The 71,861-nt window shown below is 33.5% G+C and overlaps 4 protein-coding genes, 2 long non-coding RNA genes and 1 pseudogene across 35 annotated transcripts; 3 read left to right on the top strand and 4 right to left on the bottom strand.

Annotated features, from left to right (window-relative positions):
- Window positions 1–3,604: 3,604 nt before the first annotated feature.
- LOC118049699 (protein S-acyltransferase 11) lies at window positions 3,605–7,612 on the top strand. Of its 2 annotated transcripts, XM_073410621.1 has the most exons (5): window positions 3,605–3,810; window positions 4,556–4,778; window positions 5,200–5,277; window positions 5,371–5,498; window positions 6,806–7,612. In XM_073410621.1, the coding sequence occupies exons 1-5, from the start codon at window positions 3,787–3,789 to the stop codon at window positions 7,286–7,288; spliced, it is 936 nt and encodes a 311-aa protein (XP_073266722.1). In that variant the 5' UTR covers window positions 3,605–3,786; the 3' UTR covers window positions 7,289–7,612. The 2 variants fall into 2 exon arrangements, with proteins under 2 accessions (XP_073266722.1, XP_034915654.1); XM_035059763.2 differs by having other exon boundaries at window positions 5,200–5,498.
- A 15,463-nt stretch (window positions 7,613–23,075) lies between these two features.
- LOC118049700 (probable splicing factor 3A subunit 1) lies at window positions 23,076–27,259 on the top strand. 18 transcript variants are annotated; one of them, XR_012170320.1, is made up of 6 exons: window positions 23,076–23,227; window positions 23,479–25,729; window positions 25,865–26,495; window positions 26,644–26,698; window positions 26,836–26,899; window positions 27,005–27,259. XR_012170320.1 is itself a non-coding variant. In XM_073410415.1 (4 exons), the coding sequence occupies exons 2-3, from the start codon at window positions 23,579–23,581 to the stop codon at window positions 26,132–26,134; spliced, it is 2,421 nt and encodes an 806-aa protein (XP_073266516.1). In that variant the 5' UTR covers window positions 23,076–23,227; window positions 23,479–23,578; the 3' UTR covers window positions 26,135–26,162; window positions 26,836–27,259. The 18 variants fall into 18 exon arrangements, 2 of the variants coding, with proteins under 2 accessions (XP_073266516.1, XP_034915655.1); XR_012170323.1 differs by having other exon boundaries at window positions 25,865–26,416; XR_004687738.2 differs by having other exon boundaries at window positions 25,865–26,162; window positions 26,348–26,416; window positions 26,644–26,899.
- Window positions 27,260–35,707: 8,448 nt separating this feature from the next.
- On the top strand, window positions 35,708–39,103 carry LOC118049679 (uncharacterized). 12 transcript variants are annotated; one of them, XM_073410491.1, is made up of 5 exons: window positions 35,708–36,135; window positions 36,366–37,563; window positions 37,741–38,001; window positions 38,232–38,291; window positions 38,390–39,103. In XM_073410491.1, the coding sequence occupies exons 2-4, from the start codon at window positions 36,743–36,745 to the stop codon at window positions 38,284–38,286; spliced, it is 1,137 nt and encodes a 378-aa protein (XP_073266592.1). In that variant the 5' UTR covers window positions 35,708–36,135; window positions 36,366–36,742; the 3' UTR covers window positions 38,287–38,291; window positions 38,390–39,103. The 12 variants fall into 12 exon arrangements, with proteins under 12 accessions (XP_073266592.1, XP_073266594.1, XP_073266591.1 ...); XM_073410493.1 differs by having other exon boundaries at window positions 38,236–38,291; XM_073410483.1 differs by lacking the exon at window positions 38,232–38,291 and having other exon boundaries at window positions 35,709–36,135; window positions 36,366–36,447; window positions 36,695–37,563.
- Window positions 39,104–40,971: 1,868 nt separating this feature from the next.
- On the bottom strand, window positions 40,972–45,021 carry LOC118049701 (uncharacterized WD repeat-containing protein C17D11.16). Its single transcript, XM_035059766.2, has 14 exons — window positions 44,864–45,021; window positions 44,690–44,785; window positions 44,483–44,606; window positions 44,210–44,268; window positions 44,051–44,119; window positions 43,256–43,326; window positions 43,069–43,165; window positions 42,474–42,548; window positions 42,207–42,305; window positions 41,881–42,024; window positions 41,760–41,789; window positions 41,601–41,663; window positions 41,423–41,500; window positions 40,972–41,327 (listed from the first exon to the last, which is right to left on the bottom strand). Exons 1-14 carry the CDS (start codon window positions 44,888–44,890, stop codon window positions 41,268–41,270), a joined length of 1,092 nt encoding a protein of 363 aa, XP_034915657.1. The 5' UTR covers window positions 44,891–45,021; the 3' UTR covers window positions 40,972–41,267.
- A 1,148-nt stretch (window positions 45,022–46,169) lies between these two features.
- Window positions 46,170–51,879, bottom strand: LOC118049702 (uncharacterized). The gene is made up of 3 exons (XR_012170245.1): window positions 51,580–51,879; window positions 50,260–50,290; window positions 46,170–46,278 (listed from the first exon to the last, which is right to left on the bottom strand). It is a non-coding gene; the product is annotated as an uncharacterized lncRNA (long non-coding RNA).
- Window positions 46,565–48,433, bottom strand: LOC140955780 (uncharacterized). The gene is made up of 4 exons (XR_012170291.1): window positions 48,068–48,433; window positions 47,347–47,556; window positions 46,862–46,877; window positions 46,565–46,694 (listed from the first exon to the last, which is right to left on the bottom strand). It is a non-coding gene; the product is annotated as an uncharacterized lncRNA (long non-coding RNA).
- A 15,381-nt stretch (window positions 51,880–67,260) lies between the features above and the next one.
- Window positions 67,261–70,656, bottom strand: LOC118049680 (uncharacterized; annotated as a pseudogene).
- Between the last annotated feature and the right edge of the window lie 1,205 nt (window positions 70,657–71,861).

Consider the following 71,861-nt stretch of genomic DNA (forward strand, 5'->3'; position numbering starts at 1 on the left):
ATACTAGGTGGTGACTTCTTAAATAAGACTTTTTCCTAAAGAACAAGATGCCAGATATTTGTTCTTTTTCCATTGAAAATTTTTAATCGGTCGCTGCGATGTTCGAATGTTACAAAACGACAATTCCACTGGAGAATTTTTGGACTACGCTTTGCCTTTTATTTATCAATTGCTATAATATGTGTTATGTTGTGTTTATATGATTATTTCTTTTTACCACTTTAGCACGCATTCCTATTGTCATGCATCACTTCATGAGCACACACGTTAGATTTAAGATAGGTAGGGGAGTAATGGTATCCCAATAGCTTTAGCCTGGACAAGACTCATGAAACCTTCTAACTCTTGCTTAATTGTTTACTCGATAGTGGTTGATATGCCGATCTGATATTACTCAGGACATCTATCTTCACATTACTTGTAAGCCTTATATCAATTTTTCAAGGACGATTATTGAGCATGCGAGAGACCTTTGGAGACTAGACAATAACTTACTCTTGTGATGCACTTAACAATTAGAACTGACCTACTAGGTTGTACCATATGTAATCTCACTATAGAAAGTCCAACATGTGGCCTTTTGAATTCCAAGACCATTGGGTGGCAAATGGTTATCACATAGGATACAAGAGTATGAGTTGTTACAGCTAACAAAAAGGAACCAACTTGAATTGAAAGCTGAAAGGTTTATCAAAAGCTCAAACTTAAGCAAGATTGGACAACGATCCCCTCGTTGGCATACTAATGATATTAGGTTCCTAAAATCCATGAATCACGACCATTGTCACCCCGTGAAGGGCAAATCCATATTGAATTTGCATTTTCCTTATTGATAGCATCATCACTTGTGTATGTTTGCATAATTTTTATTTAGCGGATTGAAATATGGGTTTCCTATTGAAATGCACCTATAACACTCAACTACGAAAAAGACAAATGAAAAATGAAGAAAGAGCCTAGTTGGAAGCCCAACACCAAAAAGAGTTAGAAAGTCCTAAAGAATAAGTTGCATGGCTTACTAATCTACTTGAACAGGCCTTGAGATCTAAATTCAAAGAAGTAAAATTTATAGCTCAGCCTGAACCTTTGCTTGCAAATCCATAAAATCTAGGGGCAAATGAGGTGTCATTTAAATCTCAACAAGCTACATATTTCCAAATTGCTCAACTAGCATATTTATAAGAATGTCGTCTACCATTGACTTTACAATGAAGGAATCTTTAAAGGAAAAGATAGTAAAAGAAGATGGCCTAAAAAAAGTAGCTGCCCTAAAGTAAAGGATGAGGGCATTCGAGGGAATTAGCCTACATGACCATATAAAGGCTATTGAGATGTGTTTAGTACCTAATGTGATCATCCCTAAAAATTTTAGAGTGCTTGAATTCGTCAAATATATAGGAACTCAATGCCTTATAACTCATCCTAAAGTATACTACAACAAAATGGTTGAGGTGGTCTATGATGAGAAACTATTGATTCAGTTCTCTTAAGACAATTTGAGTGACGTTGCTCTTACTTAGTTCATGTAGCTGGACAATACCAATGTAACAAAATGAAAGGACTTAGTTGATGCCTTTATTAGGTAGTATAAGTTCAATATAGATGTGGGACCTGATAGGTGAAGCTTATAAGTTATGAAAAAGGACAACGAGGAGTCTATAAGAGAATACGTCTAAAGATGGCATGAGACAGTTATACAGGTTAAGCTCATTCATTGGGAAAGTTGGAAAAGGAGATGATCAACTTATTTTACAACACCTTTAAGGCCCCGTACTTTGAATATTTGGTTGGAAGCTCTACACAATATTTTTTTTGACCTGGTTGCTATGGCTGAAAGGATTGAACAAGCCATCCGGTTAGAAAAGATTGTTGACTCAATTGAGAAGAAAAGTTTCACTGAAAAAATGAAAGAAATTGAGTTTCACAATATCAAAAGTAGTTATAAAGGCGAGAGAAAAACTACCAAGACAAAAACATCTAGAGATCAACCGTCTTGGAGATGATGCCACAATTTCATTAGGCCAAGACTAGTCTATGTGTAACCTCAATTGACTATTGAAAAGGGCCCCTATCAAGGCATTCATAGGAGAGGGATAATTGGAAGATTCCATAAATTCCATTCAATGGTTGCTGAGTGTTTAACCCTTTTATGTGTTACCTTGTTAGTAATCATAGCTCAAGATGTTAGCATAAGGTCTTTGTTGTTGAGCCTCTTTTCTAAAATTTCAATGAAATAATGAGTTTGTCTTTCAATTGCATCTTTTCCTTTGATTTACAACCAAATATCCTGAAAGGGGTTCCCTCCAAAAACTCACAAATACACTTTTGAAGCATTGTATGATCTCATAGACTCAATTCATTTTCTCTTATCAAAATCTTTTCCCCTAGTGGAATTTTAAAAAATTAAACTTGCCTTTTGATTTAAAAAATGATTTGATTTTTATTTAAAATGATATTTTTGACATTCTACTTGTAGAATGACATATGAATTAAGCAACTTTTTCATTGAGGTGACTAAATTTTAAACCAAAATGCATAAATAGAAAATGAATAGTCACCATCACACCGACTCTTGAGCAAGGTGTTTTTAATGTATGTATAATAGAGCATCGAGTGCGCGGGATCCTTTCTCTTTTTATTACTTCAAGGGTCTTTTATTCGACATTCTTATTAGAAAGGTTTCGGCATCCAGTTTTCTATTTTGGATCGCATCTTATGAAAGAAGATCTATTGGAAAAATAAATATCCAATTCCTCTTGGACTTATTTTCTTGGTCAGACGAACCCTATTTGTTTCATGAAAAGTGGTTTTATGGAAATTTTCTTCTATTTGTTTACCATTACAAAAAGTTTTTCAATAAAAAACATTTTCCGGTCAAAGTAAATTTTAACTTGGTTTTCAAGAAATTGTTTTCCTTTTATTTTAGACAGAAAATATTTTTTAGAAGTTGTGAAGAATTAAAAAAATATCTGATTATTTGTTAATTGTATCAAATTTTCTCAATCTTTTAATTGCTATATATATATATATATATATATTTTTTTTTTTTTTAAATAATTTGTTTTTTAATTTCATACCTTAAAATTCAACTGAATTTGATTTTTATACCATCTTTTGATTATTATTTATTTTTTTCTTATCATTTTTTTAATTGAAATTTTTTATTTATCAGATTTGGTTCTCATTATTTTGATTATTATTTATTTTATTTAAATATTATATGAAATTAAAATATTTTTTTCAATTACATCATCTTTCAAATTTTTTATTAGTCAAATGTAGTCTCTATTTTTTTTTATTAATATTTATTTTATTTGAAATAATTTATAAAATTATATTTTTTTTCAATTTAATCATCCTTTAACTTTTTTATCTTTCAGATTTGGTCTCTATTCTTTTAATAAATTTGAAAAAAAAAATCAAAATATTAATAAATTATTTTATAGTTTATTTTTCTTGACATAATCAAATATTAAAAAATATTTTTCAACTTATTTTTTATGATACTATCAAAAATTAAAAAATAATTTATTTTTAATAAAAACCATTATTTTAAAATAATGGTTTTTAGAATGGTTCATCCAGCAAACAATCGTGCCCCTAATCTTTTAAGAATTTCAAAGGTAAAAAATTCCAAGCCGCGTTCAATTAGTCAACGTCCAATAGACGAGGAGTAGCCAACTTGGTGTTTAGGGATGCAATTAATATGTGGGAGAGCTTCATCTCATGTGTCTGATTTAACTGAACAATTCTCTCTTTTTCATCTGGAAAAACAAAAGCGAAAACATGGTTGACTCGAACCTTAACAAGGTTAGTTTTTTCCCCCTTTTTTCTTGGTTTGATTTCATTTTTTTTAGCTATTGTCTATGTTAGAAAGATTTTAAATATTGATTGAAACCCAGTTGCTAGAATGGATTTTATGTTGTTATTCTGTTAGAAAGTTTTGATCTTGACATAAATTTAGAGTACATAGGAGAGGTCAGAAGGAGAAAATTTTGTAGGTAAAGTACAAATCTTTATCAAATTATTTTGTTGCTTTTGACTTTACTTGTATCACGGGAACAAAAAATAGATTGGTGATTTAAAAATTGTTGAGATAGAGATTAAAATGATATGCATGATTCACAAGGTTTTCTTCGCATACTTTTGATAAATACTGCCACTGGAATTTGCATGTAATATAACATCGAGTAGTTTCTTATACAGGAGAAGGATCCTGGTTATCATTATTGGGAAAGAAGTTTTATTGGAAAGGTTTTAAAATTTTGAGAGACATAAAGAAGTTGAGTGCTAGTGATGGTGTTTTTGAAGTTTTGGGATTGAAATATAAAGTGGTCTAACTGATTCAAGACTGTTGAAGTAGTTCTAGTTTGGAAATAGTTTGTCTGAATGGAATATGTTTGTGCAGTTCGTTTGACCAGAATTTGGTAAAGATCGTGGTACTTTTGATGAAGTAAATGGAAACTCTTAAGATGTTGTTTTTGTTGTATTAAGCAGTGGAAGAGAAAAGTAATGCTGTTGTTTTTCATGTGGTATTCTTTTCTTGCATACACAGGAGCATTTGGTAACAGTGGTTAGCGAGGATCATGAGACACCATGCTGGGGGTGTGGGTTGCGTCTTCTTCACCCACCTAATGCACCTGTTTTCAAATGTGTCTGGTGTGGGGCAATAACAGATAAATATGAGTCGAAATGTGATCACAAGAATTATTGGTGGAGACACATGCGTGACCGTTGCTTTGTATGTGTCCTCATCGGCTTCATTCTCTTTGTAATATGTATGTCACAGTAATTTCTTCTTTCAAACTGTGTGTCTCATTCCTTGCAGTGAACATGTTTTTAAGCATTCTTTTTGTAGAACTTTTAAAAAGAGGAATGAAGCAATTTTAACTTTGGAAAGTTAAAAGGAAGTTTTCTAACTGGCTTGAACTTCTCTTTTTCTATTTGCTGTTATCCTTGTTGCAAATATCATATTTTCTTTCAACTTGCATTTGACTTCATGAACTAGGATCTTCATTTTCACAAAATCAAATTTCATCCTAAAGACCGTATTTCTCTTTAGTGAACTATACAAGGATATCTATTGATTTCAGAATTAATCCAGAAACATTTTTCATCAAACCATTTTCTGATTTACTGCTCTTTAATATCACTGAAGTTTTTATCTATCTCATCTTAATCCAATTTCTGAAAGTGCAGGTGGTGGTGTGTGGGCAGTGTACCCTGTCATCTTCTCCATCAGTTTTTTTTGTGGGATTTTCCATCTAACCATAACAGGTATCTTGTCAATAACTACTGTATTACTCTTTACTCTTACGGCCTTAAGAAGTGCTGGAACACCACCTCTAATAGAGTGGGGTAGCTACCCAGCTGTGGGAAAAAAACAGCTTGAAAACTACACCTTCTGTCACTATTGTTCAAAGCCCAAGTCACCGAGAACTCATCACTGCCGTACATGTGGAATCTGTGTACTGGACATGGATCATCACTGTCCTTTTGTAAGTTCCCATTATCTCTAGAATTTTGAAATAATTTAATAATCTGAAAGCATGGATGTGGAGTCTTGTTTCTGCATGTTATTTATTCTCTTGGAATTGTGACTTCCTACTAGTTTTACTTGGGTAATCTGTGAAAGCTGTATTTATCTGGAAATGTAAGGACTAAGGAGCTTGCAGTCCATACCTTAAGTTTGGATTTCTTCTATTGGAAATTTGTCTTCAGTGTTGACTTGTTATGACCAGGAAGAAGTTGAATGGCCTTTCAATCTTAGGTTGCAGCCTGCTTTCCTTTTTTGATGAATTTACAGCGGCCTGCTTTCCCGTCACTGTATAAATTTGTACCAGTCTTAGCATCTTATTGCATTGCTAAACAAGAGAAAAAAAGATGAAAATAGACTGGATTTTAATACATAAAGATATCCATATTTTGGGTACAAATTCATTTTTTTTCCCCCAAGGATCTCAAAATTATTTTTCTTTGCTGAAGCTAATGTTAAAGTTTGGAGCTATGTTTATGACCTGTCAGGCTTTGGATTGCCGTACTATGTTCTGCTGAGTGCATGTAAAGAGCAATAGCAACTATGTAATGGATACAATACATACTCATCAATTTCTCCCTTTTCCGGCTATTAAGTACCGGAATTAGACTTCCTTTTCAGATCCTAATAATTGGTAAACAAGTTAAATTACAATATATTCGTATCTTTAATTAGTACCACTTTATCTGGCTGCCAACTTGAACATTTTTCTGATGTTTCTCATATTTTACCATTTTAAACTCTGTTTAATTGCCTTTTCTTCTTTTTTCCTATGCCTTGTATTTTTTTTAGTGTATATCTTACATGGACACGCATATAAGAATCCATATGCGTACTCACTTGCAATCAGGATTTACAATTGAAAACGACTCTATTAATAAAAGAGGGAGGTGGTTAAACTTCATGAAGGCCTTCACATTCAGTTTTCCTTCTCATTTTTAAACCCAAGTTAAATTAACATATAAAATTTTGAGAGCCTGAGGATGCATTGCAATCTATCAAGTCAAAATAATTACAGAGGGAGTAGTTATTAATGCAATGTATTTGTTTCGTATTGAGGTTATGCCTTGGAAGGTAGCTTGCTGGATTGGCCACCCAGCCCATCTCAGACCTTGTCTATACATGGATTGTGTTATGAATGTTCACTAGGTTATTTTTCTATCCTATGTGCAAATTTGGTCGTTACTTTCTCCATCAACTTGCCCTTACTTTACACATGTTCTTGCATGCTAAGGACACTAACCATGCCTTATTAAAATCTTTTTGCAGATTGGAAATTGTGTTGGTGCAGCAAATCACCAACACTTCATTGCATTCCTTATATCAGTTCTTGTGAGCACAATGTATGTTACAATCATGTCTGCATATGCTGGTTTGCATATATGGCCTCCGTTAACATACAGATACCTAGACCATTTTCGTGGTGGTGACAGATCTTTGGCTTGGAGAGCATTGCAGGATGTTGCTATTGCATTAGTAAGCTCTGCGGTGCTCCTTTCCACAAGAGGGCTTGTACTTGTCTATCTTTTTGTTTCCAGTATTTCTTTAGAGATTGGAATAAGCGTTCTTCTGTGGCAGCAGCTCTGCTACATATACGAGGGACAAACTTACTTAAGCAGCTTAAGTATGCGGGGAGGTGACGCAGCTGGAGAAAAAGATTGCAAAAATCTTTTCCGTTTCTTCAGCTGCCCATATCCTGTTTTAAGATTCTTGCCAAATTTCTGGAATTCACCCAAGAGACACGAGAAGTGAAATGGATACGTTGGCAGTGAAAGACACCATTATTTTCTGCAAAACTTAGAGAATCGGTGCCCCTTTCTCCTAGAAACCTTTCAATTTCTTTTGGGATCAACTCCAAGGCGACTCAGTCTAGCCTCTTCTGATTGCTCTTAATTTATTTACCATTTTGATAGGTAACACAGGCAGTTGATATTGCAATTCAGTGTATTTTTATTACATAATGGAAGTGAGAAGACAGAGATAGGGAAGGTTCTTTTTTTTTTTTGTATATTCTGAGTCTCTGACAGTGTTGCTAGCCTTCTATCTACCTAATAAATATATATTTTTTGCCGGTTCCATGGTTTGTTAATTCCTCCCCGCATCTGTTTCAAATTTTATTAGTAAATTACATTATTTTTATTTTAATATGACTATGGTGCATCTTTATTTTTAACATAACAGTGGAGTATATTTAATACAATTAAAATTGTTGTTATATGGTTTTCTTACGTCTTAGTATTGTCAGATTTTTTATTTGTTTAAATCGAGGAGACCGAGATAATTGAATATAAAGCAAATCGAAGAAACGGACCTGATATTTTGAGGGTATAATAAAGGTATTCTCAACAACATATCAATTCTGGTCTCCTCGATTTAAACAAATAAAAAATCTGACAATACTTACATCATTCGTGTTGTTTTCTCCTTGTTTAGATTGAGATAATTAAATATATAAAAATTATAAAACTTAATTTAAAAAAATTAAATCTAAAAGGTTGAAAAAAAATGGTATAAAAAGAAACCCTAATATAAAAAGAATGATGTTAACTGAAATTAAGTTTTTAAATCTATGACTTGTGTTATAAAACTAAGATCATCTAATCTAGAAAAAACATAAAGCTCAATTCCTAACCAATCTTATTTAGAATGATGAAATTGAAAATTCATTCGAACTTACAAAAGAACCTAAAATAAAATAAAAATAGTAATCAAACGAATAAATGTCAAGTTATAAATGAAAACAAATAAGAGGACTCTGGTATTTTTGGATTGAATGATGAAATTGAAAAGAAAATTAAATTTCATGAAAGGATAAAAAAAAAAAAAAAAAAAAGCACTATAAAAAAAAATTAGCAAATATAAATGAAAACACCGACATAATTTTTTCATCAGTAGATTGCGGTGAACTTTACCGACAGAATAGTCTGTTGTTGTATCCATCGGTAAATAGAGAAGGAAATATTCACTCGGTATATACCAAGGGAATTACAGTAAAAAATATATATATATTAAAAAAAACTAAAATATACAATGATGTGTCATTTATAGAAACGGAATGAGTGAAAGAATTAACCTATCAGTGAATCCTTCCATAATATTGTCAGTAATATTATTAGAGCCTGTTTGTTTTGGTGTTTCAAAAGCGCTTTTGAAAAAAAAATTTATTTTATTTTATTTTTTCCTTTGCTTCAAATTAATATTTATTTGGTGTTTTTTGATCATTTTGATGCACTGATGTCAAAAATATTTTTTTAAAAAAAATTGATGATTTTTCAAGTGAAAAGCACTTTGAAAAGCAACTACAGCCACACTCTCAAACACACAATTAATTTATAACCTAGCAAGCGACCCTCCTCTCCCATTTATTCCTCTTCATCCTAGTTCTGCAATAAACAACATACCCTCTATTTTAGCATAAATCAACCTCCCACCATAAAACCGGCCAACCCAACACTCAGTTTGTCAACATCTCTATTCTAATTTAAATTTTATTGAGGATCCCCCACATCAAGTAAGTAAAACTATCCATTTTTTATTTGAACTCAATTTTAAAATGTTAATTTTTATTGCATATTTTGTAGTATATGTATTATGTTGGGTGTTTACTTGTTTTATAGCTTTTTCCCATAGAAATTTGTTGTATGAATGTATGATTGTATATGTTAGGGTTTGTTTGAGATTTTTTTAAAAAAAATATTTGTTTGTAAATTGATGAAATTTATTTCAAATTTGTGACTTAGGTGTTTTGTAATGAAATAAATAATGGCTTATTTAAGGAGTTCATTTTTTGTTTTGTCAATTTTATTGTTGACTTGAAAATTTTGGTAAATGTATAGAAATATGAATTTATAAAGATAATTGATAATGAATTAAGACTACTATTAAAATAGATTGAATAAGTGTGAGTTAAATCAATGTTAGTTAATTTAGTTAGTTTACATAAGTAATTAATACATGTTGTCATCAATATTCTATATAGGTTTGATATTAGTAATGGATGAACGTTCATGGAGGTATCGAGATTCACCCGAATGGTTGCGTAGGATGGATCATTGTAATGAGATTGAGGGTTTTATTAATTACACACTATCTAATCCAAAAAATATTAGTGGAGGTGGTATTAGATATTCGCGTAAGAGATGTAAGAGTAAAAAAGTTTCATAATCTATATCTTGTCACGATGCATCTTCTATATAAAGGGTTCATAGAGAAATATCATATGTTACTTACGAGTCCATGATATAAAGGATGGCTGAGTCCACTTCTAATTCTAGCATTGTGCATGAAGTTATAGATGACAATAGTAATTCTTATATGAATATGGTTATGGATGCAATGATAGTGAATTAGAGTTATGCAGGTGAATGTCCAATCATAAATGAAGAACTTGATGCTAACACAACCAGGTTCTTTGATCTTTTGAAAGATTCTGATAAACAATTATGAGATGGGTACAGAAATCATAGTAAATTATTGGTTGTTACATAAATGTTCACTATCAAGTCAGATTATAGATTGAGTGAGGCTGTTTATGATAAAATTATCGAACAGGTGATAAGAATTTTACTTAAAAAGAATAGGCTGGAAAAAAACTTTTATACTATTAAATCCATAATGAAACCCTTCGACCTAAGATACCAGAAAATTGACATGCATCCAAACTTCTACATACTGCTCGTAATAAACCCAGAACTGACAGTAGAAGGACTCTTGTTGCACCTAGAAAACTTAAATGCATCTCAATCACACTTAGACTGCAATAGTTATTCATGTCTCTAAAAATGGATGAGCACATGATATGACATCATTCATATGATATAGTAGATGAAGTGATAGTGCACCCTTCCAATGATGAAACTTGAAAACATTTTATTAAGGCGCATCCTTAATTTTTAATGGAAGTAGGGAGCTTGTGTCTTGGGTTATGTACAGATAAATTCAATCCATTCAGTTCATTTACTACTTCTTATTCTTGTTGGCTGGTGATACTAATAATTTACAACTTGCCATCGAGGATATGTGTGAGGCCAGAATACTTGTTTTTATCTATGATCATACCCTGTCCTAATAGTCCAGGTCGGAATATAAATGTTTGTCTTCAACCATTAATTGATGAGTTGAAGTAGTTATGGTCATTCAGGACTTTGACTTATAATGTATCAAGGAAACAAAATTTTCAGATGAAGACAACTTTGATGTGGACTATCAATGATTTTCTTGCGTGTGGAATGGTTTCTACTTGAGCACGTATGAGAAATTAGTAAGTACATACTGTATAGAAAATAATAAGGCCTTCATGTTAACAAATTATAGCAAAATGTCTTTTTTTTATTGCCACCGGCAATTTTTGTCAATAAAACACAAGTATAGAAAGAACATAAATGACCTCTTTATTAGTAAAGTTAAAATGGATGATGCACTGTTGCTATCATTAAGTAAAGAATTGTATGACGTAGTGTCGTAGTACAATGACATTGAGTTTAGTTTTTAATTTGGTAAGTATAATTTTCCTAGTTTTGGTTTGACCTGCAGTTGGGTAAATCGAAGTATTTTCTGAGAGCTTTCTTATTGGAATACTAATCTCCTCTGCTATAACCTTAATGTCATGCACATTGAAAATAACATGTTTGAAAACATTTTTAACATAATTATAAACATGAAAGGGAAGACAAGGAAATGCTTTTATGATGGTTCACTATAAAAGTATACCTTTGTTTTGTCACTGTGAAAATATGAAGTTGAATTATGATGGTTCACTGGTTATAAGTCTAAATCTAACTTCGCCTTAGACAAGAATGCACAATTACTTGTCTACCAATGGCTTAAGATTCTGTATTTTCTTGATGGATAAGTTTAGAACATATCTATATTGATGAATTTAGAAGTTTACATATTGTATGGAATGAAGAGTTATGACTATCACATGTTTATGTAAATACCCATTCCACTAGCTTACCAGGATTTATTTCTAAATGGTATATAGAGTGCACTCACAGAGATCATTCACTTCTTTAAAGATAAATGCTCTAACAAGTTGCAAACACAACACATGGAAAAGCTTGAAATGAATATCGTCTAGAAAATTTACACACTTGAGATGATATTCCCTCCATCGTTATTCGACTCAATTGAGCATCTACCCATATATTTACTGTTTGAGGTAAAATTTCGAGGCTCAATCCAATATAGATGAATGTATCCATTCAAGAGGTTAGGGATTGCACATGAATCATAATTAAAATTATATTGTCTTTATTTTAATTCAAAATATTCATTTAATTCCATGTAGATACTTATTCAACCTTAAGAGAAAAGTAAAAAACAAGGTGCATGTTAAGGCTTTAATATACAAGGCTATATTATTAAAGAGATCTTAACATTTGTCTCATATTATTTTGAGCCTCATTTGAGAATAAGAATAAACCGTGTTCCAAGATATGATGATGGTAGAGAAGTGCCTTCAACTGAAAAGTTGTCCATATTCTCTCATCCTGGACAACCTATATTAAAAAATGTTATGAGGAGAAGATGCTTGACATAAATTGAATTCAGACAAGCACATAATTATGTGTTATTTAATTATGATGAAATAAGACCTTTTATTTAGTAAGTATAATAATTAACATGTTAATTTCAAACAATTTATCTCTTATAATATCATAAACTAATAGATTATTGAAATCTTTGTAAGAAACATCATAAATTTTTACTATCCCAAAACTCACAGCTAACTAAATCTTAAATCTTTCGATAACAAGATAAACAATTTTTCACGTGATTCATATCACATGTAGGGACTGTTTGATTATTCTTATATTTCAAGATACTTAATTTCATTACACATTTCTTGTTAACTGTTAATGGTTATAATTGTACTAGGTTTATCAATTGGGTGGGAATGCTAGTATTATTTTAAATTTACTAAGTCTAGGTCCTGAAAGAAAGGTGAAGTGCTACAATAAGTATTTCATCAATGAACATGTTTTCACACTAAAGAGTATGGTCATGGTAGAAAGACATATAATAGTGGAGTATGTGTTAAGGTATCTTCTTCTAATAAGTTTGAGGTTGACTATTATGAGAAGTTAAAAGAGGTTATTGAATTGCAATATCATAGCAAGCAAAATAAAGTTTTTATATTCAAATGTTATGATACCACTAATAAAGGAATCATAGTAGATCCCTATCAAGGTTTGGTCAAATTAATACAAATGCTAGACTCTGTAATGTTGATGATGTCGCCAAGCAATGGCAACAAGTTTATTACATATACTCTTTTCTTTTAAAAGGATTGTTTGAGATTTGATTGGTTATCTATAGTAAAAACCAAACATAGAGATTGTGTTCAGGTTGTTCAGGATATGATATAAACCAAGTTAGGTCTAAATTTATCCTTAAAATATCCATTTACTAGTTTTGTAAGATCGAGCATGTCTCTCAAACCATACATCAAAATGAGCCAAAATTTTATAGGAAGATACTAGACACATGGAACTATATTGTGGTAAATTTTTAGGTCAAATAGAGTTCAGAAACATATTATTACAAAGGGTCAAAGTTACTAGATATATCTTGTCAAATATGTCAGACTAAACCTTTGTATACTGGTTAGGACATATCTGGAGCTACAAGTGAAATTTATATGCGATTTAAGTTGGTTTAGAATGAGAGAAGAAGGTGGAGTGAATTTTTTAGTGTGATAACTATCTAGAGCCCAAGAAAATCAAGCTTGATGTGATTACTTTTACTGACTATGTCATTGTGTGATGGGATCAATTAATGACAAACTACATGAGAAATTATGAGAGGCAAATTGATACTTGGGATGAGATGAAATCCCTTATGATGAGGAGATATATGCCTAGCCACTTTTATATAGAATTGTATCAAAGGTTGTAGAGCTTGAGTCAAGGTACAAAGAGTGTTGATGAGTACTTCAAAGAGATGAAACTTGCTATGATTCAATCTAATATTGAGAAGGATAGACAAACCACATGAGAAATTATGAGAGGCAAATTGATACTTGGGATGAGATGAAATCCCTTATGATGAAGAGATTTATGCCTAGCCATTTTTATAGAGAATTGTATCAAAGGTTGTAGAGCTCGAGTCAAGGTACAAAAAGTGTTGATGAGTACTTCAAGGAGATGAAACTTGCTATGATTCAATCTAATATTGAGAAGGATAGGGAGGCCACTATGGCTAGATTTATGAATGACCTTTATTATGATATAGCTCATATTATAGAGATGCATCATTATATAGAGTTAGAAGAGATGATGCATATGGCTGTGAAGGTGGAGAAACAACTTAAATGAAAGGGTACCATTCAAAAAAGCCAATCATTATGACCTTCAAAACCTTGGAAACACAATTGGAAGGCTAATACTAGGGGTAGTCCATCATGGAAAAATAAGGAAGGCAAGGTCAAATACCCTAGAGAGAAAAAAGACACCTTGATCGTTATTAAAGGCAATAATGTTACTCTTACTTCTTGTAACCGTGACATTAAATGCTTTTGTTGTCTAGTTGGTGGTCGTGTTGCTTCACAGTGTCCAAACAAAAGAGTTGTGGTTATGAAAGCTAATAATAAGGTTGAGACTAATGGGGGGTAAAGACAAGATGCCACCATTAAAGGATGCTAATGATGTTTGTGTTGAGTATCCAGTTGAGAGAGAGGCATTTATGGTGAGGAGAGCATTGAATATGCATGCCAAGGTGGATGATTCAGAAGGTCAAAAGGATAACATATTCCACACGAGATGACATGCTCATATTAAGGTATGTAGCTTAATTATAGATGGTGGTAGTTACACTAGTGTAGCTAGTACTGAATTAGTGAGAAAGTTGAACTTGCACACTACCAAACATCCCAAAGAGAGAACGATGTGCTTGAAGTCATGACTGAAAATCTACAAAGAATGTGCAAAAAATGGAGATTCGGGCTACATGGAGGAATTTTGGCATGAAGACTTTGTTTTTATTATCCTATTTTATTTTTTTTATTTAATGTTGAATAATAATTTTTAATTTGGGTTTACTGTGGCCTATTAAACATTATTTACGAGTTTATTTCATTATTGAACTTATGTTAGTTTATTACTAGTTTAAGTCCATTAGCTTGGAACCCAAAAAGAATTCATTAGGGTTAGTTAGAGAAGACTCTATTATGTTTTTTCAGATGTAAATTTCACCAGCAAGTTGGAGCATAAATGTGAGTTTTTCTTTTATTTGTTTGTGGGAAAAACAACTTTTCTTTACAGAGACAAAGATCGTACAGTGACTTATCAAAAACTAATTGGGTTCATGACATTATTCATGTATTTATGGTTCTTAGAAACAAGGTTATCTCTAGGTTCAAGTTTTTTTTCCAATACCTTCGGTTCTTAGGTACAGGGTTACATCTAGGTCAAGGTTCTATCAAACTTGATTTTTGGTTTTCCGGGTTATTATCTACTTTGTTGGGGGTTGCTTGATCATGTAATTAAAAGGTTTGCAGCAGGATACTAATGATGAAGTAAATGTGGGATATGATGTCTTTCAGCTTGATAAGTGAGTTGATCCGTATCGAGATGCTCTATCTCTCGACATAGAAGAAAATTCAAATTTTGGTATCGCTGAGAAACTTTTGTTGATGTTGATGTTGATGTTGAAAAGTTAAATGATATTTTGAGAACCTGCATACATATAGAAGTCAATGAAGATAATGATAGCGATGAAATCAATGTAAGACATTGCAATGGAGACGACGATGATGAATATGAAATTGAAGAAGAAAAGGACAATTATGATTAAAGTGCACAACTCGAATGTGTAATAAAATTAACTATAATGTAATATTTCTGGATGAAATTAACTTTAATATAATAATAGTGACGTGAATTTATTATTACATGAAAAAGAAACATTTATTTTTTATGATTTTATTATTATACACAGAACCAGTTTTATTGTGATGTGTGTGTTGTTGTGATTTTAAGTATTTGCAGGATAGATAGATAAAAAATACAGATATAATCTGGCAATAAAAACCATTTTTGTACAGATGGAATTACCGACAAACCATAAAATACCAACAGATACACTGACGGATTAAGTTCGTCGGTATATTCTAGATAACTTTGGAGTTGTTCACTTCTCAATGGCATCGTTCATTGTGTTCTTTATATGTGGCATCGTTCATTGTGTTCTTTATATGTGGCATCATCGACGGATTGTATCCATTGATATATTCCAGAGAGCTTTGAGACTATTCACTTCTCAATGACATTGTTAATTACTATTCATTACAATAACTGATGGACTGAAAAGTTATTGGTTTCTAAAAAAAATTATTAAATTGAAAATTTTAATTAAATGTTATAGATGGAAATACCGATGAAAATATTAAAAATATTAATATTTAATTATCCTTTAGTAAAATTGTATGTAAAAAACCCTAAATTAAAAGACCAAAATCCCTAATTCATAACCTTCTTCTTCTTCTCTCTTTCTTTTCTGTAAAAAATGAGAACGTCTCTCTCCTCCTTAACTCCTTCTCTTCTCTTCTTCTCCACGCGTACCAGATATGTCCTTCTCTTCTTCTCTTCTCTTCTCTTCTCATTTTTACCTTTAAAAAAAATGTCTCTCTCTTCTCAATTTTTTTTGTTATTTGTTCTTTTTTATCTTCTTAGCTTCGTTCACAACGAAATTAAGGTAAGATTGTTTTCCTATTTTTTGTATTTTTGGCATTATATTTTTTTTGTTTTTGTTTTTTTATTCTTAATAATTGTTGGAATCTTGTTGTTGGATTTTTTTCATATAAGAACAATTTTGTTGTATTTAGATGATGTATTAGAACAACAAGCTCTTCTAAGAGCAAGAAAAAATGGTTTAGAACTTGGTTGTTGTTTTTTAGCTTATTCTTCCAAACATATTTGAAAAATTCAAAGACAAAAATGGTTGAGAAAACTCAAATATAACACAACTACAGTTGAGCTGTACGCATCAATTTTGGAGACCAAAACTCATTTATGGTTTATTAAACTGTCCAAGATTTTTTGCATATGATGGTGCTTGTATATATAACTACCATCCCCAATGCTTATTAGAATAGTTTTGAAACCCGAACCGGCCCGGCAAGTCGACCTGGGACCCAGCCGACCCGAGCTTGGGATCGGTCCGGGTCTAAGTAAAAACCCGCCGAGGAGTTAACCCGACAAAACTCGGTCAACCCACCGGGTTGACCCAGAACCTAGTTGACCTGAGTAAACCCGGCTGAGACCTGATGTAACATCTCTCATTTCGGGATAAAACAACAATCTCATATCAATCGGAAAAAAAACACATAATAATTTATTTATTTTGTACATATATGTTCATGGTCTTCGTATTAAAATCTACCAGAATTTGATGGAGTTCCCCCACATACCGGAAGGTCCGAGGTTATTGACATAAATTTATTTACACTTCTAATAGCTCGCATCTCATAACTCAATTCCCGACCTAATCATCCTAGGTTTTCAATTTTCATACTTATACCCACTTTTATCATCCACAATATTTATGAAATGCATTATATAACAAGATATCATTATGGATAGATAAAAATAAATAAGTATAATTATGTTGGCATGAAGCATGATTATATGAACTACATGGTTAAATTCATTCAGTCAAGTTTAAACGTTAATTATACAAATATTTTTATATTTACAAAATACAAGGGTATACTCCCTAGAAACTAGATTACAAGAAGGGAACATAAGCTAGTATCTACTCTTGTCGTGCATGTGATGATCCTGAAACAAAATACATATTATTGAAAGGTGAATATTACAATAAATATGACAACATGAACATCTAACAATTTTAACAAGGTAACATGTATTCATAGTTCATTTGCTTCTCCTTTCTAGTTTATTATTATTATTATTATTATTAGAATCCATTCCTTGTCCAACTATTATTAATTGTTCCCCCTGCCACTTTCAACTTTCATTATAGACTTTATGAGATTGAACATGATCATTTTTTTCTTATCACATTACTGATACCAATATCACCGGTACCATCATCATCACTCCATATGAGTCATTCCAAGGTGATCCCCTTATCCAGGATCCTAACATACACTAAATGTATGTTAGTCCATACATGGTGATCCCTTTACCCGGGATCCTAACATATACTAAATGTATGCTAGTCCAATTATGACTATCCCCTTACCCGGGACCCTAACATACATTAAATGTATGCTAGCCGATACATGGTGATCCCCTTACCCGGGATCCTAACATACACTAAATGTATGCTAGTCCATATATGATGATCCCTTTACTCAGGATCCTAACATACACTAAATATATGTTAGTTTATGCCTCAAATCGTACTTCTCATATTTCCTTTGTCAGTGATAATTTCATCATTTGGCAATTTACACAACTTTTCACCTTGAATACCCATACATGCAGAAATTTCATTTCACATTGGTAATATAAATAAATCGTGGAAATTAACTAGGAAGTATAAGTGCGATTCACCTACCTGAAATAGAAGTTCTACTCGTACTCCCCTACTGCTGTTGTTGTTGTTGCCCCACGCCTGTGGTCCCTCCTGAAATTCACAGGTTTATCCCATAAGTTCTTCTCACTCAAGGATATGTTTTATTATAAACATATCAACAACCAACAAGTCTTTCTTTCAGTCATCATTTTTTTTTAATATTTTATGTTTTTCTTATTTCACCCATTAATATTGTCATTCTTTGTGCAACTGTAGTCATCATTCCTTTATATGTATATTTGAACTATTTCTACTTAAAATTCAAACTGTTACTGTCTCGTTTTTGAACTGTCACTGTCTCATTTTTTAACTGTCGCTGTCTAGACATTGAACTGTCACTGTCCAACGGTTACTGTCTAGGCATTGAACGGTCACTACAGTCTCGTTTGGTGACCCATGGCTGGAGTTCTATAACTCTAAATTGAGTAAGACCAATTTCATTAGTTAGCCAACATTCAAAACTACAATTTCTATAAGGAATCTGATCCTAATTCTTTCATCCTCCTACCCGAAATCTCTCTCAAAATCAAGAGACGAAACTGTCCAGATTCGTCAGCCTTTCCATTTACACACAACACATGAAGTTCTTTAATTTAGCAACTCATACTTTTTCCTCAATTTAAATCTAAGAACTAAAATCTATAATTTAACATCCACACATCAATTCATAATCAACTTGAAATGACTCATAAAAGCAGGTTTAGAATACCTTACCCGATACACATCAAAGTTTCGATCCCTCTTTTTTTTTTTCTTTCTAATGGCAGCCGGCCCTTCCCTCTTCTCTTCTTGTTAATCCATTTCCCACTAGTGCTTATTTTACCTACAACCCTTAATCTTGGATGGTTTTTTTTAAAAAAAAAAATTTTGGTGTTTCTATCTGATTTGTAAAAATGAACATAAAACTCCCTCTTTTCTTTCTTTACGTTATCTCCAAATCTGTTTTTGGTGACAAGAGGAGTACTTATGCTCTATAATTATTCTTATTTTCATTTAGGCCCCATCTTCTTTAAGTGTATTTGTTTTACCCCTACTTCTTTCTAGTTTAGTTTATTTCCTTTAAATTTAATCCAGTCTTGATTTTTATTTTTATTATTATATTTTTATTTCTCGGGATTTACACCTGACTACCTTTATTTTTTTTTTATCAAAACAAGTATCCCCTACCTCACCTGAAACCAAGAAGACAGCCCCCCTTCAACAGCTAGATATCTCCAATCTGTACTTCAATATCTCAACAAAAATCTTGCAAAAGTTTTCAAATATTCTCCAAAATCCTCCAGCAGAAACTTCTCATATATGATCAAAAGCTTCTCCCTACTGAACTAATTTGGGAAAATAAGAACTGAAGCCTTAGATTACGGGCCAACGTGATGGAATCTGGTCATAGATGAGGAAAATGATAGATTTATTTCCATGCCAAAAGAAAGCGAAATCCAAAAAAAGAAAAAAGAAAACAATATCCCCTACCTCACTTGAAAACACACCTCTAGAATTTCAAATTCCTTAAACAAGTTCTCCTCGCTCGTAACTTTAAACTAACAAGACAAATTAATTTTCTTTTTATTATTTAAACAATCACTGCGGCACCCCTTTGAATCTCGTTTTGTTTCTCTCTCTTGTTTCTCTCTTGTTCTCTTCCCTTCAGAAGTCAGATCCATCCCACAACCCTTGCTCTTTTTCTCATAGATCTCTTTCAAAACTCCTAAATTCTCACTAATTTTGGAGGTTCTTGATTCAAAGTTCAGGTTTTTTTGAGTTTTTGGTGTTGGGTTTTAAGAGATGGTGAAGAATTTGAAGTGAGGGTTTGATGGTTGTTGAAAAAGAAGATCACTTCGAAGCAGAAAGTTACAAGGCAATAGATTTTGCGGTCACTTATTAGTTTAAAGTATGATAATTGTTTTTATTTGTTAACCCGGGTTGACCCATCTGACCCGTGACTCGATCATTAGACCAGGTTGACCACTGGGTTGGGTTTCAAAATATACAATATAATATTATTATGATAATAATTATATGTATTAAAAAAATAAAAGAAAAGAAGCTTTTCTTATTTATAAAGTAAAATTCTAGTTAAAAAGTAAAGATTAAATAATTATATATATATATATATATATATATATTAATTAAAAAATACTCTAAAAATGATCATAATGACCAAAATAGAATGTTCATGAAAAAATTTTAAATGACCAAAATTCTTAGCAATTGCTTAACTTGGTGTAGCATAATAGAATGTTCATGCATGGTTTGTAATAATATTTTATATATTTCATTTTCTTCAAATTCAACACTTCAAAAAATTGAATAAAATCAACTGGTATATGGCAATCAAATTTAAATTCATGTGTATTTACAAGTAATCAAAATTTGGGTAGTCTTCTCATATAGCAGAGGTATTGTTGATTTTTTTATATATATAAAAAAAATAAGAATTGTTGTTTTTTTATATTAAAAAATAGGAATGATTTACGATATTTTAATCTTTTAATTTGTGTAAATACCTAGGAGAAAGTCAATACCGCATTGTACGGATAAGATCACTACTAGTTCTTCTAGCAGTGACTCTGACGATTATGAGTTATTAATCTAGCAGTGATTCTGACGATTATAAATTGTTAGGAGCCAACCCTGAACAAGCATTCGAGTCACAAGCACTCATTCTCGACGCAAACACATTGAGTGAAATGTCATCACTCATCACGCTAAGTGGGTGTCCCTTCAGAACGAGATCTATTTATTAGAAAGTACCATACCCAACAAAAGCTCAACCACTCAATGTAAATTTGTTTTCCTTTCATACACTACTAAAAAATAAAGAACATGTTAATAATTTTTGAAAAAATAATTTTAATTAATGAATGCAATTTCAGGTTTAGAAATATTGAGGTTGTCTGAACCATAACATCAATTATGAAATCATCGATGAAAGTTCCATTGTTTCAATAAAGTCAAGTTTCAAAAAATCTTGAATGAAAACCTATAGTTGATGCATGGTTCAAGGTTTTTAGGTCTAGTGTTACAGCCAGACCCAAGGCTCTTGGGTTTGGCATTGCAACCAAATCCACAGCCTTGAGTCTGACATTGCAACCAAATCCACTTAAACTTGGGTGATGCAAGTTTAATATTCTATTTGTATTATAAATATTATTATTTTTATTATAATGAATATTGCTAATATAATAATAAAAAAATTTTAAAAAAATATTATTCATATTAAAAAAACAACCATAGATTTGATTTAAAGGGTAAAATTAAAAAATATTATTATTTTAATAATATGATTAATATTAAAAATATTATTATTGTCATTATTATTAATATTTTTAATAAATTTGAAAAAAGTATTATTACTATTGAAAAAAAAACCCGTAGATTTGATTAGAAGGGTAAAATTAAAAATTGTTATTGTTGTTGTTGTCATCGTTGTCGTTGTTGTTATTTTTATTATTATTATGATTATTAGTGTTATTCTTATTTTTAATATTTTTATTATTATTAAATTTGAAAAAAAAAATATTATTGAAGAAAAATCATAAATTTGACTTGAAATGATTAAAAACTATAAGAATTTAGGTGATGTAAGTTTAATATTATTACTAATATTATTATCTTTATTATTATTATTATGAGAACTAGACCCCAAAAACATAGGTTCGGCTGGGCACTAGACTCAAGTTTATAATCATTAGTATTATTCTTATTGTTATTGTTATTATTATTGTTATCATTATCATTAATTAATTTATTTAACAGTATTATTATTATTGAAAAAAAACCATAAATTTGATTTCAATTGATAAATAACTATACGAACTTGGGTTAAACAAGTTTAATATTATTATTAATATTAAAATATTATTTTTTTAATTATAAATATTACTATTAGTATTACAATTAATAATATATTTTTGGATTAGACATTGCAGTCAAAACCAAGACTAGGGCTGAACATTTTCGATTCGGTCCGGTTTTGAACCAAAATAAACAACCAAACCGAATTTTATTTATTATTATTATTTTTTGAACCGAACCGAACCGAAAACCGGTTCAAACCGATTAATTTCGGTTCGGTTTTTTCCCTTCCAAACCGGTTCAAACCGATAATTAGTGACTAGACGAACCCGATTTCTTTCTTCTCATCTCCTCGTTTAGAACATCTGAGTTAGACAGTGACATTCTAAATAGTTTCGTAAACTTTCAAGAAGCCATTATCCATGTATCTCATCATTAAAGTTAATACCCATTGCAGGTAACTCATTAATAATTCCTTGAAACTTGTTAAAATGATGTTTCATCTTGGTATCTCAATGATATCATCTGCTTTATATCAATGGAGAAAAATTAAAACAAGATTTGATAAAGCGACCAATGGCTAGCCGGATAAGATCTTTTATTTGATTAGGACCGGCAGGGTGGAAAGCCTTACTACCTGAGGGGTGAAGGAAAGAAAGTAGATGGCTTGATAGCTTTCCCGAGAAGATAATCCGCTATCCCCACTTTCAATAGTCTTTCTTTTAAACTTGTCACAAGACGGGATTCATTCAGATAATAAATAATGCTTTCAAAGGGGCTTCCTTACTTAGAGACTAAAATGAGAGTAAAGGGAGAAAAGATCCGGAGAGACGGGGGGTTAAGTGAATTGGAATTTTTTTGTGATTTTTTAATCGGTTAATTCGGTTTTTTTTTCGGTTCGGTTTTTTTAGTTTTTTTTTTTGTTTTCTTGGTTTATCAATTTTTTTGCTCACCCCTGTCCAAGATCAAGACGCTTTGCAGATATTATTAATGGGTTATACTAAATTTAGAAATTTAGCTTTTTCTATATTATTAATGGGTTATACTAAATTCTACCACTCCACCTTAAAATAATGTTTTTAATATTTTTTTATTAAAATCTAATCGCTCTCTAAAAATTATCGGGCTATTTGTTACCGGTATGCGTGAGGGGCACAAGTGTAGCAAGAGGAAAATCAACCCGACCCGCTTCAGAAAACAAATCGTTTGGAACCAAAATATAAATAAAGTCGGTTCTTGGGTTTTTTTTGCTTAAAAATAATCTACACTGCATCCTTCTCACTCTGAGACTTTCTTTTTGTATAAAACCCTAGCATATCGAAAATCTCTAATTTCAATCCTCTCTACAGCTCAGTAAGTTCTCTTATTTCCATTCATTAATTTATTTTTAAACTTTATAGATTATCTTTGCTTGGAAATTAATCATCTTTTTTGTTATGTTATTTACTGATTAGGCTTTTCAATTTCGAGATGAATGACTGGTTTCAGTTATTGATAGGGTCTCTTGGAATGGGAATTTGGCGGGTTTCGTTTGGTTTTTTTATTTTGCTTTTGGGCTACTCTGAACTAATCAATTTTTTTTTATGGTAACTTGTTATTTGCAGGTATTTTTTTTTATCTAAATTTGTGGGGTTTTCTTTGGTGTGGAGCTGGTTTGATGCGGCTTGTTTTTGAGATTTTTGATCGAGTCTTGGAGAAATAAGAATGCCAGCCGCAGCAATCTTATCGCTTCCAGCACCTCCTGTTAATGGAGATGGGTCTCCTCCTCCACCATCCCAAGTGATAGAACAGCAGCCAAGGGAAGGTAGACCGGAAAATGAGGAGCAGAACAGAGCACCAGTTGCAACCCATACGAGAACCATTGGAATTATTCATCCTCCACCGGATATTAGGAGTATTGTTGATAAAACCTCGCAGTTTGTGGCAAAAAATGGACCTGAGTTTGAGAAGAGGATTATTGCAAACAATGCTAATAATGCCAAGTTCAATTTTTTGAATCCATCGGATCCATATCATGCTTATTATCAGCATCGTTTGACAGAATTTCGTGCACAGAATCAAGCTCCTGGACAGCAGCCTGCTTCACAGCCTGCGGATTCAGCTGCCCCTGATTCAGCTACAAAACCTGATTTGGCTACTGATTCAAATGAAGCAGCTACCAAACCGGATCCTGCAGCCCAGTTTAGACTACCTCCTCCTAAGGTTCTTGAACCCCCAGAAGCAGAGCAGTATACTGTTCGGCTTCCAGAAGGAATTACTGGAGAGGAACTTGATATTATTAAGCTCACGGCTCAGTTTGTAGCTCGAAATGGGCAAACATTCTTGACTGGATTGACGAACAGGGAGATGAACAATCCTCAGTTCCACTTTTTGAAGCCAACCCACAGCATGTTCACCTTCTTTACTGGACTTGCTGATGCATATTCTAAAGTTTTGATGCCTCCCAGGGGTTTGACTGAGAAGCTGACAAAGAGTGTTGATGACATGACCACTGTGCTTGAAAGATGCTTGCATCGCCTTGAATGGGAACGCTCACAGGAGCAGGCAAGACAGAAAGCTGAGGATGAGATTGAACAGGAGCGGATGCAAATGGCAATGATTGATTGGCATGATTTTGTTGTGGTTGAGACTATAGACTTTGCAGACGATGAAGATGAGGACTTGCCCCCTCCAATGACACTTGAGGAGGTTATAAGGAGGAGCAAGATATCTGCTATGGATGAAGACGAAATCATTGAGCCTGGAAAGGAGATGGAAATGGAAATGGACGAGGAAGAGATGCAGCTAGTGGAGGAAGGCATGAGGATTGCAAGTATCGAAGAGAATGATGGTGAGAAAGACACAAGGACAAATGAGGAACCAGAACCACCTATGAGGATTGTGAAAAATTGGAAGAGACCTGAGGAGAGGATCCCTGCTGAAAGAGACCCAACAAAATTTGTTGTTTCCCCTATCACTGGTGAGCTAATTCCCATTAGTGAGATGTCCGAGCATATGAGAATTTCCCTCATTGATCCGAAGTACAAGGAGCAAAAGGAAAGGATGTTTGCCAAGATTCGGGAAACTACTCTTGCTCAGGATGATGAGATCTCCCGAAACATAGTGGGACTTGCACGATTACGTCCTGATATCTTTGGCACAACGGAGGAAGAAGTTTCTAATGCTGTGAAGGCTGAAATTCAGAAGAAGAAAGATGAGCAGCCGAAGCAGGTCATATGGGATGGTCACTCGGGAAGCATTGGGCGCACTGCAAACCAAGCTATGTCTCAGAATGCTGGTGAGGATCAAAATGAAGCTGTTAATAATGATGCAAGGAACCTCCCAGGCCCAGCAGCTCCCCCTCCCCGACCTGGTGTGCTGCCAGTCCGTCCCCTCCCTCCACCACCAGGACTGCAGTTGAATCTTCTTCGTGTACCTCCAAATACAGTTCAATATTCTGGTCCAGCTGGTGGGGCATATCCTGTACCTCCACAAAGGCCGGTCGGTATTCCAATGATGCAGCCAAATTACCCCCCTCCTCCTCCAATGCAAATGGCATCTGGACAGCAACCCATTATGGTAAATCGACCACCCCCTATGCCTCCATCTATGTCTGGGAATCCAAGCATGCATGTGCCGCCTCCACCTGGATCTCAATATAATTCTATGGCAGTTCCTCGACCTTTTGTCCCTCTTCCTGTACCCCAACCCGGATTGCCTATGATGCCTCCACCACCTCCTTTGCCTCAAGGAATGCCTCCACCACCTCCACCTGAGGATGCTCCTCCTCCACTTCCAGATGAGCCAGAGCCCAAGAGGCAGAGGCTTGATGATTCTGCACTTGTTCCAGAAGATCAGTTTCTGGCTCAACATCTGGTATGGGTTTTTCTTTTTCAAAATTGTGACTCTTATTCTGCAGTATTGGATTGGTCATTCCTGATTTGTGTCTGAACGCGGTCTTTCTTCATTTATCTGACTACATGATCAACTGATATTGTGCCTTTTATGCAGGGACCTGTGCGCATCACTGTTGCCGTTCCCAATCTTGATGAAGGAAATCTCAAAGGGCAAGTTCTGGAGATTATGATGCAGTCCTTGTCCGAAACTGTTGGCAGCCTGAAGGAAAAAATTGCTGGAGAGATCCAACTTCCTGCCAACAAACAGAAATTGAGTGGAAAAGCTGGTTTTCTCAAGGATAATATGTCACTTGCATATTACAATGTTGGACCAGGAGAATCTCTGTCTCTCTCTTTGAGAGAGCGTGGTGGTAGAAAGAGATGAAGAGGCTCTTCGATGTGGCCCATTCAAGGTTTTTGATAGAACTTTCTCATCACCAGAGATTTTCACATATTCCTATGGGACTTTGTTATTTTGCTTCCTTTGATGCTATGCTGGAAATTATAATGGCAATGTATTGTTAGTATGATTATATGACTCATTGTTGCTATGTTGAATTGTTATATTTGAACTGATAGCGAGTGGTATTAAATACAGATATGGCGTCATGGCAAGTGTTTCTTTAAGGGCAGTGGAAAGTAGACCAGTTTCTTTTGCCTAGGAACGGCAAGCCATCTGCTTACATCACTAACTACTGCTTCCTTCTGCATTTGCAGTTGTTTCTCTGGAAAATAAGTGCTTCATGGTCTTATTTTGTTTTTTTGAGTTCTTGTTATCAATAAATTGATGATATTTTATGGCCTCAATTTTTCTTCTGTTTTTTAGTTTTGTTGCTGCAAGTTCTTTTCTTGGTAAATGAGGGTGATTTACTAGAACTAGGCTTTGTTTTGTAGGTAAGTGATTTTGCCTGGGCTGTAGGGATGAGTGGGTGCATGCAGATTATACTAAGCACCCAACCTTCTTTCTCTTGTGGAGGGATTATGCTTCAATAGTTTGTTTCTATTTTGATGTCATGCTTTCCTTTAACTAGCCAAGTAGCTAGCAGTGAGTTGGTGTTTTCTGATACTTTTCTTCTATGGCAACAGAAATGCAACTAACCTGTAATGGATGGAATGATCTCTGCAACCCAGTGCATTTTAGCTGAGGCAGGTCGGTGATTCACCCATCTCATAAGTAGTGGCTTCTCCTCGTGCTGAATCGTGATCGCAGTGCCTGAACCTGCTTCTTATTCACCCATCTTCTTCTTTTATGCAGTGTTTACTACGGTTCATTGCTATTACAAGGAGGCTGCCAATTGGCTTCAATATTGATTTTTTCCTTCTGGGATGTGGCTTACTAATCTTTGTTTTTAGCTGGATATGGTAGATCACAACATTAGGTAGTTTATGGATCTATGCAATTGTCAGATCTTTCTGTTCTATAATCTTCTAGTATTTTCTCTAATATGTTGCTCCTTTGTGAGTCGAGAAATTGGAATTAGAATCTGTTTTCATTGGTAGCCACCAATAACTGCGTGCATTTCTGGTTTTTTATTGCCATTTTTTTATGGCTATTTTGCCTGGGTTCTTTCTTAATCTTTCTGGCTATAAGCTGGTTAGCATGGCAGCATTTCTGGTTCTTGGTACGTAGCAGCCAAATTTATTTGCTACGTCCCTGTTGCGTATAAACCATTATCGGAACTGGCCCGTTTACCTTCTTGTTCTAGGTCTAGAGTGTGCCTTTTCAAGACTGTAGGTCAGTGCCCTTGGCCGGATTACGAGTATCGGTACTATCTAACCACCAGCGTTCTGCAGACAACGTGTAGCACGACTACTTTAATGTTTCATCTCAGTGAGAGTGTAACAGAAGATGAAGATGATAAATCACTTTAAATGACCAGAATTGGTCTCGGTGAAATCATTATCAATCGTCCACTTTAAGCCAATGGAACTACTAATTTTAGGCTGGAATTCACCTGGAATTTCCACTCAGCCAAGAAAGATTTACAAGCACTGATAAGAAATATTTACTACAGGTTGAGCAAATGTTTACGCTCGAATTCACCAGGAACATCCACTCAGCCAAGAAAGAAAAGCACTGTGGATCCATCACAATGTACTTTGTTGCTGTCTAATTGCCAGCCAATTATGCAGATAAGGTAGTGTGGTTACAATCATAATCCATATTACAATGCAAGTGTGCAAGCGTATGAGGCAATGCCTTGAGCTGTGGGAAGTCATTTTTCTTTGAAGCTGCTATGATTCTGGACGTCTGGAACATCAACCCCTGTGATCTTCTCTTTGATGGATGGATAGTTGGAAGTCCTTTGATGCCTTGAGCTGCTACGATATGGCCAGCTTCTGACATCCTCTCTCTGACCGCCCATTCCGCCTTCTTCCTTGTTGATTACATAATGCTATTCCTTCTAAGGCAATGCCAAACGATACAAACCTGCAAAATTCTTGAAGCTAGAAAAGATTCTCAATTAGTGGATTGTTTAATACCAAAAACATATGAATATAACAAGAGAACTAATCACAAAGTTGATATAAGGAGTTCTCAAAAAAATGTACCCTATATATACCCTAAAATTTTATTTTACCGAGATTTGATATAAGCATTTCAAATCAAGACATGTGACATTAAGATATATATATATATATATATATATATATATATATATATATATTTTTAAAGAAACATCGGTTGATATTGAGCCCATAAATAGAAATTTGATAGAAAAGTATGTTTTAATTTCCCATGAAAGATGTTTTTAATATCCATAAAACAATATTGTTTTATAAACTACAATCACATCATTCTTTTACAATAAAGCAATTTAAAGATAAGAAACAAGACAAGAAAAGACTTCCAATTGTTATTGGTTATGATAAAATCTTTTTATGGTTAATTGGCAAGCATGTTAAACCATGATGTTTTTGTTGGGAAATCCGACCGGTGATGTTCTAATAGTTGCCTATTGAAAGCTAAGTACACTAACACAATATTTAACGTGGTTCAACAAACCGCTTATATCCACGGGAGAAGAGCCAATATTATTAGAGATATAGAGAAAGGGTTATGACACACATGGAGGAGGAAGATCACTTCACTCAAACTCAACTCTCATTACTCTCACACACTGCTACACATGGCAGCAGAGCTGCTACCCTTGGCAACCACTCATCTTTCTCTCATCCTCTCTTTTCTTCACATCTTTGGCTCTACATTTTCTCTCATTTTGCTCTCAAATAATATTTCTATCTATAGGCATCAATGGTAAGGCAAGATGCCATAAATTATGGCACAAGTGGTGGCGGCACATGGGTTGCACCATTTTATCAAATGGTTGGTGCAACTTCCATTGTAGCCTTTTGACAATGGCAACCCTCTCCTAGAGTAGGTTGCACATGTTGTTGTCCATTAAATGGCAACATCCCAACAATCACCCCCTTTGATATTTATATGGGTAATTGTCCTCTTGCTTCTTCAGCACAAGCTTGCATCCCGCAGCTCTTCCAAGCTTACCATTTTGAAAGCGTCTGTGACTAAGTTTACAGGTACTCGCCAAACCTTTCAATCACCAGAGTCACCCAAGCACCCATTTGCTCACTCCAAAGGATCACTTCAACCAAATGGTTTGTCACATCTCATCTGAAGAGTGTTAACGCTTATCTCTAGGACACAACATTCCCCTTCGAGCGTATTAACCATGCTTGGTCCGGAATGATTTTTCAAGCCTCACACCAAGCCTTACAACACCCCCTCAAACAAATATTCTCAAGTGCGATAGTCATTGAGTATTTCAATGTGATCATAAGCTCACCACTCTTTCAAGAGTCTACTCATCTAGGAGTTACGCCTGCCCTGTGTTCCACCTTAGGAACCATGCCTTACTTCTCCGCGAGTCTCCCGCTCTTAGTCTCAAGAGTCCAGGTAGCTCTCCACCTTTAACCATAGGGGCAACCCATTAAAGGTTGATAAATATTTGTCTTCATACTCTGAGTATTACAATACCATTACCAAGCTCACCACCTTAACAAGAGTCAACTTGTTCCAGGAACCTGCGCATGCCCTCTGCTCATTCCTAGTAGTCGCGTCTTAATGCTCCACAAGTCACCCACTTATTGTCCAAGAAAAATGTCTTCTAGCTCAATGATCTTTAGCATGAGGCAATATCCATGAAAGTCAAACCGATATTTATCTCCATACTCATCATAACCACTTCATTGACTATACACCTGTCCATTTATATCTAATCATCTCATTGGTTCTAGGGTGTTTTGAATTGGGGCTCCTACATGGCCCCCACACCTTCTCTAAGGTATCTTCGCTTGTTGTCATAAGATAGTCTAAACTGAGGCTCCTATCATGGCCCTTACACCTTCTCTCAAAGGTGTCTCCGTTCATCGTCATACGGCGGTCTGATCTTAGACTCATATTATGGCCCTCATATCTTCTGTCTGAGGTGTCTTCGCTCGTCATACGGCGGTCTGAACTTGGACTCATATCATGGTCCTCACACCTTCTCTCTAAGGTGTATTTGTCTTTCATAGGCGGTCACATCCTCCTTCAGTAGAGAGAGTTGTGGTACACTCCTCGCAATCCTCCACTTCGATTTCTATGTTTAGAGCTTCTACGCCTTTCTGCTTGATAGATCCACCTACACTAACTCTTCTTGGTGTCTTTGCCTTTCATCATAGGCAATCGTTTTTTATCACAAGCATTTGCAACCCCTTAATTAGGTGCCTCCACAACAGCTCTCTTTCCATCCTTGCATGCATTGGAAAGGTCTTCACATATTGTTTGCATCAAGAGCACAAGAGACTTCATGTTGTACAACCTTTACACACAGTCTCTCTAAGCTTCATCTGGGAACTCTTCTTCTCTTTGCACCTGTTGTCTCATTATAGTAGTTCATTGGATCCTACAGGTACTCATGCACAATCTTTATGTGCCCTCGTGCAATTTCTGTTCTCCAGATTTCTCCATATTCCTTGCTTATGTTTGAAAGCAACTCATCCTGTCATAACATCTATCTAAGTCAAAATAGGGTGTCAATCTTTATCCCCTTGCTGTATTTCTCTTCCATTATCAGGGTCTTCATCAATTTTCCCCTCGAGAAATCACAGTCATCGAATCTAACTTCTTTGAAGAAATCACCACTCCATCAGATCCTTGATCATACGGAACCCAATTGTTCCTTTGTGTTGTCATCCTACTAGTCTTTAACAGTTTCATTACAAACTGTTACATATACAAAAATAGTATCATATAGATAATCCTTCAACTAAGCAAGTTTTCTAGAAAGATTGGAGGGGTCACAATGGTCCCGCTTAAAAACCTAATCTCCTAGCCAGAACTTTTTAAGCCATATATATCCATCGTACTACCTTTTCGTATATACAACCATTTGCTAGCTTTATTGCGGCTTTTCTTTACAAGTGATTTGGAATATTTTTTTATACCTGATTTCTCAACATCTGGCGAGACTACCAGTGCTTAGATTCATCAAAATTGGTCTTCGTCAATTTTCACTCTCCACCTCAAATCGTCCACATGATTGGGTGTTCATAGTATCCCAATTTTGTCTTCCCTCAAAACAATTAAATTTCCCAATTAAATAATTCAACACATATAATTGGGCAAATGTGTGTGACTTCTTCATCTTCATCTTCATCTCCATCGACCACCATGATGACATTTCAATGCCTCCTAATCGGGCAATCTCTCTTTAATAATTCACCACCGCTGTTTTTGGTCTCAATCTCAATGATTGGACTACACCATTGCATCTGGAATGATCAAATTAGCTAGAAACAAGTCTAAAATTGTCCAAATCACATTTCAGACGGCTAAGATTTGATCAAACAATTCTGGCCTCATTAACGGCTCAAATTCAATCTCAGATCCAGTTGCACGTAAGATCAAATACATTAGATCCTATCCCTCGGCTCGTGGCTCGGCTCCAACTCGGCTCGGCTCTGCTCAACTCAGCTTGGCTCGTGGCTGATGATGTGTCAAATGGGTCCCACAGATGCTGGTGTGTTTGCTGACTGGGCGCTGACATGGCATGCCAACTATGCATGCTAACACCATGATTGCATCATGATGACATCATCCTCCATCCAGGTCAGTCACGTGGGTCGGGTCATCTGGTATTCGGGTCGAGTCAACCCATCCGGGCAAAAAAGACTCATGGGGCTCATCTGCGCTCGTGGGCAAACGCCTCGCCGGCGTGTGGTGGCACGTGCGTCCATTTTCAACGTCAAAATTTTATGTTGTTTTCACTAGTGTACTCGTATCTTCTTCCTCTACATAGTGGTATGGTCAAAACATAATTTTGACAACTTTTAATTTTTTGAGCAAAAATCAACCACTTTAAACCATATGCTCTTATATCAATTGTTGGGGAATCCGACCGGTGATGTTCTGATAGTTGTCCATTGGAGGCTAAGCACACTGACACAATATTTAACATGATTCGGCAAACTGTCTACTTCCACGGGAGAAAAGCCAATATTATTAGAGATATAGAGAAAGGGTTACAACACTTATGAAAAAGGAGGATCACTTCACTCAAACTCAACTCTCATTGCTCTCACACACTGCTGCACATGGCAGCAAAGCTGCTGCCCTTGACAGCCACTCCTCTTTCTCTCTTCCTCTCTTTTCTTCACATCTTTGGCTCTATAGTTTCTCTCATTTTGCTCTCAAATAATGCCTTTATTTATAGGCGTCAATTGTAAGGCAAGAGGCCATAAATTATGGCACAAATAGTGACAGCACATGGGTTACATCATTTTGTCAAATAGTTGGTGCAACTTCCATTGTAGCCTTTTAACAATGGCAACCCTCTCCTAGAGTAAGTTGTACATGTTGTTGTCCATTAAATGGCAACATCCCAACAGTTTTTAAAATATGAACTTAAGTAGTATGAATTGCGAGTACCATGCTAACAAATGAGCATGGATGACTAGGATTTTCTTCCAAAATTAAGTTTTCAACAAATTAATAGAAAAAATAAATAGTAAAAAAGATCTTTTACTTATTGATAATTGTCTTGCCCATCCAAAAACTATTAAAGATTTGAAAAATATTGAAATGTTTTTCTTGCCACCAACACAATATTAAATATTTAACTTTGTGATGCAAAGATCATGCAAGCTTTTAATATGCATTATTATCATTGATTTTATTAAAATCTTTTAGAGAGTTGTGAAATTGAGCTCCTAAATCCAAATAAGATAAATGTTTAGAAGCAATGAGTCTTGTAATCTCTGCATGGACAACAAAAGTTAAAGCAAGTACAATTGCAAATTCTTTTCGACATTGTAAAACTAGGTCTATAAATAATGTGGCTTTAGAGAATTTGGATCAATACTCAAATGCTGGAGGTGTTCAAAAATTGCATGTCCATGAATAATGTGTCTTTAAAAAAAAAAACTTTGTTTTTATGCATAATTAACCAATAATATAATGTTTATTCACATCAATAATGTGTTTAAATGGTTTTTAATCCTAGAGTTTTAGTTTTAAACTAAAACTCATCTTAAAAAATCATGATGTTTAAGTGATAAACGAAGTAAGTGAATGCTAGATTATTGATTCGTGCATGATTTTCAACGTGTATATGCCATTATTTTGACCAAATCTGGTATGTTTTGGGTTCTATGTTGTTGGGTTCATTTCGATGTACTTGATAAGAAAAACAACTGTGTTTTATTTTTTTATTATGTTTCTTGTTCTTTCAATTATTTTTAAAAATAACATAAGATTCAATTTCATAAAATCATACTTTAATTTATTATTGAAATATTCCATGATATATTGGATACACGAGAGCGTACGAAACATATCCTAACACACAAAGTCATGTTAACATAACTTGAAAGGATGAAATTAAAAAAATAAAAAATTAATGATCAAAATAAAAAAATTTAAAAACTTTAGGAGATTAGAATGAAAAAATTGGTTATAAACAACAACATGAATAGTGAAATATGAAAGGATACATGATAGATCAACAATAAAATAACAAATTCTTTCATAGTATGTTTGGAACCTTTTGAATTGAATTTAATTAATAGATTTTAATTAAATTGAATGTTTAGATCTATTTTGAGTGTCAAGAATTGAATTTCAAATAGAATTCAATCTCTAAAAATAAAATTCAACCCCTTTGATCTACTACATTAAGAGAAGAAATTAAGGTCATGTTTGATTGCAGGAAAGTGAATTCCTGAAATTCACTTTCCTTGTTTTCCTGTGTTTGGTAACAATATGAAAAGGTAGTCAAAGAAAAATGAATTCCAGTCAAACTGAAAAAAGTAACGTTACCAAAGGAAAGTGTTTTCTTTCTGTTAAAGAAAGGAAAACACTTTACTTTTTTTTCAGCTCCGTTCATTTTTTTATACACAGCTCTGAGAAATTTTTCTTCAAAATCACACAGTCTCTTTTTCTTCAAAATCAATTGGAAGCTAAGCAGGAACAAGAGTTTTCTTCTTCATGAATCACAATCGGCAACTCACTAAACAAACAAAGAGAAAAAACCGGGGGGAGAGGGGGTAACTGTGTTCTGTGAGATCAAAACGGTTTGGTGGGGGGGGAGATTTCTATATATTTTAAAAAGTTACTCTCTCTTCTAAGATCACTGCACATCATAAAGAGAGAAACATATGCTATGATATTTTTTACACAACAAAATTTCTTCAACTATCGTAGCCAAGACTTTTCGTAAAATATTATACTTTGCCAAGCTTTTTTTTTTTTAAAATAATAATAATTAAAAATAGAGCATTTCAAATCATTAAAGAATTGAGCGTTAAGATCCACTCTGTTGTACTCTAGTCTATTCACCTTTCCATTTTTATTTTATATATATATAAAAGATTTCCAAACCCAAAGCTACTTATAGTATACTATATGATATTTTCTAAAAGTATTTTTTATTTAAAAATATATTAAAAATAATTTTTATTGTTTTTATTTTTATTTTTTATATCATTACGTCAAAATAGTAAATTAATTTATTTATAGGATAGGTAATATTTTATTTATTTGCGAGAAAAATTGTAAATTAATTATTTTAAAATTTAACTGTTTGTTTGTATCAAAGCTCACAGCTTTTTACTATTAAAAAAAAACTAAAGCTTTAATTACAAATTATAATAATATAATTTCATTAAAAAAAATTATAATGAGATGAGTTACTGGGTTATTTAAAATTCAAGCATTTTACTACTGCTGTATCAAAGATAATTTTTCTTTTTAATTTAATAATCAAGAATATTTTTTAAAATTATGTTTTCCATATTCGGACTTGAGCTCTTCCTACCCGAGTCTTGGATGAGGCATTTATTAGAAAATTATTTTTCTACAATATTTTCTAAATTCGAACTGAGACAATTCAATAGGATTAGATCCTAACCCTTCACTAGGTCAGCCCATTAATGTGATGTAACAACACTCCTAGTCTATAATTTGAAAGGGCTAAACCTTTCCTTAATGGGCCTACAAATTAACTCATGTAGCCCAAACAACAACAAAATAAAAGTTGGGCTAATTTCATTTGACCCCTTTAAGTATATGGTCTTTATCAGTTTTTTCCCAAAATTTTATTCTATGACAATTACCCCCTTGACATTTCATCCATTTATCAATAAGTTCTTCTGTATATTTTTATTAAGGGGTCAATTCAATAAGTTTTCTTTGAAAATTAAATTATATATAAATTTCTTAAATTTTTTACTTTAATTTTTTAAAATATTTATTGATAAACTATGTATATATTTGAAAATAATTAAAATTAATAAAATAAAAAAGTAAAATATTTGTCAATCCCTGGATGGAAGGACCTTACTAACAAATGATGAAACATCAAGGGGTCAATTGAAGTGAACAAAGTTTTTAAAAGAAATGGTGACATGAAATTGATCCTTAAAACTCCCCGTTTAATTTGAAGTAAAAACATGCCTTTTACTGTAACATAAACAAAATTTAAAAACTCTAATATCTCTCAAAAACCCTAAAAAATAAAGATTTACATGGAAACCAAACCCAATCACCAAATCTAAAGCTCTTTCTCTTCAATTCACAATCAAAACCTTCGGTTCACCACCTTCAAGCTCAATTAAACCTCTCAAAATCCCACCTTTTAGTTGCCTTCACCGAGAATGAAGAAACCAGTGAAGTTTCAATTAGGGTTCCGATTCCCAGGGTTTTAATTGACCCTGAATCTCCAGTAAATGCTAAAGCTTCTGATGATCATATTGAAGTTAAGCTTGTTTTGCTTCTTCCTGTTGATCACCCTTTAGTTTCTACCTTTGATTTGTTGAATTTGAGTGATGATGAAAGTGAGAGGAACGAGGATTTGGATTTGTTAAACCCATTCATTATGGATTCTGGTAATTTACAGTAATTTTTTTTTGGAGTTGTTTGGGTTAAGTATTCTGTTGGGTTTGATTTAAAAGTTCAGTTAAAGTTATAATTTTGATTGAAGAGAACAGGTGAAAGGTTTTAACTTATAATTATTGATTTTGGCTTAATGTGATTGTCTGTGTTATGATTTAGAGCTGTGCATTAGTCGTGCTGGACTTGGTTTTTTATTCTGATGTGTTTTAATTGTTTGGTTGAGATTTAAAGAGCTTATCCTCAATGGAAGGAGTTCATTTTTATTGCAGAAGTTGCTCGAATAGACTGACTAGAAGTCCTTTAAAGTAAGATTGTTGATTGCTCGTTCTAGTTAATTCCTTTTGATTTTGCTTGAATATGCATATTTTATGAGTATGGTTGATTTATTGGAATTCTTCCATAAGTTTTCAATACCTCACTATACCATTTATAGGTTTACCAAATGAAAATTGGGATATGTAGGCTGTAGAAACGAGAGATTTTATATAGGCTGCTTTGAGTTGTTAATTTGCACTTAGGTTTATGGCATCACTTTAATAATTTTCTGTTTAGTCTTAGCTTTCCTCAGAATTTCTATTCATACGTGGGCAATTTGTGGAAATGACATCGGTTAATTGGCCAGAGATGGCTGACAACTGGTTTGGAGGTTGCTGTTGTTCATTTGGAGGTGCCAGTGAGAAGTTGGTGAATAGGTATGCACAATCATATGCATGTCCAATGGGTGTGTGCATGTTGAATTCTACAGCTGTTACACTTTGCAGTGATGATCTTGCTGGATGTAAATTTTCTGAAAAATATAAAATCCAAACGTACAAGCCTGAACAGGAGTCTGGCGATGAAGGTTTAATTGAAGAAGCTATGCGAGATTTTGAAACAGAATCTGGAAGAGTTACAAGGTGTGACAGTCAATGTGGAGTGATCCAAGGCGTTAATGGAAAATCAGGGTCTTCATGTTCCAAATTGGAAAACCATGGTGAGAATGTCAAATTTAAAGTTGCAGAGGAAAAAACTAATAGTAGTATTTTATTGTCTGCACTACCAGCATCAGATCTCTCTGAAAAAGTGGCTCCAGGACCAGGTTGTTGTGATTCAGTACATCATACTCAAGATTATACTGATGAAGGTGGCATCCATGATGTGTGCGGGCCTTCTTTGGAAGACCAGAAAACCACAAAAGCTATGGAACTCAGGATAAATCAGAGATCTTTCCTCAATGGCTTTCTTGGAGATGCTTTCATTGCTAGATCCTATAATCTATCTACTGGTATTGAATGGAAGCAATTTGTTTGCCCACGGTGCTCATCTCTTATTGGTGCTTATCCTTGTGCAAATGGGGACATGCCTGTAGATGATGGAGTTAGACTTTTTAAATGCTACATTTCCACTTCTCTGCCAGTTGGTGGACCAGCTGACCTTTTCAGGTACATGGTTGCTGTACCTTCTTAATATTTTTCCACCATTTTCATTTCTTGTACTTTTGTATTGCTAGCTAATTAGAAAACACAAAAAAATTATGTAGTGAATCTAAAGGTTTGTATATGGGATATAGCAGCCTTGAGCTTCACAAAAAAAAAAAAAAAATTGATCATCATGAACAGGAAATATACTCTGGAGAGAATGTTCACAAGTCAGCTAGTGGAAAGTGCAAAAGATGAATTATCATTCAGGACCGTGGTCAGGGATTTGAGAACAAAATCTCCCATGCTTCAGATTGTCCTTGTAAATCCAAATTCATGGTGCTGTAGTGGTGATTGTTTGGACACAAAGAGCAATACTGATTCAGTTTTGAAGTTAGATCTACACCCTGTTATCAAGGTTCTGTTTTCAGATTGTAGCAGCAATACAGAATCTCAACTGAGGTTGGTCTCCTAATTAATATCTTTGGTTGTTTGCTTGACAGTCTTTTCTAGTAACCGAAGAATGCATGCCTGTATTCTGGATGGTGGTGATTCAAAAAAATAAAATGTGTGGGATAAGACTCCTGCTAGAGTCTTGAATATGTGTTGGATTATACACCCCCAAAGTGCACCCACACACAAATAAGAAGGAAAAAAAGTTGACTTGACAAAAATTTTAATAATTTTGGTAGCCAGTCTGGTAGAGGTCCATACCGTGGCAGTGAAAATATCGCCTTAAAAGAGTGAGGAAGGTGCTAATCATGTCGCACTTTCTTTTCTGTTAATGATTCACTTAGAAAACATCTGTTCCTTTTCTTCAAGTTGTAGTTAAAGATTGAGATTTGTGCAGGGTGTTGGAAGATTGGGTGACAAAAAATCATGCAGATGAAGTTTTCATGTTGGTGCATCTAATAAAAGAGTTAATTGAAACCATAGCATCTGCTAAAGTTAAATTTCCGCCATCGTGCACTTTCCTTCAGGGTTTATCCTTTTCGTCCATGCCAAGGTAATATGATCTCATTTTTGGAAGCTAGGAGTTAGGAATTCAAGCGAATTCAACTGGAAAATTAGAATGCAATTTGTATTTAAAAAGGCAGGCAGGAAATGGTCCTGCTTGATTCAAGAAGAAAATCATTTCATCTTCTGTGTCATTATCCTCCTCTGCTGATTCTTCCTCCATATTCAGAAACTCGATGAGACTTTCAATAGCACCTTGCGTTTTGTTACATTTCTTAAGTTGCTGTGATACTCTGCTGGGGTAACTGATATCCTCTGTATTAGATCTTCAATGCACTTGAAAAATCCATGGTCTTCAATTCCTAGATATGTCAATGCAAGCAATGCTGGGTCTAGTCTATCTCTGTAGTTGGTTGTGAAGATGTTGATTCTTTCTTCCCCAAAGCTTGACAACATGTCATCGATGCAGTTCAACAAGCCTAATGGTGTTACCTACGGTGTTTCAGGGAATTTATTCTTTTTAAAAAAGAGAAGATGTAAATGATTCAAAATTCGGATGATGGATGTATAAAAACTACAGAAGTAGTAATGGTTATCAAGTTATTCATATTTTTGGTTCTTATTTGGGGGTTAGACACTAATACAACTAGATTCTAGCCTTCGCATTCCTAATCCTCTCCCTTATTGGGAGAAAACAATATTTGATTTTAAATCCTCCGGACGAGAACTATGGATTTTACCAGGCTATCAATTAAGAACAGTACTTGTTATATAAGCATGTGGGGCAGTCCAATGCCGATTATTCATGAAGTCTAACTAATGGATTTCAAAGAGATAATTTGCCTACAAGGAAACCAGAAAGACAGCAAAGGGAAAGAAATAAACGTTGGGAGACAATTACTTGGCCTCTTCTCAAGAAATTGATGCAGGAGATTTTGGTCGAATGCAGTTTTACAATAACAAGAATATATCTTCAATCTGATTGTTAGATTATTCTTATAATAATAAACATAATTTCTAATTTGATTCTAAGATCATATTAAAAATTTACCATAAAATTTTATTATAACCACTTGAAATCATATCCATAAAACATTCAAATTAGATCTGAAAGTTAATATTAAAGAGTCGCTATATTTTCCTAGTTAATTTATCTTTTTTTTTTTACTCTTAGTTTATAATTCTTTCATTATTTTTCTTCTTTTTATGAAATTTGGATTTTTTATTATAGAAAATAAAATTTAGAGTATTTTTCTAGAGTTGAATACACCTAGGGTTTCTCAAGTTTGAAAAACACTTTTGTAATGGTAGCAATGCAATTGCAAACAGCTCCACACTGGTATAGTAGTCATAACTAAAAAAGATTGAAAAACAATATATATAATCATATTATAATATTAGCTTCTTCTTTTTCAAGCTAAAAAGTTTCTTTCATGGAAGAGGTTTGTGCCGTAACCCATAAAATAGTCCTCATTCTTTTATTATTTAGAGAAGCAAGCAATATTGGTACTTGTAGTTCAAACCCTAATTCACTATCCTTTTTATTTTCTCAATGTTCTTGTGCAATCTAACATCTTGCACCTAAAAACATTTCTCAATGATTTTCTCTTACTTAAACCAAAAAGTTTAAGAAAAGTGTACAAATTTTAACTTATGAGGTTATTCTATATTTAGAAACACAGTTGCATCGATAGTGCAATTGCATTTTTAAATAAGTATTTAGGGGTATGATAATGAATATTTTTGAAAATATTTTTACTCAGGAATGTATTAATATAAGTTTATTTTATTTTTTAAAAATTATTTTTTGATATTAGTATATCAAAATGATTTGAAAATACCAAAAAAAAATTAACTTGAAGTAAAGAAAAAAATAAAAAGATTTTCAAAAAAATACTTTTAAAATAAAAAAATAAACTGAATATATCTCCTAAACTTCAGTTTATATATGGCTTTTTTCAAAGTTGGAATCCGTTTTTCTGTCTATTTTCCTCAAACTAACACAACTAATAACTTTGACATGATTTATATCTAAATTGGTCCTTGAAATTTTAAAAAAGTCTCAATCAAACACCTATCCTCTTATTGTATTACATTTCATAAAACTTATCTCACCAAAATCTAGAAAAATCCCCATAAACATTTATTTTGACCTCACGGAATTCAAAATTTAGCTTAATCATCAAATAAGAGATCATTTTTTTACAAATTTATTATGATGAATAACTATTAGTGTGATGGCTTTAATTACTCTTAAACTTCAACTAGAAGAATTACAATTATGATTTGGCCATAAATATACTTTATTAATTTTGTTATATTAAACTTTATGTTTTGCACAACTAAAGCATTTTTCTATTTATTTTCCCTAGTAAGAATGATAATATTAAAAGATGATACCAACTAAATTCATAATAGAGTCCGACAACATCTATTTCTTTCTTTATTCCAAACCATTCATAAAAGGATTCAAGATGAATAATTAAAAATTATATTATTCTAGAGGCATAAACAATTATATAGATAATTATATGTTATGATATCCCTCCACAAGACAAAAGAATTTCTGCCCAAACTCCTATAAAAAAATTACAGTGGGGAATTTTGGGCAATAGATGCAAAACCCTATATTTCTTCTAGCAAATCTTTCAATTGTTCCAAAACAACTAGAAAAAAATTCTTTAACTATATAAAAAAATTATAATTAAAATAAATTGCTCCGCCTCGGACAATGTATAAATTTATAATTCTTTAACAAGCCAGCGGTGATTTCAGCTTGTTGTGGTTCCAAATCTTCTAGCAACCTCGGCCTCCGACAATGTATCCCATAGCTGCGAGATTTTAGTGACATAAATTAGGATAAATTATACAAACTTCCTCATAGATAAGCGCTCCAATAAATATAAGATAGGGTTTTTAAACTCACTTCCAATGTCCCCTTGGATCCTCCAATAGCGAGCAGAAAAGGTTGTCCTCTGAGAAGGAAACAGAAAAATATAGCTCCCTGAAAACATTCAGAACAGTGTGATGACTCATGCTAACATCTAAAAACATGTTTGAACTTTTTTATTGCGTGAGATCTGAGAAAAGTTACGGTCACATACTGCTTTAGGATTCTTGGATACTAAACATGAGGGTTGGTTGTTGGACAGATCCCAGAGTTTTACCTGTAGAAATATTCAGCAGAAAATGGAATTATATGAACCATCGATAACTTCTGCTTTGGAGGACCAAAAAAGAAAAGAAAAGGGTAATGACTTTACCATTTTATCTGTTGATCCAGTAGCAAGAAGCTGTCACACATGGCAAGGAAAGTTTAGTGAAGTTGATAATCTAAACATCTAACTAGAACTGAGGATTAAAATACGAAAATGAAGATAGTACATTAGATGTTAAAGGATTATAAGAGATTGTGCAAACAGCTTTGTCATGTGCATGGAGGGTAAAACTTGGCTTAAGGTCAGAAGCTGATCCAGACTTGGCAGCACGGATGTCAAAACCTTGAACTGTACCATCTTCAAGACTCACCTACAAGGATATCTCAGCATTTTAGAAGATATTCCAATGCCTCGCAAATGAAACACTATATACACCTATCATGTATTTAAAACATAGAAACAATGGTCCCCTCTGTTTCTTTGTCAAGAAGAAATAGAAGGAACTCAAAAACAGGTATAGGAAAACCATAAATAGAAGGATGAAGCACACACCACAAATAAATGCTTATCATGCGGATCCCAGGCCAAGCTTTCAACGTCAGCTGTGACCGACCACTTGAAACCAGGATCTGAAGGCAACCTTCCATCCTTCTGCAAAGCATAAGGGTAATGACATCAAGACTAAGAAAGCTCTTAATTACCATGACTAATTAAAGAAAACTTTCACATGGCAGTGATCTTAGAAAGAAAAGCCTTGCACTGTGAGGTACAGTGACAATCCAAATCTATAGACATCAGACTAAGCAAGCGCTGTATTACCATGACTACTGAACGATCAAAGGATCCACTGAGAAGAACTTGTGGCTCATGATGATTCCATGCAACTGCTTGAACCTGTCAGCATTTGTACGAAAAGAAGAATGTAACCCATATCAATATGCTAATAACACAAGTACCCGTAATTTTTTCATCCAATAAATTTAAATAGAACCATAGTACACAGCATAGTAAAGGGTGTTCATTACATTAGCTAGCACAAACAACTGCTATGACTTAGAGCTGAAAATATTCCAACAACCCTGCTCTTATAATTCCAACAAATCTTGGAAGACTAAATTATTTTATTTTAGAATTTCCTTAACAGATGTTTAGCTTTATGACAAAGGAATATTGACAAGTTATTCAATCACTAGCACATTGATCTTTGAATTGTTCAACAGCATGTCTTGCAGCATACATGTGCATACAATGTGCCTGGTCGTCCTTGGGTTGAGGACACTGATAGACTGATAGGTCAGCACCGATGCATGAACAGTTGTAATATCCCAATGAATGCATACCCAGGTAACAAATGAATCTAGCTTGGTTCACTGTCCAAATTATATGAAAGAATAATGTGAGACTATATTCTTGCCTTATCTGTATGATGTTCCATGGTAATGTCACATTTTCCAGCAATCACATCCCAAATTTTGACTTGTTTGTCGGCACTAGCACTGGCAAGGATGTTCCTGTATTTATTTCAATACTTATTAGCTATCGGACCAATCCATCAATGTTAGCAGATAGAACAGAACTAGATCGTATGAAATTCCCCAAACCTGAAATGCTTGTTCCAAGCAAGACCAAGGACAGAATCAGTGTGACTGCCTTCTTTGTATTTAATTGACACCTGACAAAAGAAGTTGCAGGATTGGTGAGAAAAAACAAGAAAAAATAAATATACTTTCTCAAGTCATATCACATTATGCCTGGGTTTTGAAATGATGATACTGCTCAAGGAGGAATGGTAACATAAAGGAACAATGAAAAAAAATCAAAACAACCCCATAACAGATATCCATGATACTGTCTTCAATCATAGAAAACAAAATGCAAAAGCAAGGTACAAGAACAACCATTAAGATGGCCAGTTCCAAGATGTTTCAGGTTGCATTCTAATGATAAAAGATGTGAGTAGAGGACCTAGCAAGGTGCAGGCCATCCAGCATATTGATGTATATTTTTTTAAAAAAAAAGAAGGTAAAAAAAAGAAAAAAGGAATATTTTTTCCTTTGCCAGGGCTGGTTCACACATGCAGCATATCTAACACCTGCCAATTATAGACACCACTATAAAGGTGTCAATGCTTTTCTGAAGCTACCTTATTTCTGAATCTCCCTAAGATAAGATAAGCATGAAGAAAAACCCATGAACTCCGCTTCAACATTCATGCCAGCATGAGTAGAAAATTGTGAAGAAAATTCATGGATCTCAATTACACAAAGATGTGACCTTAAATGGATGCCAATGAACAACAAAGTTTTAACTTTATTCATTCTTCTAATTCATAGCCGCCTTTTGAACACATAAACAATAAAAGGTGCAAAGAACATTAAAGGAACTCTAGAATGCACATTTTTCCCTTTTTTCTTCTTTTTCTCTTCAGTGCCACCTAATACCACAGCTGGTTGCACTTCATCAATCTGAGAACATCAGAAAATGTAAGAGATTCTAAAACAATCTCTGCCTAAAAAAGTCAATGTAATTGTAATTTTATGTGATGTTCCACATACAATGTCAAGGTTCCATATTTCAATGGCAGGTTCCATTGACCCAACAGCTATAAAATTCCCTGCAAAAACACAAATCTCAAAAGAGGTAGTTAAGGCATAAGCTTCTGCGAAGAAAACCAAACCCTCATTGCACCACTTTCAAATTTCACACAGCTACATTGAAACCAGATGTCTCAAAAAATGGAAGTTGAGCCTAGAAACTGGGAATTACTGGAGAAAGCTGGAATCTGCAAGAAAAAACAAGTTCGGAGAAGAGCGTATAAGCTATCATACCTTTTTCTCCCCCTTTAAGTGGACAATCAAGCCATGCTGTGCAAAGGGGAAATGCTGCGAGGAGAACCTCATGGTGAACGTATATGTTTGAATCACCATCACTTGTTTCATCCAATATCCAAACCTGCATGCACAATTGGCACTTCGTGTCAGAAGAGAGAGAGAGAGAAAGAGAATTGCAGAGCTTCCCAACTAACAATTACATGCCTCGAGGTTACTAAATTCATCCTTGTTGCATGCACAAACAATGACTGCATCCTTTGGTTTGATAGCCATGTCTTCAAGATCTTCAGAATCATCACCCTAAAAGAGTCGGTGCAAAAATAAGTAACCAAATACCAAGAGAAGCCAACTACAGCATAACAAAGTAGTCAAACTTACATCTTCATCCTTGATGTACGGGTCCATGCTATTACTTGGGTAGTAAAGGTCCCCGAGTCCCGTGCTGAACAACTCAATACCTGCGTGATCAGATGCATCCTTAGTTGCACATCCAAAGTGAATTAAAATTCAAGGCATGTGACCAGAAAATGATGTGAATCAAAGGGAAAAAAACAGCCGAAAAAAATATTTATGCAAGTGATTGTTTATTCACTGGTTTAATAATTCCTCAATGATTCAAATATTCAAGAATGCTCTTATCAAGAGAAATCAGTATTTAAACAATCCATCCTAAACTCCCAAAACTAAAACCAACTTGGCGAACCAAGACCTCTTCATTTTCTACAAATTGCTAGCAAGAAAAAAATAAAAGTAAGAAGAAACACCACATAAGAAGTGAAAAAATGGCATCTCTTGTTAGATGCACTATTATGCACCCTATCCATCCCTTCACTCCAATCTAGTGATCCGATATCAAGTCCTTCCGTTAAGCCATTAATATAGCCTAACGTCATTACAATTTGTTCTTGCTGTAACTATTGGACCTTCTGCTCATGGTCATATTGGCTACAGTAACTTGCGAGTCTTACTTCAACCGGGCCCTTGCAACGCTATTCACCATTCCTATTCCTGCGTCATCTTCACTACGCTTGCCCACTATTTCTTTCCACTGTACAAAACTCCAAAACCATTAAAATACGTACGAATTCACACTTATAAAACAACCCAAGAAAGTTGGACAAGCTACAATAGAAACACGATGCGACAGCACAGCTTCATTGATTCAATACTCGCGTTCATAAACTTAAAGCAATCGATTTCTCATCAGAACGTGTGATACTTACAAAAAACATGCTACAACCATTACTCAAATTGCATAACTCGAAAGACGATACTAACCCAATACATACCAAAAACTCCACCAAAGTTCACATTAACCCCTATATCCATTAACCCTTCGTAACAGAGATTTAAATTTTGTTTTTCATCAAATGGGTCTCAAAAACTCAAACCCAATCACACTTTACTATAAAATCAACACTCCAAATAACCTCCTGAATTTAAAACTCGGCTATTTTCAGCACTCAGATAATCAACATTACAATGCTCCATTAAGCTCTCCCATTCAATTATTAAACAGAATTTGAAAATACACAAAAAGTGGAATCAGCCAACAAACCCGTATAGCAAAAAAACCATACGTTCAACAACAAATATGCCATTTGAAACACAAAAAGAAGTAAACTTTTTTGAAAGAAAAAGGGAGAAAATAGTAGCTTACCTTCTCTCTAAATCACGTAGCTTTTTTGATCAGCTCTTCAATTTCCTCTTTTGAAGGTGGGTCTGCCATACACTTGGTACAAACTTTTGCAACCCCTTGGGGTACCCACGAAACTGCTGCTATCATTATTCCTCTTCAAAGCAAAAATTTATAAATTTCAGATATTGGAAACTTGAAACTTGAAACTTGGAATTCAAAAAAAATAAATTTAAAAAATTTGGGGAATTCAAATAAAAAAAAATGTATAGGTTTGAAATTAATCCTTTGAAAATTCATTCACCCTGTTTATTTAAACAAATCCAATTTTAAACATGGATTTTTAAAAACTAATCCAGAAATACAAGGCAAGGATTTTGTTTAATATCTAAAAAAACTTGAAGACAACTTCTTTGCTTGATTTCTTCACTTTTTATCTCACTTTTAAAACAGAACTCTAGATCTCTTTAAAGATATCTCCATTACCACCTTAATTAACCCAGAATAAGAACACATCACAAATCAGGAACCTTACAAAATTTGTAGAAAAAACTCTTTATTCATCAACAGAACCTTATCAAAAATAACCTAGACATGTATAATTAAAATAAATTGAGTAAATTAATCATCCCAACGCTAACTTTAATCCATATTCCCCCAGAATCACAGAATACAAAAAATATTATCACAGGATGCCAATTGATCTTTGATAGAAAAAACTCGTTATTCATCAACAGAACCTTATCCAAAAATAACCTTATCCAATTTTAAACATGGATTTTTAAAAACTGATCCAGAAATACATGGCAAGGATTATTGTTAATATCTAAAAAACTGAAGCAACAACTTCTTTGCTTGTGATTTCTTCTCTTTTTCTCCTTTAATACAGAACTCTAGATCTCTTTAAGATATCTTCATTACCAGCTTAATTAACCCAGAAAAGAACACATATCACAAATCACGAACCTTACAAAATTTTTGATATAAAAAACTCATTATTCATCAACAGAACTCATCCAAATAACCTTGACATCTATAATTAAATTAAATTGAGTAATTTAATCATCCCCTACGCTAACTTTATACATATTCCCAGAATCCACAGAAAACAAAAACAATATTAATCACGGGATGCAATTGATCTTCACAAATCAGGAACCTTACAAAATTTGATGCAAAAAACTCGTTATTTCATCAACAGAACCTTATCCAAAAAAATTTTAACCTAGACATTATAATTAAAATAAATTGGTAAAATTAATCATCCCTACGCTAACTTTATCCATATTCCCAGGAATCCACAGAATACAAAAAAAAAATATTAATCACAGGATGCAATTGATCTTCACAAATCAGGAAAACCGTACAGCTTAATTAACCCAGAAAAGAACACATATCACAAATCAGGAACCTTACAAAATTTGATAGAAAAAAACTCGTTATTCATCAACAGAACCTTATCACAAAAAAATAACTAGACATTATAATTAAAATAAATTGGTAAATTAATCATCCCTATTGCTAACTTTATCCATATTTCCCAGAATCCACAGAATACAAAAAAAAATATTAATCACAGGATGCAATTGATCTTCACAAATCAGGAACCTTACCAGCTTAATTATACCCAGAAAAGAACACATATCACACAAATCAGGAAACCTTACAAAATTGATAGAAAAAACTCGTTATTCATTCAACAAACCTTTATCCAATTTTAAACATGGATTTTTAAAAAACTGATCCAGACAAACATGGCAAGGATTATTGTTAATATCTAAAAAAACTTGAAGACAACTTCTTTGCTTGTGATTTCTTCTCTTTTTCTCACTTTAATACAGAACTCTAGATCTCTTTAAGATATCTTCATTACCAGCATTAATTAACCCAGAAAAAGAAACATATTCACAAATCACGAACCTATACAAAATTTGATGGAAAAAAACTCGTTATTCATCAACAGAACCTCATCCAAAAATAACCTAGACATTATAATTAAAATAAATTGGTAAATTAATCATCGCTACGCTAACTTTATCCATATTCCCAGAATCCACAGAATACAAAAAAAATATTAATCACAGGATGCAATTGATCTTCACAAATCAGGAACCCTACCAGCTTAATTAACCCAGAAAAGAACACATATCACAAATCAGGAACCTTACAAAATTTGATAGAAAAAACTCGTTATTCATCAACAGAACCTTATCCAAAAATAACCTAGAAATTATAATTAAAATAAATTGGTAAATTAATCATCCCTACGCTAACTTCATCCATATTCCAGAATCCACAGAATACAACAAAAAAATATTAATCACAGGTGCAATTGATCTTCACAAATCAGGAACCTTACCAGCTTAATTAACCCAGAAAAGAAACACATATCACAAATCTCAGAACCTTCTACAAAATTTGATAGAAAAAAACTCGTTATTTCATCAACAAAACCTTATCCATTTTTTAAACATGGATTTTTAAAAAACTGATCCAGAAATACATGGCAAGGATTATTGTTAATATCTAAAAAACTTGAAGACAACTTCTTTGCTTGTGATTTCTTCTCTTTTTCTCACTTTAATACAGAACTCTAGATCTCTTTAAGATATCTTCATTACCAGCTTAATTAACCCAGAAAAGAACACATATCACAAATCACGAACCTTACAAAATTTGATGGAAAAAACTCGTTATTCTATCAAACTAGAACCTCATCCAAAAATAACCTAGACATTATAATTAAAATAAATTGGTAAATTAATCATCCCTGCGCAACTTTATCTATATTCCAGAATCCACAGAATACAAAAAAAATATTAATCACGGGATGCAATTGATCTTCACAAATCAGGAACCTTACCAGCTTAAATAACCCAGAAAAGAACACATATCACAAATCAGGAACCTTACAAAATTTGATCGAAAAAACTCGTTATTCATCAAGAGAACCTTATCCAAAAATAACCTAGACATTATAATTAAAAAAAATTCGTAAATTAAGCATCCCTACGCTAACTTTATCCATATTCCAAGAATCCACAGAATACAAAAAAAATAGTAATCACAGGATGCAATTGATCTTCACAAATAGGAACCCTACCAGCTTAATTAACCCAGAAAAGAACACATATCACAAATCAAGAACCTTACAAAATTTGATAGAAAAAACTCGTTATTCATCAACAGAACCTTATCCAAAAATAACCTTATCCAATTTTAAACATGGATTTTTAAAAACTGATCCAGAAATACATGGCAAGGATTATTGTTAATATCTAAAAAACTTGAAGACAACTTCTTTGCTTGTGATTTCTTCTCTATTTCTCACTTTAATACATAACTCTAGATCTCTTTAAGATATCTTCATTACCAGCTTAATTAACCCAGAAAAGAACACATATCACAAATCAGGAACCTTACAAAATTTGATATAAAAAACTCCTTATTCATCAACAGAACCTCATCCAAAAATAACCTTGACATTATAATTAAATTAATTTGGTAATTTAATCATCCCTACGCTAACTTTATCCATATTCCAGAATCCACAGAAAAACAAAAAAAATATTAATCACAGGATGCAAATTGATCTTCACAAATCAGGAACCCTACCAGCTTAATTAACCAGATAAAGTAGGGGTGATCATTTTCCGTCGGTTCGGTTTTGCTTTTTAAAAACAACCAAACCGGAAGGCAAAACACAAAAAAGAGGGACCCAAACAAACGAACCGGACCAAGTCCAAACCGAATACAGTTTCGGTTCGGTTCAGGTCCGGTTTTTGAGTCCAAAACCGGAAAAACCTATGGTTATTTTCTGGCTTCGTAATGGGCTTTGTAACGGGCTTTTAGTGGATTTTTAATTGGCTTATAATTGATGTTAATAATTTCTAATTTTCTTAAAAAATTCCAAAGTACATTTAATTTTTTTGCCACTAAATATTCATTTATATTAAGTTATTATTGTGAATCTTGTATTCAATATATTTTTTACCTTCCTAATTTTTTCTCCTGCTTCAAAAAAAAACTTAAAAACAGCAATCACAGTTAAAATCACAAATTATCAATTACAAACCAATGCCTTCAAAGGGCTTAAAAGAAAAACAACAAATAAATTATAATTAAACAATATTGTTACTTGTAGGAGGAATTTTGACTTGGTCGACAACCTGGAGACAAGATTGAAGTTTCATTAGTGATAAAAATATCAAAGATTTGAATAGAATTTGCCAATATAAATAAAGAGCACAAATCCAGCAGTAGTATAGCTTATTAAGATCAGAAATAAGCTGGTACCATCATTCATGAAGCCCAGTATTACCAAACATAATTATCCATCATAAACAAGCCACACTAACATCAGCACTAAATCAAAAAATTATGCATTACCAACACCTTTTTCTTTATAATCAATCTTACCAAAACCCAACTTGCAGAGGAAAGAACTAGTGACCTACTCTAGCAATAATAACTTGCAAACGAAAGGAACTGGAGAGAAGCAAGAACTACAGGTGCATATGTGCACAAGCACACAAAATAAAGACACACAGAAAGAGAGTTTCACAGCCATTGCAAATAAAACGATAGTTCATCTTCCCAATACATAATCTCTATGCTTGCTGGTTACTACTGAAATTTGGGAAGCTAAAGTGTCTAGAAGAAATAAACAACATTTTTACTCAAATAAATTATAAAAGAAACTAAGAAAGTAGAACAAGGCAACAAGCTGCATGTCTAAAATAGAATGTCCCCACTATATATCATCAAGCCACTTGAGTCAATTTATTAATTGGATAGCAACACAGTAAGCCATCAAGATTAAAATTATATTTTGTTAAGTTTTTCTTAATAATTCACAATTACTAATCATGAAACATGCAGATCAAAAAGATAATCATGTGAACTTAATTACATTTTCAACTTTTCTTTTCTTTTCTTTATTTCTGTTTATGGTTGGCTTAACCATGCATGTGAACTTTCAAGATGTCATTAGTAATGTTAGTATAAACCTTGACCTTGACTCGAAATCTCGAAGAGTCTGGCAGTGTAGAATATTACTTTTTAAAAAATATTTTTATTGCACAAAAACATTGATTAATACATTAAAATCATAAAAAAAATTATTAAATTTTATATTTTTTCAATTGAATAACACACAAATTAGCCACTCCTTGTTGTAAGGAAAAAAAAATAGCAGCTGGGGATGAAATTTTTCAAAGAGATTTGAAAACTATTTTCCCAGCAATCAGCTAATCCATCTTTTTCAGACTATGTTTCAAGTTTCAACTCATATAAACCAATTCATAATCATGGATTGACCGATTATCTCAAAGGTTAGCCACAGTAAATAATGGGGTCAATTTTCAAAAAGCTAACTTCGAATACAAACTTTTGTTGGCAGTTCCAAATTCCAATCTACCAGTGCGAAAGAAAAGAAGGGAAAAAAATGAGGACATACTGTTTGCGATTGATCGTCTTCTGAGAATTTGAGACAGGGACAACGATTCCAATTTCCTTTCCAAATTGTGTTCTTCGTCCTAACTTCATTTTTTACATTGTTTAAAATAATTAACACATCAAAATAGAAACAATATAAAATCAACAAGTAACAATTAATTAAATTTGTAATTACATGACAAGATTACCTGAGCGATGTAGTCAGCTTTGATAGAAGCAATAGATTGAAGAAGATCTGGAAGAGGTTAATAGTTTCGCCACTCACACGCACGAAAGCGGTTTCTTTCGAGATTCGAAGAATGGTCGTTGAGAAATAGCCTAAGTTCGTTGACTGGTGAAGAGAAGGCGGCTGTTAATGGGGAGGGGCGCGGGGGCGGCTGTTTAATGGGGTGTGATTTGGAGGGGTGGCTGTGTCTGTAAAGTGTGAAGTGTGAAGTGTGAAAGGAAATTGAAAGGGTTGAACTTGGAGGGGAGGGGGCGGCTGTGTGAAATGGAAAACAAATAAATGGTCTGCTAGGGTTTGAAAGGAAAAGTAATGGGAGGGGGCGGCTGTGTGTAATGGAAAACAAATAATAAATGGTCTGCTAGGGTTTGAAAGGAAAAGTAATGGGAGGCCCGCGGCTTGGACCGCTTGGTTTATTTTAATTTTTTTCATTCCTAAACCGAACCGGTTCGGTTCGGTTCGGTTCGGTTCGGTTCGGTTCGGCCGGTTCAGGCACACCAAAACGAAAACCGAACGCGGACCGGACATTTTTCTAAATATTTTAACCGGTTCATCGGTTTTTTTTCGCGTTCGGTTTTTTCGGTTAATTTTTGTTTGGTTTTTTTCTCGGTTAAATCGGTTTTTCCCGGTTTTTTTTGCTCACCCCTACATAAAAGAACACATATCACAAATCAGGAACCATACAAAATTTGATAGAAAAAACTCGTTATTCATCAAAACAGAACCGTTATCCAAAAATAAACCTAGACATATAATTAAAATAAATTGGTAAAATTAATCATCCCTACGCTAACTTTAATCCATATTCCCAGAATCCACAGAATACAAAAAAAATATTAATCACAGGATGCAATTGATCTTCACAAATCAAGAACCTTACCAGCTTAATTAACCCAGAAAAGAACACATCACAAATAGGGAAACCTTACAAAATTTGATAGAAAAAACTCGTTAATTCATCACAGAACCTTATCCAAAAATAACCTTATCCAATTTTAAACATGGATTTTTAAAAATGAATCCAGAAATACATGGCAATGATTATTGTTAATATCTAAAAAACTTGAAGACAACCCAGTTTTTGTAGGTTTCAAGATCATTTATCAAGCTTCTAAATGATAATTGGATATCGATGCAGTAGTTGTGAAAGCATATACTTTTACACCACATTCTAAACACTGGAGGAAATCAAGCAAGTGATTTCAAGAAAATCACTTTGTTTCAATAACAGCACTGGTTTAATAACATAGTTCAACAACACACTAAGCCATCATACAAATGCGATGAAAGTAAAAAACAATCCAGGTAAGAATTAAGGCTTCTTTAGCTTTCATTTTTCCTTTGCAATTTGCTTACAATTTGTCACATTATGTTCCAGTAGTTCATTTCCCTGAAAGAAAAAAACAAGGAGCTGGAATATACATGTTGGCTGGTGCTTAATGCTTAATTGTTTACTGACAAGGACCTTTACTGAATGATGTTTATCGACAATAATTTTTCCAACTAAAATGTAGCAAAACCTCAGATCCAAAATTCCCACTTTAGTTAACTAGGCATCAAACTCAAACCTAAGTTCTGGCTTCTCCTATCCGTACAGCTGAAAAATCAAAATTTCTTTTAAGGGCAAGGTTTCTGGGAAAGGAATAACCTTTCAAGGTTGGTTATACACAAAAAACTCAAAAGATCATTAATTACCACAAATCTCAAAAACCCATTTGCAAAATCACAAGAAAAATCTTACTAAACATAAATTAAAAGACAGTACAAACACATGCACACACATACACATTACAGAGAGAGATTTTTCAAAATTAATACAAACAGCAACTTCAACACAGTATTTAATGGAAGAAAAAACTAGTGGCAAAATATGCCTTCCAAAAGGCTAAATCACACCAAAATTTAGCAGAATGAAACCTATAAACAACGTACGTTGTACTACAAATATAATAATAATAAAAAGTTATAAACAACATATTAAGAGCTCACAAAAAATGAAAAACTGGATTGTGAGTTGTTGAGATATGTATACCAGAAGAAGCGAATCCTGCTGGCCCCTGTAGGTGATTCTCAAGCTTCTTTCACTTTCTGTGTGCAACAACCTAATCCAATACGAAACAGAGATATAAATCACTCACACATTTAAAAACAAATCCCAAATCAAATCAACCAAAATAAGCATATTCCCAGAATCTCAAATCAACCAAAATACGACTCTAAGCTCAAACACTGATTTTTTTTTTTTTAAGGATGTACCAACAAAATACACAGATCATTAGAAGCATATGTTAAGAAAAAAAAAAAAAACAGAGAGTTGATAGAAAAAAACAGTAGTTGTGAAGCATATACTTTTACACCACATTCTAAACACTGGAGAAAATCAAGGCAAGTGATTTCAAGAAAATCACTCTGTTTCAATAACAGCACTGCCGTTTAATATAACATAGTTCAACAACACACTAAGCCATCATACAAATGCCGATGAAAAGTAAAAACAATCCAGGTAAGAATTAAGGCTTCTTTAGTCTTTCATTTTTCCTTTGCAAATTTGCTTGAATTTGTCACATTATGTCCAGTAGTTCATTTCCCTGAAAGAAAAACAAGGAGCTGGAATATACATGTTGGCTGGTGCTTAATGCTTAATTGCTTACTGACAAGGACCTTTACTGAATGATGTTTATCTGACAATAATTTTTCCAAACTAAAATGAGCAAAACCCAGATCCAAATTCCCACTTTAGTTAACTAACATCAAGCTCAAACCTAAGTTCTGCTCTCCTATCCGTACAGCTGAAAATCAAAATTTTCTTTTAAGGGCAAGGTTTCTGGGAAAAGGAATAACCTTTCAAGGTTGGGTTATACACAAAAAACTCAAAAGATCATTAATTACCACAAATCTCAAAAAACCCATTTGCCCAAAATCACAAGAAAAATCTACTAAAATAAATTAAAAGACAGTACAACACATGCAACACAGATACACATACAGAGAGAGATTTTTTCAAATTTAATTACAAACAGCAACTTCAACCACAGTATTTAATGGAAGAACAAACTAGTGCAAAATATGCTTCCAAAAGGCTAAATCACACCAAAATTTAGCAGAATGAAACCTCAAACTAGTACGTTGTACTACAAATAATAATAATATAAAAAAGTTATAAAAACAACATATTAAGAGCTCACAAAAAATGGAAAAAACTGGATTTGTGAGTTGTTTGAGATATGTATACCAGAAGAAGCGAATCCTGCTGGCCCTGGGTGATCTCAGCTTCTTTCACTTTCTGTGCAACAACCTAATCCAATACGAAACAGAGATATAAATCACTCACACATTTAAAAACAAATCCCAAATCAAATCAACCAAAAATAAGCATATTCCCAGAATCTCAAAAAATCAACCAAATACGATCTAAGCTCAAACACTGATTTTTTTTTTTTTAAGGATGTACCAACAAATACACAGATCATAGAGCATATGTTAAGAAAAAAAAAAAACAGAGGTTGATAGAAAAAACAGTAGTTGTGAAAGCATATACTTTTACACCACATTCTAAACACTGGAGAAAATCAAGCAAGTGATTTCAAGAAAATCACTCTGTTTCAATAACAGCACTGGTTTAATAACATAGTTCAACAACACACTAAGCCATCATACAAATGCCGATGAAAGTAAAAACAATCCAGGTAAGAATTAAGGCTTCTTTAGTCTTTCATTTTTCCTTTGCAAATTTGCTTGAATTTGTCACATTATGTCCAGTAGTTCATTTCCCTGAAAGAAAAACAAGGAGCTGGAATATACATGTTGGCTGGTGCTTAATGCTTAATTGCTTACTGACAAGGACCTTTACTGAATGATGTTTATCGACAATAATTTTTCCAACTAAAATGAGCAAAACCCAGATCCAAATTCCCACTTTAGTTAACTACATCAACTCAAACCTAAGTTCTGCTCTCCTATCCGTACAGCTGAAAATCAAAATTTCTTTTAAGGGCAAGGTTTCTGGGAAAAGGAATAACCTTTCAAGGTTGGTTATACACAAAAAACTCAAAAGATCATTAATTACCACAAATCTCAAAAACCCATTTGCAAAATCACAAGAAAAATCTACTAAACATAAATTAAAAGACAGTACAACACATGCACACAGATACACATACAGAGAGAGCATTTTTTTCAAATTTAATACAAACACAACTTCAACACAGTATTTAATGGAAGAACAAACTAGTGCAAAATATTGCTTCCAAAAGGCTAAAATTCACACCAAAATTTAGGTCAGAATGAAACCTCAAACTAGTACGTTGTACTACAAATAATAATAATAATAAAAAGTTATAAAACAACATATTAAGAGCTCACAAAAAATGAAAAACTGGATTGTGAGTTGTTGAGATATGTATACCAGAAGAAGCGAATCCTGCTGGCCCTAGGTGATCTCAGCTTCTTTCACTTTTGTGCAACAAACCTAATCCAATACGAAAAGCAGAGATATAAATCACTCACACATTTAAAAATACAAATCCCAAATCAAATTCAACCAAAATAAGCATATTCCCAGAATCGCAAATCAACCAAAATACGACTCTAAGCTCAAACACTGATTTTTTTTTTTTAAGGATGTACCAACAAATACACAGATCATAGAGCATATGTTAGAAAAAAAACAGAGGTGATAGAAAAAGAAATCATACCTGGTATGAGTTGTGACAAAGATTCAAGGTTGGGTGTGAGAGAAAGAGGTGACTGGTTTGCTAGATCTGGACAATGGAGGTAGGTTTTGTGCTAGTGTTGGTGTGTGTCATGCCTGTGTGGAGAGGGATGTTGGCTGAAGTCAGGAGAATGGAGATTGAAGACGGAATTAATTTGATTTTGTTAGAGACTTTGAGAATGAGATGAGATCTGCGAAAGTGTGAATTGTGAGGGTTGAGGTAGTGAGGGTTGAGGAAGCGGCTTGTTTGCTCAGTACGGCTGGACGCGCTAGGGTTAAGAGAAATATAGGAGAGTATTTTTTTTTTTGTATTTTATAGTACCCCCTTAAGTGACCGGTTCGATTTGGTTGGGTTTTTTTCTGTTTCAGGTTCTGAAACCGGAACCGAAACCGAACCGAACTTTTTTAAAAAAAAAAATAATCGGTTTTACTTGGTTTTTTTTTTTCGGTTATTTTTTTCTCGGTTTTCTCGGTTTAATCGGATTTCCTCGGGTTTTTTTTGCTCACCCCTAGTACAAATACAAAAAAAAAAATAGAAAAATATATTTAATTGAAGAAATAGTGATGTATATAAAATAAATCTATTTCTAAAAAAAAAAAAATACAAGAAGATGATATATATATATATATTATATATATCCCTTGCTTTATCCATAGCCCAAACACTATTCGGATGAATTTATAGGATTAAGCCATTTAATACATATATAATTACTAGAAATTTAATAATTTAAAAGATGATTTATTATGTGGAAACCACTAGAAATATTCAAAATTGTTTTAATTAATATATATATGTTGTGTTCGAAATAATGTAATGCTAGAATAAAACGGTATTAATTACCATGTCACTATGCAGGATTTCCCTTTCACTGTTGGATCATAATATTTATTTTTAATCACCATTCATGCTCTTAATTAATAATTAACTACAGACTCCACTAAATTATAGCTTTCTCATGGAGGAAATTAAACTTTTTTTTATTTTTTCTTCATGGCTTGGAGTTGTAATTGGCTCTACATACATGGAATTGCATAAAATCTTCATCTCCATTGTGATGCCATTACTATATATTATATCAATAAATGTCCACATTAATTTTGGTGGTTGCGTCTAATTTTCTGATTATATTGTTGAAAAAACGAAACAAAAATGCAAAATGACTTCCCAACAAATAAATAAAAAAATCCCACAATATCCTTATCATGTTGTTCTTGAAAGCATCACCATGCACCTAGAATCAAAAACTAAGGGACCGTTTGGTAGTGCGGTCGAAACTGCTGTTGTAACCCATTTTTTCGAGTCCCCATAGAAAAAATAATAAAATACAAAAAAATAAAAAAAATACATTATAAAAAAATATAACAGTGAAAAAATGTCAGAGCGCCCTAAAAATGCTCAAAATTGATTGAGGATGTTCAAAAAATATAAAAATTAATTTTTTGACAGTATATCATTGACTGATGAGAGCCCTGATGATAAAGAAATTCAATTGGAGACAAAGAAAAATGCAAAAAAATTAGAAGTTTATGGACTCCATTAATTTTTATTGAAGGTTTAATTGAATTTATAGAGGTTTTAATTGTAAGAAAAATTTATTTTGGAGTTAATTTGGGCTTTAATTAGAAGAAATTAATTTTCTGGGTCAAATTATAATTTTTGGAAGTTAATTGGTCAAATCAGGGCTTAATTGCATAAATATTGAAGTTATGGCCAATTAGGGACTTAATTGAAGAAATCCGAGACCAAGGACTAAATTGAAAAATGCGCGCAACTTAAGGGCCTGCTTTGAATCACGCGTTTTGGCGCCTTTTCCTTTTAATGAAACGGCGCCGTTCATGCACTGTTTTTTTTTTAAAAAAGGAAAACCCAAAACGGGCCGTTTTGAAAACGGCACCCTCATCTTCTTCCCGCGCACGCAGAGAACAGGGGAGAAGAATTTTTTTCTTCTCCACTTTCGCCGACTTCTTTCCGGTTTGGCGCCAATAAGACTTCTACTATTCGACACCCACTTGCCTCCTTTTTATCCATTGAACGGATAGTGGAGGGGCGGCCAACAGTGGCCGCCCCACCATTCGGCCCCCCCCTGTTTTTAGCTATAAAAAACAGGGGAGAGAGAAGAAAAAAAAAGGGAGAACCGAAGGAGAGGGAGGACGAGAGAGAGAGAGAACACAGAAAAGGGGAGAGGGAAGAGAGAAGAGAAGAGAAAGAAGAGAAGAAAAGAACAAAAAAAACAGAAACAGAAGAAAAGAGAAAAAAAACAGAGGAAGAAGGAGAAGAAAACCCGCCGGCCATCGCGCCTCCTCCACCATCGCCACCGAGCCTACGCCGCCAGCAGCAACGTCACGACGCCACCGCAGTAACACCGCTGCCCTCCACGCCTCTGTTTTGCTTGGCCGTTCATGCAGAACGTTGAATTAATTTCACGTTCTGCAGCTGAGGGAGGGCTGGTTACTGTGCTAGCACAGTAACCAGCCCATTTGGTTTTTGGGCGGTTTGGCCCAGCCCACTGATATGGGCCAGGTCCGGCCCATTTTAATTTTTTTTTTATTTTTTTCCCCTTCAGAACTTTACAATTTTTCAGCACATTTTTTTATCAATTTTGTTTAATATCGGTCTATATTTTACATCGTAAAATATTAAATCCAGTATTAAAATACCCGGTTTTGTTTAATAATCGGTCTATACTGTTCACACGGTACTGTTCACACATGCATAAAAAAAAATCAAAAAATATTTGTTCAGCATTTTATAATTTTTTCCGCGTTAGTTTTATGTCATTTTTGATTAATATCGGGCAGTATTTTTATATAAATCCGGTATAAAATACCCGGTTTTCGGCAAAAACTTCCAAAAATACAAAAAAAAAACAATTGAAAAAAAGAAAAAAAAATGTTTTTGTGCATACGGCGCAAGTGTCTGTCAAGCTAAAAAATTCATATCGTATTTTTCATATGTCAAAAACAATATTTTAGCATGCATTTTGGCTTTAATAACCAGTTTATTAAAGTCAAGAGAACATTGGCCAAAATCTCAAAAACAACAAAAAAAATTTATTTTGTTTGATTTTAGTATCAGGGATTATGAATTTATACGTAAATCGTATTCCTGATATTAAAAAGATATTTGCTTTTGACGACTTCGAATAATTAGTGTTTTACCCGATAAAGATAAGGATCTCCTTACAGAGGAGGACTTTTCTTAAACCTTAAACGAACCAACAATTCAAAAAAACCACAACACGATTGTAGATTTTATCAGACATTAAAACAATGCAGCCTACCTTAGGTAGGGCGTAGTTGGGGTGCTAATACCTTCCCTTTACGCAACCAGTCTCCGTACCCGATCTCTAAAGACCAGTTAAGGTTTCTAGTAACCAGAATACTAGGTGGCGACTCCCAGTCCATATTTTCACTTGTAGAGACAAGAATTCCCTGTCTCTCCGCATTTTTTCATGGAATAAATATTCCGATTCAATTTTTCCTTGAGGGCGGACGATCGTCGCGCCGCCGCACACGTGCGACAACTGCGTTTCGTCAAATTTCAAAATTGTTTTTTTTTTTTGCTAAAATTGAGTTCGGTTTGTATTTTTTGGATCGTTTTGATGTGCTGATGTCAAAAATGATTTTTTAAAAATAAAAAACATAATTAGCATGTATTTCGGCACGAAAAGCTATTTGAAAAGCAACCGTTACCACACTACCAAACACGCTCTAAAGAAAGCATCTAGAAGAATTTAGAGATGCCATGGATATATGTATGTACACATAACCCACCGGATTAAAAAAAAGCTTAGCATTTTGTTATATATATATATATATATATATATATATATATTTTTTTTTTTTAAAAAAAGTTACTCTCTCTTCTAAGATCATTGCACATCATAAAGAGAGAAACATATGCTATGATATTTTTTACACAACATAATTTCTTCAACTATCGTAGCCAAGACTTTTTGTAAAATATTATACTTTGCCAAGCTTTTTTTTTTTAAAATAATAATAATTAAAATAGAGCATTTCAAATCATTAAAGAATTGAGCGTTAAGATCCACTCTGTTGTACTATAGTCTATTCACCTTTCCATTTTTATTTTATATATATATAAAAGATTTCCAAACCCAAAGCTACTTTATAGTATACTATATGATATTTTCTAAAAGTATTTTTTATTTAAAAATATATTAAAAATAATTTTTATTGTTTTTATTTTTATTTTTTATATCATTACGTCAAAATAGTAAATTAATTTATTTATAGGATAGGTAATATTTTATTTATTTGCGAGAAAAAATTGTAAATTAATTATTTTAAAATTTAACTGTTTGTTTGTATCAAAGCTCACAGCTTTTTACTATTAAAAAAAAGACTAAAGCTTTAATTACAAATTATAATAATATAATTTCATTAAAAAAATTATAATGAGATGAGTTACTGGGTTATTTAAAATTCAAGGCATTTTACTACTTGCTGTATCAAAGATAATTTTTCTTTTTAATTTAATAATCAAGAATATTTTTTTAAAATTATGTTTTCCATATTCGACTTGAGCTCTTCCTACCCGAGTCTTGGATGAGGCATTTATTAGAAAATTATTTTTCTAAATATTTTCTAAATTCGAACTGAGACAATTTCAATAGGATTAGATCCTAACCCTTCACTAGGTCAGCCCATTAATGTGATGTAACAACACTCCTAGTCTATAATTTGAAAGGGCTAAACCTTTCCTTAATGGGCCTACAAATTAACTCATGTAGCCCAAACAACAACAAAATAAAAGTTGGGCTAATTTCATTTGACCCCTTTAAGTATATGTCTTTATCAGTTTCTTCCCAAAACTTTATTCTATGACAATTACCCCTTGACATTTCATCCATTTTATCAATAAGTTCTCTGTATATTTTTATTAAGGGGTCAATTCAATAAGTTTTCTTTGAAAATTAAATTATATATAAATTTCTTAAATTTTTTACTTTAATTTTTTAAAATATTTATTGATAAACTATGTATAATTTGAAAATAATTAAATTAATAAAATAAAAAAGTAAAATATTTGTCATCCCTGGATGGAAGGACCTTACTAAACAAATGATGAAACATCAAGGGTCAATTGAAGTGAACAAAGTTTTTAAAAGAAAGAAATGGTGACATGAAATTGATCTTAAAACCCCGTTTAATTTGAAGTAAACAAACATGCCTTTTACTGTAACATAAACAAAATTTAAAAACTCTAATATCTCTCAAAAACCCTAAAAAATAAAGATTTACATGGAAACCAAACCCAATCACCAATCTAAAAGCTCTTTCTCTTCAATTCACAATCAAACCTTCGGTCTCACCACTTCAAGCTCAATTAAACCTCTCAAAATCCCACCTTTTAGTTGCCTTCACCGAGAATGAAGAAACCAGTGAATTTCCAATTAGGGTTCCGATTCCCACGGGTTTTAATTGACCCTGAATCTCCAGTAAATGCTAAAGCTCTGATGATCATATGAAGTTAAGCTTGTTTTGCTTCTTCCTGTGATCACCCTTTAGTTTCTACCTTTGATTGTTGAATTGACGTGATGATGAAAGTGAGAGGAACGAGGATTTGGATTTGTAATACCCCATTCATTATGGATTCTGGTAATTTACAGTAATTTTTTTTTTGGAGTTGTTTGGGTTAAGTATTCTGTTGGGTTTGATTTAAAAGTTCAGTTAAAGTTATATTTTTGATTGAGAGAACAGGTGAAGGTTTTAACTTATAATTATTGATTTGGCTTAAGCGTGATTGTCTGTGTTATGATTTAGAGCTGTGCATTAGTCGTGCTGGACTTGGTTTTTATTCTGAGTGTTTTAATTGTTTGGTTGAGATTTAAAGAGCTTATCCTCAATGGAAAGGAGTTCATTTTTATTATATTGCAGAAGTTGCTCGAATAGACTGACTAAAGTCCTTTAAAGTAAGATTGTTGATTGCTCGTTCTAAGTTAATTCCTTTTGATTTTGCTTGAATATGCATATTTTATTGATTCGAGTATGGTTGATTTATTGGAAATTCTTCCATAAGTTTTCAATACCTCACTATACCATTTATTAGGTTTACCAAATGAAAATTGGGATATGTAGGCTGTAGAAACGAAGATTTTATATAGGCTGCTTTGAGTTGTTAATTTGCACTTTAGGTTTATGGCATCACTTTAATAATTTTCTGTTTAGTCTTAGCTTTCCTCAGAATTTCTATTCATACGTGGGCAATTTGTGGAAATGACATCGGTTAATTGCCAGAGATGGCTGACAACTGGTTTGGAGGTTGCTGTTGTTCATTTTGGAGGTGCCAGTGAGAAGTTGGTGAATAGGTATGCCACAATCATATGCATGTTCCAATGGGTTGTGTGCATGTTGAATTCTACAGCTGTTACACTTTGCAGTGATGATCTTGCTGGATGTAAATTTTCTGAAAAATATAAAATCCAAACGTACAAGCCTGAACAGGAGTCTGGCGTATGAAGGTTTAATTGAAGAAAGCTATGCGAGATTTTGAAACAGAATCTGGAAGAGTTACAAGGTGTGACAGTCAATGTGGAGTGATCCAAGGCGTTAATGGAAAATCAGGGTCTTCATGTTCCAAATTGGAAAACCATGGTGAGAATGTCAAATTTAAAGTTGCAGAGGAAAAACACTAATAGTAGTATTTTATTGTCTGCACTACCAGCATCAGATCTCTCTGAAAAAGTGCTCCAGTGACCCAGGTTGTTGTGATTCAGTACATCATACTCAAGATTATACTGATGAAGGTGGCATCCATGATGTGTGCGGGCCTTCTTGGAAGACCAGAAAACCAACAAAAGCTATGGAACTTCAGGATAAATCAGAGATCTTTCCTCAATGGCTTTCTTGGAGATGCTTTTCATTGCTAGATCCTATAATCTATCTACTGGTATTGAATGGAAGCAATTTGTTTGCCCACGGTGCTCATCTCTTATTGGTGTTTATCCTTCGTGCAAATGGGGACATGCCTGTAGATGATGGAGTTAGACTTTTAAATGCTACATTTCCACTTCTCTGCCAGTTGGTGGACCAGCTGACCTTTTCAGGTACATGGTTGCTGTACCTTCTTAATATTTTTCCACCATTTTCATTTCTTGTACTTTTGTATTGCTAGCTAATTAGAAAACACAAAAAAATTATGTAGTGAATCTAAAGGTTTGTATATGGGATATAGCAGCCTTGAGCTTCACAAAAAAAAAAAAAAAAATTTTGATCATCATGAACAGGAAATATACTCTGGAGAGAATGTTCACAAGTCAGCTAGTGGAAAGTGCAAAGATGAATTATCATTCAGGACCGTGGTCAGGGATTTGAGAACAAAATCTCCCATGCTTCAGATTGTCCTTGTAAATCCAAATTCATGGTGCTGTAGTGGTGATTGTTTGGACACAAAGAGCAATACTGATTCAGTTTTGAAGTTAGATCTACACCCTGTTATCAAGGTTCTGTTTTCAGATTTGTAGCAGCAATACAGAATCTCAACTGAGGTTGGTCTCCTAATTAATATCTTTTGGTTGTTTGCTTTGACAGTCTTTTCTAGTAACGAAGAATGCATGCCTGTATTCTGGATGGTGGTGATTCAAAAAAAATAAAATGTGTGGGATAAGACTCCTGCTAGAGTCTTGAATATGTGTTGGATTATACACCCCCAAAGTGCACCCACACACAAATAAGAAGGAAAAAAAAGTTGACTGACAAAAAATTTTAATTAATTTTGGTAGCCAGTCTGGTAGAGGTCCATACCGTGGCAGTGAAAATATCGCCTTAAAAAGAGTGAGGAAGGTGCTAATCATGTCGCACTTTCTTTTCTGTTAATGATTCACTTAGAAAACATCTGTTCCTTTTCTTCAAGTTGTAGTTAAAGATTGAGATTTGTGCAGGGTGTTGGAAGATTGGGTGACAAAAAATCATGCAGATGAAGTTTTCATGTTGGTGCATCTAATAAAAGAGTTAATTGAAACCATAGCATCTGCTAAAGTTAAATTTCCGCCATCGTGCACTTTCCTTCAGGGTTTATCCTTTTCGTCCATGCCAAGGTAATATGATCTCATTTTTGGAAGCTAGGAGTTAGGAATTCAAGCGAATTCAACTGGAAAATTAGAATGCAATTTGTATTTAAAAAGGCAGGCAGGAAATGGTCCTGCTTGATTCAAGAAGAAAAATCATTTCATCTTCTGTGTCATTATCCTCCTCTGCTGATTCTTCCTCCATATTCAGAAACTCGATGAGACTTTCAATAGCACCTTGCGTTTTGTTACATTTCTTAAGTTGCTGTGATACTCTGCTGGGGTAACTGATATCCTCTGTATTAGATCTTCAATGCACTTGAAAAATCCATGGTCTTCAATTCCTAGATATGTCAATGCAAGCAATGCTGGGTCTAGTCTATCTCTGTAGTTGGTTGTGAAGATGTTGATTCTTTCTTCCCCAAAGCTTGACAACATGTCATCGATGCAGTTCAACAAGCCTAATGGTGTTACCTACGGTGTTTCAGGGAATTTATTCTTTTAAAAAAGAGAAAGATGTAAATGATTCAAAATTCGGATGATGGATGTATAAAAACTACAGAAGTAGTAATGGTTATCAAGTTATTCATATTTTTGGTTCTTATTTGGGGGTTAGACACTAATACAACTAGATTCTAGCCTTCGCATTCCTAATCCTCTCCCTTATTGGGAGAAAACAATATTTGATTTTAAATCCTCCGGACGAGAACTATGGATTTACCAGGCTATCAATTAAGAACAGTACTTGTTATATAAGCATGTGGGGCAGTCCAATGCCGATTATTCATGAAGTCTAACTAATGGATTTCAAAGAGATAATTTGCCTACAAGGAAACCAGAAAGACAGCAAAGGGAAAGAAATAAACGTTGGGAGACAATTACTTGGCCTCTTCTCAAGAAATTGATGCAGGAGATTTTGGTCGAATGCAGTTTTACAATAACAAGAATATATCTTCAATCTGATTGTTAGATTATTCTTATAATAATAAACATAATTTCTAATTTGATTCTAAGATCATATTAAAAATTTACCATAAAATTTTATTATAACCACTTGAAATCATATCCATAAAACATTCAAATTAGATCTGAAAGTTAATATTAAAGAGTCGCTATATTTTCCTAGTTAATTTATCTTTTTTTTTTTTTACTCTTAGTTATAATTCTTTCATTATTTTTCTTCTTTTTATGAAATTTTGGATTTTTTATTATAGAAAATAAAATTTAGAGTATTTTTCTAGAGTGAATACACCTAGGGTTTCTCAGTTTGAAAAACACTTTTGTAATGGTAGCAATGCAATTGCAAACAGCTCCACACTGGTATAGTAGTCATAACTAAAAAGATTGAAAACAATATATATAATCATATTATAATATTAGCTTCTTCTTTTTCAAGCTAAAAAAGTTTCTTTCATGGAAGAGGTTTGTGCCGTACCCATAAAATAGTCCTCATTCTTTTATTATTTAGAGAAGCAAGCAATATTGGTACTTGTAGTTTTCAAACCTAATTCACTATCCTTTTTATTTTCTCAATGTTCTTGTGCAATCTAACATCTTTGCACCTAAAAACATTTCTCAATGATTTTCTCTTACTTAAACCAAAAAGTTTAAGAAAAGTGTACAAATTTTAACTTATGAGGTTATTCTATATTTAGAAACACAGTTGCATCGATAGTGCAATGCATTTTTAAATAAGTATTTAGGGGTATGATAATGAATATTTTTGAAAATATTTTTACTCAGGAATGTATTAATATAAGTTTATTTATTTTTTAAAATTATTTTTGATATTAGTATATCAAAATGATTTGAAAATACCAAAAAAATTAACTTGAAGTAAAGAAAAAAATAAAAAGATTTTTCAAAAAAATACTTTTAAAATAAAAAATAAACTGATATATCTCCTAAACTTCAGTTTATATATGGCTTTTTTTCAAAGTTGGAATCCGTTTTTTTTTTCTGTCTATTTTCCTCAAACTAACACAACTAATAACTTTGACATGATTTATATCTAAATTGGTCCTTGAAATTTTTTAAAAAAGTCTCAATCAAACACCTATCCTCTTATTGTATTACATTTCATAAAACTTATCTCACCAAAATCTAGAAAAATCCCCATAAACATTTATTTTGACCTCACGGAATTCAAAATTTAGCTTAATCATCAAATAAGAGATCATTTTTTACAAATTTATTATGATGAATAACTATTAGTGTGATGGCTTTAATTACTCTTAAACTTCAACTAGAAGAATTACAATTATGATTTGGCCATAAATATACTTTATTAATTTTGTTATATTAAACTTTATGTTTTGCACAACTAAAGCATTTTTCTATTATTTTCCCTAGTAAGAATGATAATATTAAAAGATGATACCAACTAAATTCATAATAGAGTCCGACAACATCTATTTCTTTCTTTATTCCAAACCATTCATAAAAGGATTCAAGATGAATAATTAAAAAATTATATTATTTCTAGAGGCATAAACAATTATATAGATAATTATATGTTATGATATCCCTCCACAAGACAAAAGAATTTCTGCCCAAACTCCTATAAAAAATTACAGTGGGGAATTTTGGGCAATAGATGCAAAACCCTATATTTCTTCTAGCAAATCTTTCAATTGTTCCAAAAACAACTAGAAAAAAATTCTTTAACTATATAAAAAAAATTATAATTAAAATAAATTGCTCCGCCTCGGACAATGTATAAATTTATAATTCTTTAACAAGCCAGCGGTGATTTCAGCTTGTTGTGGTTCCAAATCTTCTAGCAACCTCGGCCTCCGACAATGTATCCCATAGCTGCGAGATTTTAGTGACATAAATTAGGATAAATTATACAAACTTCCTCATAGATAAGCGCTCCAATAAATATAAGATAGGGTTTTTAAACTCACTTCCAATGTCCCCTTGGATCCTCCAATAGCGAGCAGAAAAGGGTTGTCCTCTGAGAAGGAAACAGAAAATATAGCTCCCTGAAAACATTCAGAACAGTGTGATGACTCATGCTAACATCTAAAAACATGTTTGAACTTTTTTATTGCGTGAGATCTGAGAAAAGTTACGGTCACATACTGCTTTAGGATTCTTGGATACTAAACATGAGGGTTGGTTGTTGGACAGATCCCAGAGTTTTACCTGTAGAAATATTCAGCAGAAAATGGAATTATATGAACCATCGATAACTTCTGCTTTGGAGGACCAAAAAAGAAAAGAAAAGGGTAATGACTTTACCATTTTATCTGTTGATCCAGTAGCAAGAAGCTGTCACACATGGCAAGGAAAGTTTAGTGAAGTTGATAATCTAAACATCTAACTAGAACTGAGGATTAAAATACGAAAATGAAGATAGTACATTAGATGTTAAAGGATTATAAGAGATTGTGCAAACAGCTTTGTCATGTGCATGGAGGGTAAAACTTGGCTTAAGGTCAGAAGCTGATCCAGACTTGGCAGCACGGATGTCAAAACCTTGAACTGTACCATCTTCAAGACTCACCTACAAGGATATCTCAGCATTTTAGAAGATATTCCAATGCCTCGCAATGAAACACTATATACACCTATCATGTATTTTAAAACATAGAAACAATGGTCCCCTCTGTTTCTTTGTCAAGAAGAAATAGAAGGAACTCAAAAAACAGGTATAGGAAAACCATAAATAGAAGGATGAAGCACACACCACAAATAAATGCTTATCATGCGGATCCCAGGCCAAGCTTTTCAACGTCAGCTGTGACCGACCACTTGAAACCAGGATCTGAAGGCAACCTTCCATCCTTCTGCAAAGCATAAGGGTAATGACATCAAGACTAAGAAAGCTCTTAATTACCATGACTAATTAAAGAAAACTTTCACATGGCAGTGATCTTAGAAAAGAAAAGCCTTGCACTGTGAGGTACAGTGACAATCCAAATCTATAGACATCAGACTAAGCAAGCGCTGTATTACCATGACTACTGAACGATCAAAGGATCCACTGAGAAGAACTTGTGGCTCATGATGATTCCATGCAACTGCTTGAACCTGTCAGCATTTGTACGAAAAGAAGAATGTAACCCATATCAATATGCTAATAACACAAGTACCCGTAATTTTTTCATCCAATAAATTTAAATAGAACCATAGTACACAGCATAGTAAAGGGTGTTCATTACATTAGCTAGCACAAACAACTGCTATGACTTAGAGCTGAAAATATTCCAACAACCCTGCTCTTATAATTCCAACAAATCTTGGAAGACTAAATTATTTTATTTTAGAATTTCCTTAACAGATGTTTAGCTTTATGACAAAGGAATATTGACAAGTTATTCAATCACTAGCACATTGATCTTTGAATTGTTCAACAGCATGTCTTGCAGCATACATGTGCATACAATGTGCCTGGTCGTCCTTGGGTTGAGGACACTGATAGACTGATAGGTCAGCACCGATGCATGAACAGTTGTAATATCCCAATGAATGCATACCCAGGTAACAAATGAATCTAGCTTGGTTCACTGTCCAAATTATATGAAAGAATAATGTGAGACTATATTCTTGCCTTATCTGTATGATGTTCCATGGTAATGTCACATTTTCCAGCAATCACATCCCAAATTTTGACTTGTTTGTCGGCACTAGCACTGGCAAGGATGTTCCTGTATTTATTTCAATACTTATTAGCTATCGGACCAATCCATCAATGTTAGCAGATAGAACAGAACTAGATCGTATGAAATTCCCCAAACCTGAAATGCTTGTTCCAAGCAAGACCAAGGACAGAATCAGTGTGACTGCCTTCTTTGTATTTAATTGACACCTGACAAAAGAAGTTGCAGGATTGGTGAGAAAAAACAAGAAAAATAAATATACTTTCTCAAGTCATATCACATTATGCCTGGGTTTTGAAATGATGATACTGCTCAAGGAGGAATGGTAACATAAAGGAACAATGAAAAAAATCAAAACAACCCCATAACAGATATCCATGATACTGTCTTCAATCATAGAAACAAAATGCAAAAGCAAGGTACAAGAACAACCATTAAGATGGCCAGTTCCAAGATGTTTCAGGTTGCATTCTAATGATAAAAGATGTGAGTAGAGGACCTAGCAAGGTGCAGGCCATCCAACATATTGATGTATATTTTTTTTTAAAAAAAAGAAGGTAAAAAAAAGAAAAAAGGAATATTTTTTCCTTTGCCAGGGCTGGTTCACACATGCAGCATATCTAACACCTGCCAATTATAGACACCACTATAAAGGTGTCAATGCTTTTCTGAAGCTACCTTATTTCTGAATCTCCCTAAGATAAGATAAGCATGAAGAAAAACCCATGAACTCCGCTTCAACATTCATGCCAGCTTGAGTAGAAAATTGTGAAGAAAATTCATGGATCTCAATTACACAAAGATGTGACCTTAAATGGATGCCATTGAACAACAAAGTTTTAACTTTATTCATTCTTCTAATTCATAGCCGCCTTTTGAACACATAAACAATAAAAGGTGCAAAGAACATTAAAGGAACTCTAGAATGCACCTTTTTCCTTTTTTTCTTCTTTTTCTCTTCAGTGCCACCTAATACCACAGCAACCAAGCTACCCACACCTTTGCCATGTTCATAGGCTGAACCTTGCTATCCTTCCGTGCTAAGCACCCTTCCTTCCCAAACCTTCCAAGCAGTGCCAATACTGTTTGGATCACTGAATATTACACACGTAACAAGGAACAAGGAACTTTGTAAGGATCGAATGTCATCCTATAAGGTACACAGACCCAAACATTTTTTCCCTACTTTCAATGGGGAAGATGTGCACAAGTGGCTTTTTAAATGCACACAATATTTTGAGATAGAAGAGGTTGATGCTTCAGAGAAATTACAAATTGCATCTTATTATCTTGATGGAGTTGCCCTTTATTGGCATCAAAACTTCCTGATGAACTTACGATGAAGAGTCGTTAATGATGATGGCTGAACGGCTGCTGGTGAAGAGGCTCGATGTCGCCTGCTGCTGTTGAAAATGGGAAAGAAAGGAGATTGTTGTCGGTGTGCCGCTGTTAATGAAGATTGCAGAGGAAGCCTGAAGCCGTGAGCTGTTGAGGAGATCATCGTCGATGTTAAAATCACGATAAACAGAAAAAGAAGCTGCAACCGTGAGCACCGAGGAAAGAGAAGGAGTGAAGATTTGAGTCACTGGACCGCCAACACTATCACTAACCGCTTTTGTGGAGGATGGAGATCGTCGTCGTCACTTTTGTGGTTGTCGGTGCCTAGTTGGTTAATTAGAGAATGGGATTAGGGATTAGCCGATTAGGGATTTGTTCGGTTGGAAAAAAGAAAGAGTATTTTATGAGTTGTGATTTGTGAAGATTGAAGAAAGTGAATTGATTCCCTAAAGACAGTCGCGTAACTGTGCATTTCCACAGCCAATAGGTGCCTAACAGCTGGACCATGAGGGGAATTTTGTTTCAGCTCATCATCCTGGCACAATCGCAAAACCAGTCCTGAAATCACAATTTTGCACGATTTCATCCGATTTTTGCGATTTCACCCGATTTCACCCATTTTCGATTTTTCAAGCGATTCAACACGTAAAGCATGTTTTGACTCGTAAAATCGTACGATTTTAAGAGTCAAAATTCGATTTTAACAACCTTGCTATATATATATATATATATATATATATATATATATATATATATATATAGAGAGAGAGAGAGAGAGAGAGAGAGAGAGAGAGAGAGAGTTGGAGTATATATGTCACATCACATGTATGATCTTGGAAAAATAATCTAAAGTTTGACGTACGTATTAATTATTTCAATAATAATACGTTTTTAGCTCTATCATGTTCAAATTAATTCGTTACTGGTTTAAAAAACAGATGACATATTACCTATAATTAGTTCTAATCATAAGAATATTTTAATTTTTTACTTCAATATAGACGCATGGAAGATCCATGCATCATGGACGAAAGACTTCAGTACTATACCATTTATGTGAAATATGAAAAGGTGAAGGAAAGAAGGCGGCGTCCACCATTGATGTTTTTTAAGATCTAGCTAGTGTTCTTGCATTTGAGTCAAATACAATCTCCTTGGTTCATATGATGACGAAAGAATGTGGCCAGCAAATTTGGAAAGAATGTGGCCTGGCTGATGTCTAGCTTGTAACGCCCTCAAATTATGATGTCATGAAATCTCAACCATTTCTTTACTAATATCAAGTATTGAATAATATGTCGAAGATTGTGAGATTTTTTTTTTTTTTTAAATTTCGGCAGAGTTTCCTTTGTTTTCATTCTATCACTT

The sequence above is a fragment of the Populus alba genome, chromosome 7, assembly GCF_005239225.2.
Source record: "Populus alba chromosome 7, ASM523922v2, whole genome shotgun sequence".
Classification (NCBI taxonomy): Eukaryota; Viridiplantae; Streptophyta; class Magnoliopsida; order Malpighiales; family Salicaceae; genus Populus; species Populus alba.

What these genes read in the sequence shown, in the direction of transcription:
- LOC118049699 (XM_035059763.2), top strand. Translation starts at nt 3,787, where the DNA reads ATGGTTGACTCGAACCTTAACAAG. An exon ending in TTGACTCGAACCTTAACAAG is followed by an intron (nt 3,811 to 4,555) that starts GTTAGTTTTTTC and finishes TTGCATACACAG; the next exon opens with GAGCATTTGGTAACAGTGGT. An exon ending in TGGATCATCACTGTCCTTTT is followed by an intron (nt 5,499 to 6,805) that starts GTAAGTTCCCAT and finishes ATCTTTTTGCAG; the next exon opens with ATTGGAAATTGTGTTGGTGC.
- LOC118049700 (XM_035059764.2), top strand. Translation starts at nt 23,579, where the DNA reads ATGCCAGCCGCAGCAATCTTATCGCTTCCAGCACCTCCTGTTAATGGA. An exon ending in AGTTTCTGGCTCAACATCTG is followed by an intron (nt 25,730 to 25,864) that starts GTATGGGTTTTT and finishes CCTTTTATGCAG; the next exon opens with GGACCTGTGCGCATCACTGT.
- LOC118049679 (XM_073410484.1), top strand. Translation starts at nt 36,743, where the DNA reads ATGACATCGGTTAATTGGCCAGAGATGGCTGACAACTGGTTTGGAGGT. An exon ending in GGACCAGCTGACCTTTTCAG is followed by an intron (nt 37,564 to 37,740) that starts GTACATGGTTGC and finishes CATCATGAACAG; the next exon opens with GAAATATACTCTGGAGAGAA. An exon ending in AATACAGAATCTCAACTGAG is followed by an intron (nt 38,002 to 38,389) that starts GTTGGTCTCCTA and finishes AGATTTGTGCAG; the next exon opens with GGTGTTGGAAGATTGGGTGA.
- LOC118049701 (XM_035059766.2), bottom strand. Translation starts at nt 44,890, where the DNA reads ATGGACCCGTACATCAAGGATGAAGAT. An exon ending in CGTACATCAAGGATGAAGAT is followed by an intron (nt 44,786 to 44,863) that starts GTAAGTTTGACT and finishes CGACTCTTTTAG; the next exon opens with GGTGATGATTCTGAAGATCT. An exon ending in AGAAGAAAAAAGGGAAAAAT is followed by an intron (nt 43,327 to 44,050) that starts GTGCATTCTAGA and finishes TTCTTTTGTCAG; the next exon opens with GTGTCAATTAAATACAAAGA.